The sequence below is a fragment of the Piliocolobus tephrosceles genome, chromosome 3, assembly GCF_002776525.5.
Source record: "Piliocolobus tephrosceles isolate RC106 chromosome 3, ASM277652v3, whole genome shotgun sequence".
In the NCBI taxonomy this organism is placed as follows: domain Eukaryota; kingdom Metazoa; phylum Chordata; class Mammalia; order Primates; family Cercopithecidae; genus Piliocolobus; species Piliocolobus tephrosceles.
The window spans coordinates 108,285,235-108,357,323 of NC_045436.1; the positions used below are offsets into that span (position 1 = coordinate 108,285,235).

The following is a 72,089-nucleotide window of genomic DNA, read 5'->3' on the forward strand; positions in this document are numbered from 1 at the left end:
GGTGTTCAGCAATAAACAATATACACGTTCATCATAAAACACATAATCTAATTACATGACAATGACAGTAAATAATGAAAAACAGAAGGTATTACAAAATTTATCTCAATGTACAACTTGTGCATAAAAACTTTAAAAGTAGTATCTGTAGCTTATCTCATCTCTTTTGAGCTTTCACTTACTAGTTAGCCGGTAGGGAGGGGAAATGAAAAGTCTCATTCAGTTTAAAGTTGATCTAATCGAATACTTTAAGCAGTCCCTCTAGGGCAGTGGTTTTCAGATTTTGGTGTGGAACTTGATACATGCATTAAGAATCAGGCCACACTCTTTAAGGATCCTGGTTCTCTCTGAGCTTTCTTAACAACCCAGGTGGATCTGACAAGCAGCAAAGTATGAGAATCTTTGCTTTATGAAAATTTGAGTCCCTCTTAAACAAAAATGCTCAGATTATCATTTAGCATCTCTTCTAAATATGTTCCTTACCAAGATGAAGCCAATGTCAGTGCTCTAAGGCAGGATATCTACTTGGTTGCTGTTTGGCTGATACTCAAGGTCAAAGTCTATGGCTAGGGAAGCTCATCGCTTGTCTCTCTGGGCTGGGACAGGGCCCAAAGCCTCCTTCATTGACTCAGATTCTGATTGGTTATGCTAGCACTAGAGACCTTCAGGGTTTGACTATGGTGTCTTGCAATTCTAGGCAAGATTTGCTCTGGATAATTCACTACAAACCTACCTCCTCACTACTAAGGGAATCCCCTCTGATCAGCTCCCTAGCTGGACATTCAGCGTTATAGATTCTGTTTTCACAATGTAAAAGCCAAAAGGATTCATGATAATTATAGCTCAGGGCTTCCTGCTGCTCAGCTATGCTGCACCCTCAATATTACTGTGCTACAGTTGCCTCAGGGAAGCCTGTGAGGAGCCACAAACACAGGAAAGTGGGGATTTTTTTTCCTTTCCCTTTCCATAGTTTCCCGAGGGTAGAAAAGTGCAGGCTTTCTCCTCTTTCTGCTATGTCTGGACTTCCCTTACGTACATAAAACTCTCTTGTCTCTTCCACAAAGGCTGATCCTTTATAAACGGAAGGAGGAGATATAGGAATTTAGATAACCCTTTCTGAGGACCAAAGCTTGTCCTTTGAATTTTAAAAGCTAAATGTTTCCTAGGACTTTCTCAGAGCAATCCTACTGGAACTAATCCTGTCGGCAGGTGGATGATTCCAGAAAAGAGCCAAGATTTATTCTTGGTAAGCAAAGGCAAGATCACATTAATAATTTGAAAAGAGAGTTATTTCCCCTTTGCAAAAATAAATAAAGCAGAAACTTTCATCACTGTGATAAATGCTATTAATACAATTAAACAGGATCATGGGATAGAATGCTGCTGAGAAGAGGTGAGAACGGCTTTGAATAAGTGGTAAAGAAATGCCTTCCTGAGTCAGTGACATTTGAGCTGAAACCTGAATGATGAAAAAGAAATGGCTTGAGACAGTCTAGGATAAAGTGTTCCAGGCAGAGAAATCAAATGCAAAAGCTGTGGGGTATTAATGAATTTGGCATGTTTCAGAAACAGAAAGCAGTCCTGTAAGTTTCCAGAATTTTGAGAGCTCAGAGAGGTAGACAGGCCCAGATTGTGAGTCTCATAGGCCACAGTAAAGAGTTTGGTTTTATCCCAAATGAAATATGAAGCCATTTGATCTTTTTTTTTTTTTTTTCTTTTGGAGCAGAGGAGGGATCTGATTTATGGTTTTGAATGATCACTCTGGTAGCCATGCTAGGATGAAACATAGATTGAAGAATGAAGGAAGCAGGCAGTTGAATTACTTAATTCAGGGGAAAACTGATGAGGGCTGGCTCAGACGAGAGTGTCAGGTGGGTCATGGACAAAGAATACTGGGTAGACTGGAACTGTGTTTGGAGAGAGAGGTGACGAGATTGGATGTGAGAGTGATGGAGAGAGAGGAAATAAGCAAGGACAATCCTTGGGGTTTTCAAGGTCTTAATTTGGTATTTGAATGTACACAAATATGTATGTATGTACATATGTATGTGTGTGTGTGTATGTGTGTGTAAAATATCCTTACTTCTAGTAACGTTTGCGAACTGTGGTTTCAGTTATTTTTCAAGTAGAGTTGCAGATATCGGTGATTACAATTTTAAGAGGTAAAACAAAAAGAAAGAAGAATCACATTTTAAGTACTTCTGTGACAGCAGGGCGCTGAGTACTTTATATACGTTATCTCACTTGACATTTTTGCCTCCATTTTATGTAGTTATTATTAGTACCATATGTTAAGTTGGTGCAAAACTAATTGCGGATTTTGTCATTAATTTCAAAGGCAAAATCTGCAGTTACTTTTGCACCAACTTAATAATAGATGTAGAAGCTTGACCCAAGTTGGAAAAAAATTAGCACACTTCAAGGACTTATTCAACTAACATTTTTAAAGGACCTACTGTGTGCATGATATTTATTGTTGTTACTCAGAATAGGTAACATCATTTCTATCACTATGACCATTTATGGGGAATAAAAGAGTTTTAAATTATCATTGTTGTGTGGTATATTTTTGGAGTCAAAATTGCTTAAAACAAAAGACCTTACATTTCATGAACTAACTATAATGTGTAATAGCTATGGTCAAAAATATTCTTACGTATGCATCATACTGGGGAGTCAGTCAAAATATCTATATTATGTACAAGCAGTGCTGTTAAGGTTTTAGATGATGAAATGTGATCAGTGTGGGAGAGTGTTGAACTTAGCTTTTTATCTCTTTTCATTCAAAGTTCAACTTCTGCTACGTTTCAAGTTTAACAGAGTTGGGAATACTAGCTCTTTCTTTTTTATCCTTTAGCCTATTTTTATTTAATTTTTTCTTACATTGAAATTCAACATTCACTTAATAAACATGTATGAGCACCTATCATACATACAATAATCCATAGAGCAACTGAAATCAAATACCACAAAGAATTTATTGGTTATGGTTGTGATTTCATATTACATATTAATGACTTGGCCTTGATTCAGTACACTTTTTATATTACAGGGGAATATTGGATATCATATAAAAAGAATCATTGTTTAATATTAAGGGGAATAGAATAAAATTTAAACTTTACGGTTGCTACAAATGTTAAATATATTTGCATACAAAAAGAAAAGACCAAAAGAAAATAACAAAAATAAATGTTGACCTCTGAGTTGCAGAAAAATAGATTATTTTCCATGCTTCCTACCTTCTCGATATTTCTCTAAATTATTGAAAACATATGCAATACAAATTTTGGTCATGAGAAAGATTTCTTTTTTTGTGTGGTAAGAACACTTAACCTGAGATCTACCCTCTCAAGTTGTTAAGCGCATTATACAGCACTATTAACTATAGGCACCTTGTCGTACAGCAGATCTCTAGAAGGTATTCGTCTTGCAAAACTGAGACTTTACATTTGTTGAATAGCAACTACTCATTTCCTCCTTGCCCCAGCCCACGTAACCACCATTCTACTGTTTCTTTGAGTTCAACTACTTTAGATACTTCCTATGAGTGGAACCATGCAGTTTTTGTCCATCTGTGACTGTCTTATTTAATTTACCATAGTGTCTTCCGGATTCGTCAGTGTTGTCAAGTGTAGTAAACTTTTCTTCTTTCATAAGGCTGAATGATTTTCCATTATATGTACATACCACATTTTCTTTATCCATCCATTCCTCAATGGACATTTAGGTTGTTTCTCTATCCTGGCTATTGTGAATAATGCTGAAAGGAGCATGGAAATGGAGATATCTCTTTCAGATCCTGATTTTAATTCTTTTGGATGCATATCTGGAAGGAGATTGCTGGCTCATGTAGTAATTCTATTTTTTTTTTTTTTTGAGAAATCTCTATGTTGTTTTTCATAGCAACGGCACCATTTAACATTCCCGACAATGGTATACAAAAGTTCACATTTCTCCATATCCTCACCAACAATGGTTATTATTATTTTTTGATAATAGCCATCCTAAAAGGTGTGAGGTGATTTCTCATTGTGGATTTGACTTGCATTTATCTGATGATTAGTGATGTTGAGCATCTTTTCATATACCTGTTAGCCATTTGGATGTCTTCCTTAGAGAAATATCGATTCCAGTCTTACCCACTTTTCATCGGGTTATTTGTTTTTTTCCTATTGAGTTGTAGGATTCAAATAAATAAAATCAGAAATAAAAAAGTGGACATTATGATTCATGACACAGAAATAAAAAGGACCACAAAAACTACTATAAACAATTATGCACCAACAAACTGATAATCTAGAAGAAACAGATAAATTCCTAGACTCATACAGCTGACTGGAACTGAACCATGAAGAAACAGAAAATATGAACAGACTAATAAGCAAGGAGACTGAATCATCAATCAAAACTTCCAAGCAAAGAAAACCACAGAACCACATGTCTTCACTGGTGATTCTACCAAACATTTAAAGAAGAGCAAACACCAATCTTTTCCATGACTCCAAAATAATTGAAGAAAAGGGAACATTTACAAACATATTTTGAGTCCGTTATTACTCTGATACCAAATCCAGACAAAAACCTCACAAGAAAATATCATCACAGGCCCAAATGTCCTTGATTAACAAAAATCCTCAACAGACTACTGGCAAATCAAATTTGACAGTACTTTAAAAGGATGGTACACCATGACTAGGACCATACATCACGTACCACACATCATGGGGTTCATCTTTGGGGTGCAAGGATGGTATGATATGCAAATCAATTAATGTGAAACACTACATTAAAATAATGAAGAATAAAAATCACATGATCATTTTCATGATGCAGAAAAAGGGTTTGACAAAACTTAATAGTCTTTCACTATAAAAACTGATAAAACTAGATGTAGAAGGAATTTACCTCTACATAATAAAGGTCACATATGATAAACTCACAGCTCACATTATAGTAGATGACAGAAAACTGAAAGTTTTCCTCTAAGGTTAGGAAAAAGATGAAGATTCTCACCCTCACCACTTCTATTCCATACAGTATTGGAAGTACTAGCCTCATTTAGGCAAGAAAAATAAATGAAAGGCACCTAAATTGAAGTAGAAGAAGTAAAATTGTCTCTGTACATGACTTGATCTCATATAGAAAAGCTTAAAGACTCTACAAAACAAACAAAACAAAACAAAACAGAAAAACAAAAAACCTGTTAGAAGTAATTTAAAAAGTAAGTATAATTATAATATACAAAATCAAGACATAAAAATCAGTTGTGTGTTTATACACTAATAACAAACTCTCTGAAAAGGCAATTAAGAAAACAATCTTATTTATAAAAGCATCAAAAAGACAAAAATGTTTAGGATACATTTCACCAAGGAGATGAAAGATTTGTACACTGAAAAAATATAAAACATTGATGAAAGAAATGGAAGAAGACATAAATGAATAGAAAGAAATTCACATAAATGTGTTAAAAGATTTAAAATGTCCATACTACCCAAAACAATCTACAGATTCAATGCAGTCCCTATCAAAATCCAATGGCATTATTTGCGGAAATAGAAAAGAACACTTATAAAATGTATATGGAAGTACAAAAGATCTTGAATAGCCAAAGTAATCTTAAGAAAGAGCAAACCTAGAGGCATCACACTTTCTGATTTCAAGATCTATTACAATGCTACAATGATGAAAACAGTACAATATTAACATAAAACAGACATACTGACCCATGGAACAGAACAAAGAGCCCAGAAATAAAACCATACTTAATAGATTAATTGATTTCTGACATGCTTGACAAGGGTACCAAGCATGAACAAAGGGGAAGAATAGTCTCTTCAACAAATGATGTTGAGAAAACTGGATATCCACATTGAAAATAATAAAACTGGATATAGGGAAACAAATTAGAAATCCATAAAAGCCATTCTGAGAAATCAGACTACCAGGAAAATCCTGTTAAACATAAGCCAATCATAACTTCTCTCTACAAAATCCTGTGATGACTTCCCTTCTCACTCAAGAGGAAAAGCCAAAATAATTCATATCTAATAGCCTAGCCCATTCCACTCTGTTACCTGTCTGACTTGATGTCCTACTTTTCTCTCTCACTCACTCCGTTCCAATCACATTGGTCCCCTTGCTCTTCCTCAAACATGGCAGGTATACTCTCATTTTGCATGCACTTCTTTATCTTCCAGGAATTTAGGTATTTACCTCCAGGTATTTACCTCTCTTTAAGTTTTGACTCAAATCTAACCATCTTAGTGTGTTTTTTCTTGATGACCTATTTAAAATTGCAACACCTCTAGTACTCTTTATCCTTCTTCTCCTTGTTACTTTTTCCATAGCATGTATGACTCTCTAATGTAACATAATATATATTTTATATATTTATCTACATATTTTTCTTATTTTCTGTCTCCCTCCAGTAGAGTGTAACTTTGATAAGGACAGGGTGCTGTATCCCTGGTGTGTAGAAAAATGCTTCACATATTATGGGCAATTAGCAAACGTTCTTGGATGAATGAATGAATTTTAGGTGAGGTAACTGAACCTAGAAGAGTTAAACAACTTCACCCAGTATTGGCAAACTTCATTACAGCCTCCATCTTCTGATTCTATTGTCTAATATATCTTTCAGCATACAGTTTTACTCTTACAATATCTACATACTAAATTAAATATGAATTTTTTGTGGTTGTCTGCTACTTATAAATGCTTACAAATGAATAGATTTGTTTTCTTATACAAAGACCACAGAATTTAGAGTATGGCTTTGACTTGTTGATTTCTCGAATAATCCCTTTGTAGGATTTGAGTGTTTTCTTTTCTTTTCTTTCTTTTTTTTTTTGAGATGGAGTCTCCCTCTGTCACCCAGGCTGGAATGGAATGCAATGGCACGATTTCAGCTCACTGCAACCTCCACCTCCTGGGTTCAAGCAATTCTCCTGCCTCGGCCTCCCGAGTAGTTGGGACTACAGGTGTATGCCACCACACCTGGGTAATTTTTGTATTTTTAATAGAGACAGGGTTTCACCATGTTGGCCAGGCTGGTCTTGAACTCCTGACCTCAAATGATCCACCCACCTCAGCCTCCCAAAGTGCTGGGATTACAGGCGTGAGCCACTGCACTGGGCTGTTTTCGTTTTTTAAATAAATCAATGCTAGAACTTAACATAGGCCCTAAAAATTTCAAATCAGCATGTTAAGCAGAAGAGCACATCAGACCAAATTGTGCACAGATATACAGAACTTCACTTTCATGTATTTAATGTAAATGTCCAATTTACAGCAAATTTAGGGAATGTTTGATAAAAATTTTCAACGAGACCATTAACATTATCTAACATTCTGACTTTCACTTCAAGCTGCAAGGTCCAACCTGTCCTCATACAATTTTGCCTGAGAATTTTAGTGTTTATCAAGGTATTAGGGAGAGAGAAAATAAAGTGTTAGACTATTTTCCTACCTGAACTGCGTATGTCAAGATGAAACCTATAGGGGTAGGCAACATGATATAATTTTACAAGTATCAAAAATATACAAGGTGACTTAACCTGAGAGCTTACTGTTTTGCAGGTCAAATTTATGGGACCCTATGACTAATTGGTTAAATAATGGGCTATTTCCCCAAATCTGTGTTTTAAATATCTCAATCATTCTCAAGTGAACTGATGAACCAATGTGAATATTGATTCAGGGGAGCCCTGTAACATTTGTTACAAACTTGAGCTGTTTAAAGAAGACAATATTTAGACATATTAGTATGTATCTATAAGGTATTTTCTCTGTTTCAAAATGAGAATTAGGTTTACTTGATTGACGGTGAGCATCCTGGTGAAGCTTGGCAATTCATTTTTTGTGCAAGTGATAAGGAATGAATTTAATTTTAAACAGTGAGTGCTCAGCAATTTTTAAATTATAAAATGCTGTTCCTTGTTCTCTCTTACTTTCAGCCATGTCTCACTCATGTTTATATTTGATGAATTTGCATGGGTTTGTCTTTCTCTTTGCTGTGAATGAATTATCTGTTTGTGAGGCTCTTCAGTGGAATTTTGAAGCTGCACTTAGATAATGATAGACTCTCTCTCACTGTCTCTTTCTCCTTTATCTTTATTGCTTTTAAGGAGAAAGAGTGTTCTAAACATTCCTGTCCTCAGTCAAATATTTCTGGGTTCGATGAGTTTGATGGGTTTGTTACAAGCTGTGTAAATTCAAGAAGTATTCAAAGCATAGAAAAAGATGACAAATGCTAAATTTCCTATGTCCTCTGTGACTAAACAACAAATAATGTGACAAAAGGTACCCCTGAATCTATTTCCTGAAAAAGTTTTAATCGAACATAAGATCAAAAGGAACTCTATTCTAGATCCACTTGGCATTTAATACTTTAGATTAGATTAAAGAGTAAAGCTATTTCTTGATGTTTCCTATTTCAGTGTAGCAACAGCCGTCACCAGACAAACGCAATCGTTCAGAATTCTTTTTGGGCAGAAATAAATGACGCTGAGAACAGGGATGTGCAGATTATTTTCTCTAAGAAAACAATAAAAAAGGAGAAAGAGAGAGAGAGAGAGAGATATTATATGAACATCTAAATGTAACTTCAAAATTTCACTGAAGAGCCTCACTAATCGATAGTTCACAGTAAAGAGAAAGACGAAACTCTATGATCTTCAACCTTGTCTGGAATCATTGGAAGAGAGGGCTGCCTAAAAACTATTTCTGCACAGTAGAAAGGTCACATTCTGGTTAACCTGGGAGGGGTCACTGGGTCCACGCAGAAGCTAGGATGCAATAAGCAAGCAGTCTTGTCTCTTCAGGCTAATAGCTGCACTCCCTCTAGTGGTCACAATAATGAACTGAGATCTAGAGGCTTGAATACTCTAAACCAAGGTAGATAGACTGACACTGTTCTCCAGATGTGGCTGCTGCTTCTGGCAGAGCATCTGAGAGTGACTAAACACAGAGCCTCTGGGCCTCTCTATATCAGATACTTTGATACCTCCCGTTTTGTCAAGCAAGAGTCGGTTGTGGCTGAGGTCTTTGTAGGCCAGGAGTGCTTTTGCTCAGTTGAAGCCAGTCTCACACTGACGTCTGCTGTATGGTGCATTTTATTATTAATATTATTTAAAACAAGAGAAGATAGTGGAAAGTGTACTGAATGGAGTGTCAGGAATATTGCCTCTGCTTTGTGACCTCGGGCAGGTCCATGAGACTCAACCTCTGTGTGACAGTTTTTTTCATGTCTAAGACTCCAGGGTGAAATGCAAAGCTTTTCCTCATTCGTTTATTTCATACTAAGCAGGTGCTAGGCTGAGCACTTTGTGGGGCTCAAAGGGTTTCAAGCTCAAGGGAAAAGATAAAATTTTAATGTAAGTATCTAAAATACATCATAGGAAGTACTAAATTTCATACCAGAAGGCCACAAGAGAATACTAAGGGTATGATAAGTACCTGAAGGTGGTAGGCCTGAGGAGGTGTCATGAATATTGATCTGTATCTATGTGAATATTGTCTCTCTGTCTATTCTCTGTTTGTGTATACACGTTTAAACACAATATATAATTATATTAATGTATGCATATATAATATATGCATGTATAGTCAATAAAATGAAACCCATAATTGATAAAAAGATAGATGACCACTTGGGGGAAGAGGTTTAGCAACATGAACAGCAGATAAAACTTCTATATTGTTAATGTATAAGGAACTCTTACAAATGAATAAAAAAGTTCAAATGTTTTGGTGACACAATGGGAAACGGATATAAACATGCCCTTCTCAAAAAAAGAACTACAGATTCCCAAAAATATGTAGCAAATACATCTAAGCATAGTAGGAAATAGATGATTTAAATTAAATTTTAGTTAAATTATTTTAAAATATTATTTATTATTCAATTGAATAGATTTAATTGTAACTAACAATAAAATTTAAAATTCTGATTAAAGCAGTAATATTTGAAAAGTTTGATGATCACTAGTATTGGCAAGGCCATGGAGTAAACAGGCTTTTAGACACTGATGAAGGGAATATATATTGGTCCTCCATCTGGAGAAAAGGCTGGTGATGAGTCAAAATGTGAAAGATTTGATTTTTAGGGGTATATCTGAAACAAACAAACAAACCTGAATGAACAATTACACAGAACTGTCTGCATAATCATCTTCATTTTAGCAGTTTGTGTAATAGCAACACAAACAGAAAACAACCAACCAACCCTAAATAACTTGCTCTTTGGGAGTGGTTAAGTAATTGGGGAAGAGCCACATGATAGAGCATTTCACTATAAAGAAAATTTCTGTAGATCTACATTTATAACATAAAAATACTTATAATATGTTATGGAGAAAATAGCTTGTAAAAGATATGTATAATATGCCACTATTTTATTAAAATAGTAAACTGTGTGTGCATGTGAATTAGCATGGAAAAACATCCAGAAAAATACACTTTAAAAAACATTATTACGTTGCTCACTCAGTGCTGAGATTACAGGCAATTTTTACTTTCTTTTTACACATTTCTCTCTTGTCTGTATTATCTACAATTATGAAAAATTACTTTTATTACTAGGCAAACCAATTAAGCAAGTTTTATTGAGGATGAGAAAGCCTGAGTAACTGGGGCAAATTCCCATGAAAATCCCTAACTACATCTTCCACAGTGCAGTGTTTCCTAATCTGAAAGTACAATTTCCTGCTTCAGTTTATAGCACTGCAGAGGTAAATAAAGGGACTAACAAAAGAGATGCATCTTTTCACAGACCATAAAAGTTCCATTTCATTGGTGAAAAATTCTCTTTTCACGTCCCTGAGGCACTATATTAAGTCTCCATATGGATGAAGGTAAAAAGGACACTTGCAAACACACAAAGACCCTCCCTGAAGGAAGTATAATGACAGAGAGCTTACCTGGTCAGGACACATTGCCCTCTGCCAATAGTCAGCCCCCTATGAGCCTGGTGTGTGTGCTGTCGTCAGCATCAAGGTGTGAGAGCTAAAGAAATGGCCAGTGAGAGTTAAGCCTAGGGGAACTGGGTATGACTGGCGACTGTGCAGGCGTTTCATGGGCTCAATGACGGTCATGACCACTTATCTTAGAGCTCACATCCTGATGTCTCTCCACTAGGCAGGTAGCACATTATCCACAGCCCCTTTAAGGATGCCCTTCTCTACTCTTGAATGTTGTTGTCAAACTTACTCTATCTGCTGCCACAGTGGAGGAGCCAGACAGCCTTGTGCTTGAATCCTAGCATTACCATTATGTGATCCTTGGGCAAGAAACTGAACTCTCTAAAACCTCAGTTTCCTCACCTATAGAGCAGAGATAATCCCATTGCATTAACTTCTTGTGAAGATGAGGGGACATAAAGTATAGCGCCTAGCACACAGTGTTCCAGAAATGAAAATTAAGCCATTTCCTGTATATTAAAGCAAAGTGGTTATTTACTTCCATTAGTCATAAGTTGAGTGACCAAATAATTTATTAAACAAATGAGATCACCTGTGACAGTGAAAAGGTGTGCTTTGGTTATGCTGAGGCAAAGTGTAATCTGAAGCTGGCGTGGGCAAATTGAGATGGATGGTCATTCTAGTTATAAGGTTCTTCATTTGATTTTCTGAAATTGTACAATGTTTACAGCAGTCGTGCTTTATTATCAGCACTGAATCTACGTGACTTTTCTAGGGGACAGAGGTTGTGAGAACGTGAGAATTCCCTGAGTACATATCCACAGTGCACTTTATTGCTTTACTATTATTTGCAAACACAGCAATGTTTCCATGGTATGTTATTTGACTTTGTGTCTCTAGTGCCTAGCATACTGTACATGCTAAATAAATGTTTAGCGAATTCATGACCAGATGCCCTGGAAATATTAGGCTCAGATGCCAGGAAATGGCCCCAGCACTTTCCGGGTGGTTCGTAGCAGTGAGCCCAGCTTTCTAGTGGCTGGATAAATGTACTCTTATGATCAGCCTAAGGCAGCAACAATCATCGTGGCTGTCTCTTCCATGAAGAATAGAGGTTGCTGATTGCTGCTTTTCATAAGATATTCTGGGGATTTCCGAAGGGACTGGGAGATCGCCTGGCTTCCTTGACATCCTGTGGTGTCACTGTGCTCTGCTTGTTGAATCACGTTATGGGCACTGGGCTGTGAATTCTTTGAGAGCAAGCATCAGAATTGTTTTGTTTATGCTTGTGTTCCCAGCCCAGATAGCATACTGAACACAGAACTTAATAAATATTTGTGGAAAAAAATAAATAAAAATGGTAATCATGAAATAATTATGAAATAAAAAATCAAAAAATAAATGGGCAGAGCATTGTAATTTTTCCTATAAATTCACTTATCTTTAGGCATCATTTTCTTATCTATAAAATGGGAAAAATAAGCTCACAGAATAACATAATGCATGTCCATCACCATGAGTCATTAGCACTATTAATAGTGGCTATGCTATTAGCTTTGGATTCAGAAGACTGGAGTTTGACTATAACTTTTATTAACTGTTAGATCTTGAAAGTTACTTAGCTTTTCTAAGTCTCAGTTTCTGCTGCTGTAAAGATTAAACTAGATGTTGTGAAAAAATTAGTATTAGCTATTGCTCAATAAGTGGAAGACATCAATATTGTTATTCATGTCTAAAGTTGTCTTAAGGTCTTAGAATTTCATATTTTTGTTTCTATTATTTACATAACATCTGTAAAATAAAAGAGTACCATTAACATTCTTATTCACAATGAGAAAGCCAGGAAGATTTATTAAGTTTGGATTATTGAGAATTGAGAGTGAATTGATAGATACGATGCGTAGAAACAAACAGTAACTGAAAGTTGTATTGTATTTTAGGTGCACAAAATATTTTCACAACCACAAGGTTCACAACACAGGAATAAGCTATCTGGTGTTGGTATGTTTGTGTGCATGACCATGGATTGCATTTGTTCCTCATCACATTATTAGGGAGCTCCCATGAACACTAGAAGCCATGTGTAACTCATTTACCTGCCTGACTTAAGAGGAATTTGATAGCTTCCAAAAGTTTCCACTCTCCTCCCTAGCCAGGAAATCAGAATGCAGGTGCATCAGAGAGACTGAAGAAAGTGTAATGTAGATTTGTCAGGTGTAGGGGGGGATATTTGGAGAGAAAATTTCTGTAACTGTGTGTGTGTGTGTGTGTGTGTGTGTGCGCGTGCTCTTTCTGCATTCAATGACAAATGCTCTTTCTGCATTCAATGAGAGAGACAGTGGAGAAAAAAATTGTAATGACTCATTCTGAGCCATGGAAGAATTTCAAAGCAAGTGCTAGAACTCTTTACTCTCCCGTCTTTAGAAGTCTCTCATTTATTTATTTACTGGTTTCTCAAACAGAATTTCTGAACACTTGTCAACTCTAACACTTTGTGTATCATCTTCTTGATTACTTATTGCTCACAGTTTCCATTTCAAACATCTTATTTCAGTTATTAAGTTTCTACTTAAAACTAGGTTGGAAGCAAGAATGAATAATTCAGTACTCATTTTCTTTATCCATTTCTTTCTGTAGATAAGATATTGAGAAGAAAATTCTAAAGCATCCTACACATTTTGAAAAACATAACTAAGATATATTTCATGCACATGATCTGTGAGTTCCATTCTAAGTGCCAGATACATTAACACTTCTGGTCAGTTGGCAGACACTTCTGTATCTTGAAAAGCTAAAAAAATTTGTTTTTAATGTTTTAGAGGAACACAAGTTCTTCAGAATACAGAAAGCAAGTATATCCTGTGAGCTATAGAGACTAAATATTTCCCTTCTAAAACTGAAGCTTTTCCAGACAAACATTCATCAAACAGAGAAGTAGCTGGAGAGGCTAAAACTGACTGCTTTTGTTCAGTTTATACCCACAACTTCCTATGTTAGCCTTGAAAATGGTGACCTTTCTGACTTAATCATTTTTAAATATTTATTATTTATTTTAATAACAATCTACTTATCTCAAAGGAAGGTAGACTGATACGAAATTTGGGGAAAAATTTTACATTTTAGAATACATAAATATATGATGCAATTTAAATCAAATCTCTGTAAAGTAATTGTGATGTTTTTCTATACCATTGTAAATGGTTGTAAATGATTTTGATTTGTGAAGTGATTTGCCTGTATAGAAGAATTACTAAACTGAATTATTGTCAAACAATTGAAATATTTCCATTGTTTCATCAACTATTTCAATTGAAATTGTTTTTCAATTTCAATTCAATAAAATTTTTTTTCAATTTTTAGTCATCCATGAGGACAGAGTCCTTTACTACTTTTCTGGCCAAGTGTCTCCCTATTTGACAATGTCTCTTATTCAGCTGAGGGACACACAACAGGCAACATTTTTTTCTGAAGGGTCAAAATCTATCTGTTTCCTGTTTATCCCTTAGATTCATGCCATCCGAGAGACCTGTCTGTGGTAATGCAAATGTTTGATATCTAGCTGATCCAATAAAGGTAACCATTAGTCGCACACAGCTATTGAGCACTTAAAATGTGGTTATTTGGACTGAGAAACCGAATTTTAAAATTTTATTCAATTTTAATTAATTTAAAGTTACATAGCCACATATGGCTAGTGGCTGTGGTTTAGCAAAGCCTCGGATTCACGCTCTCCCAACTCTTTCGTCTACTAAGGGAATTTTTCTGAGTAGTTTAACATTATTTTTGCTAGACCTTTAAACCTTAGGCCAAAATGAAATTCCAGTCTGCCTGTCATTCAAACTACTGAACAATTAGTCTTTCCACTGTCAGCCACTGTTATTTATGTCAATTAATAGATAAATTACTATTCAGGACCTCTTGTCTCTGAGGATGGTCATGGTAATACTCTTCAAATTCCCAGTGGTTCAAAACAAACACTAATTTTTGAGTAAAAGGTTTTACAGTCCACATAATTACTTTGCATCAATTACGAAAGTCTAGGATTTGGCTTTGTCATTTTACCATAAATTCAGTAAATAAAAAACTTCAAAAAATACTTGATAGGTAAGTAACTTTAATCATTCCATTTTTTAAACTTAATTTAGTTTTACTTTTTATACTAATTTATATTTGTAGGCCATCATCTATATGTGCCCGACAACCATTCTAGAGGCTACTGAGCCTTCTCTCAAATTCAAATTTTATTCCAGAAAGCTGCAAAATAAATAATACTAACAAAGTCCAAGATTCTTTAAGATTTTTATGTAAGTAAAATATGACATTTTAATCTAAATCAATATACTGATGTTTAGATGATTTCTTCCTTGTTCTCAAACCTTGAGGTTATTTTCTCACAGGCAGTTCAAAAAAATGTAGCGAAATCTGCCTTCTACAAGACAGAGATCCCATTCACGTAATGATAAATTACAGATCTCAGTTCTGTAACTAGTTAGAGTGAGATAGAATTAAAGTCAACCCCATTACACTGTGAAAGAAGAAATGGGACTGCTGATGACAATAGAAACAAATGAACTTTGAAATGCTCTCAGCCTATCCTATCATACCTGAAGCATCTCTGTATCATATGTTGCTATCCCTTGGATGTGTTAGAAGGTGGCTTTCAAATCAAATGAAGTAGAAAGCAGAGCTCCAAGGGACCAGTTTTGACACATACTCCCTAGCTAGGCAGGTCATCCACCTTTGCATTACAAAATCATCTGAAGATTACTAACAGTTCCAAGCTTCCATGTATTATCACCAGCCTATGGGCACTGGCTTCTATTCAGCATTTGTCTATGTGACTGTTTCACCTGCCAAATTTTTGATATTGTACCATTAATATTTTTTCATTTCTAATAAATGAGATAATTTAGTGAAATCACATATGCTAGGCCCATTTTTAAAAATCCATGTATGTTCATGTGTGTATATGTCAGTGTTTATAGTGATGGAAAATCTCCAGAGAACAGGGCTGAAGTCCTGTAAACACCAAATGTTCTCCTTAAGTGAGTTCATTTGGGGGAATGCTCTTTCACATGATTCTTGCACATAATTTGCTCACCTCTGGACTGCTGCATTCACATCTGCTCTGAGCCCCCATGAAGTGGGGGTTGGTTTTCATTGCAGCTTGATGGCAGTTTGCCTATGTGATGAATCTGAAAATGTAGTTGGCTAATATTTTGAACAAAGGGTTGGATCATGACCGTATCTCTCTCTCTGCTTCTGTGATGTTCTGGTAGAGCTATGCATCTCTCTCTGTTTCTTTCCTTCTCTCCCTTCCTTCTTCCCCCATCCCCAGTTCCCAGTTGTGAGCAGGTTGGAATGAAGGGAATATGACGAAGAAACACCTGCTACCTGCTGATTTAACTTTTTCTGGGATGTGTGTGTGTATGTGTGTGTGTGTGTGTGTGTGTGTGTGTGTGTGGTGTATGTGTCAGAGTATGGGGCTGGGATCAAGGGAATAAGGGGAAGAAAACACCTGCTACTCTCTGATTTAGCTTTTTCTGGGACTGGATTTTTTACTGCCCTTAAGGCAGTGTTTTGATGAACCAAAAAGAAATGAGGAACAAACTGAAACCAAGTTGCCACCAACTAAAATGATAACATTGAGCTGGGAGGGTAAAAATAATGCTTCTTGGGCATTCTGACCTGGTTAATTATCAACAGAGTAGCCTCCAATTGTCTTGCAAATTAGAGTTCTCTTTCTCTATGGGAGGTATCTCAAATACTCAGACAACTATGGCCTTGGACTTGAAGCAAACCAAAGATGGATTTTCTTTCCACATCTTCTGATGGACCTAGAGAAAATAGGCATAGTACATAAGGCAGGGAAATTCATAGCAAAAAAATGAAAATAAAATAAATCCCAACTACCTAAAATGATTACTGTATATAGTGTTTGCTTAAATTTCATAACTTATGTTTATTTTAATTTAAAAAGAGATAAGAGACAGTTCATATCATAAAATATGTTAGGAAAGTCACTTTTACATCATTTCTCATTTTTCTCTAAAGGGAGCTCAACTTCCACCCCAATAGCTAAGAGAAAACAGTGCTGGGAGACACTTCTCGTTTTTTTCTTCCTCCTCTCATGGCTTTTCCCCATGGGAGGAGGAGCAATGATCCTACGGATAACAGGGTAAAAGCTGGCGATTTGACCATTGGTTCATATTTTTAGTGGGGCCATGTTAAGATTTAAAGTTTCAGTCACCTGTGCTGTTGTTCTTTTGGGCTTTTCAAACTTAATGGGATGTAGGGAAGGCCAGAATTTCCTATTTAGTGGCATTGTGGAGATGAGAGGGAGGCTCTTGCTAATATACTACCTCTATTCTCCTTAGACAGGAACAGGAAATTCCTTTGTACTCTCTGGGTGGAAACAGTTTGGAAGTAATATTTTCTGCTCTTGTCCCCATCCTTTCTCTTTAAGGGGAGAAACATATCTGATTGATGATGATAAGAAATGGGAACTGAGAGCACACAGTTCAGCCCCACTTTGACTTTCCCTTTTTCAGAATTTTTTAACTCAAAACATACATTTTTCCATCTTCCAAGAATTTAGCTCACTGAGACCATCTCTGTAGCACCCAGGTTGACCTGAAATTGGGCAGGGAAGTTCAACTCAGGGGAAAGTTCTCAGATCCAAACACTAATCAAATATTACCATTATTAAAACTTCTTTTTTGCTTTCTTTATGATGCCATAGTCTATTTTCCTCAAATTTCTCAGAACTCCAAGGAAAGATGGGTAAAATTACTCTGGCACCTTTCTTTAAAAAGAGGCATCTGAGGTGAAGTGCAAAAGAATAGGACAATTGGGGTGAGATTATCACTGCTGGAACCCCAGCCCTGACGTTACTAGCATGGTTCTGACCTAAGGTTTATCGGTTATTCTCCTGGGTCAGTAAAATGAGGATACTACTCACCACTCCTTCTCAGGGTCAAATGAGGACTCAATCACGGAAGTGTATAAACTGCTGTTTGAAAAATCAAAAAGCTAATTTTGAAGAATATTAACTTTGTGCTATGAACATTTGTAAGTGTTTCATGTATAATGGCTCAAGTAATTTTCACAGCACTGCAAGGTAGGCTCTGTGTTTTGTTCTTATTTTACACATGAGGACATGGAAACAGAAAGAGGTTTAATAACTTGTCTAAGGTCCCACAATAAGTGACAGAGTTGAGATTCTAATGTAAATTGACTCTAAGCCTACATCTATAAAATACAATATGCTTAAAAACGAACTTTCATATACCTGAAAAACACATATATATTATTTTAGTCTATTTTTTACAATTCCTTCGGCTTTGTTTTTTGTTAAGGTATTAGATGCCTTAATTATTTGTTCAAATATAGTACGACAAATAATAACATCTACTTTTTACTATTAAAGTAAGAGGAAGAATACTCTAAGTAAAACGTAGGTGTGAAAAGTAGAAGAGTCTCACAAACCCCATCATATGATAGAGGTAAGATAGAATCAGCAATCTCCTAAGTTGAGAGACAAATGATCTATTCCCCTGGTCCTTTCTTGCATTCTTTTCTTTCCCTTCCATCATGACTTTTGTTGTTGTTTTTTTTCCCAAGACGTGATCAGGAGAAAAATGTTGGTAAGTTGTGATTTAATATGGATGTTTGACTCATGGATTCTGGTATTCTAGAGCGAAAAGGAATTTTAAGGACCACCTGGAGAAAATTAGGATGTCCAGGAGGTGAAGGAACTTAGGAAAGTGCTCAAGCCCAGAGCTTAGCATTGCCATGGATTCTGATGTTGTTTCAAATGCAATTGAAAAAACAAATATTACCCAAATTAAAATTTAAATATCATATTATGAGAACATCCACTTTTTGTGAACAAAAGAGTATGAAGGGAAGGCTCATGAGTTCTTACGTTTTGTGTGTTGTGGGTGTAAATATATAACTCTGTAACATTGTGCTTTTCCTATGTGAATATATTTTCATTTTACTGGTTGATATTCACTTGTTAATAGTTACATATAGCTAACTTCCAGTTCTGAGACTGCAGACAATGTAGGCATTAATGCTTTATATCATCAAGCACATCTCTACCCATTAAAATAGAGTTTTGTACAATGTGAATAATCCTTGGTAATACTAAGTGGATGTGTGCTCAACGTTCTTATTCTCAACCTTAATGCCCACCATATCTTCTAATAGCTACAAAGACCAATTCTAAGTGGTTTTTCAAGACAGTCCTCTGGCATGAGAACTGGGGAAACTCTTTTGTAAGTATTCATTAGTCACAAAACTGGCTACCCTGAAAGTATGATGATTCCGTCAATATTCCTCAGAGGCATACATCACTCTGCTAGCAACTGATAGAACCAGAATTCAAACTCAAGATGGTATAATCTCAAGGAAGATGCTCTCTCCATAATGTTATAAAGGATTCTAATACCAGTTTTTCCAGTAGCTAGTCTTATGGAACTGGGATACTTAGTCCATTATATCATAGTCAATACTGTTTTGGTTGCAAGTTACAGATACTGGCTTAAACCAGCATAAGTACAAGTGGGTAATTTGTTGAGTTTTCAGGGATGGCCTATGCAATCCAAGGACAGAAAGTTCAATTTATGAGAAAAAGGTACAGGAACTAAAATATCATCAGGAAACAGAGCAGCCACTCTTTTTACTCTGCAAGGCCCAATGCTCTCTCTATCCATGGCCAATTTATTCTTCTCTCTCCACGACTAGTTTTTACAACTTTCCACATGCCTGCTAAATACCAGTGGCAGCCTCCGTTGCCAGTCATGCTGCTAACTAACCTCTCAGCTTTACCAGCATTGGTCCAATTTCTGACTGATGTCCACTTTTGTCATATGTCAAGGAACCCATTCTTGTTGGTGGGGGCCAGTTCCAAAGGGAGGCATGATGGGTAGACATCCAAACTTACAGTATAGCATGTCTACAATTCCTCACTGGAAAATGAGAAGACTAGATTAGATAATAGTAAAAATAATAACAATTGACATTTACTAAATCTTTATTCTGTTTTAGACACTTGGCTAAGTCATTTATATGTATTATCTCATTAAACCTTGTAACAACCCTATGAAGCAGAAAGTTTATTGTCCCATTTTATAAGTGAGATAAATGAAGCACTGAGAAGTTAAGGAACTTGTTCAAGATGATCTTTAAAGTTTCCTTGTAGTTCCAAAATGCAAACATCACACACAGGGTTACAAAGATGGATAAAAATAATATAAAAGCATATTTTATTTCTTAATTTCAGGTCTTTTTTTTTCCTTAAAAAACTATGGGCTAAACAAAAATAGCTAGAATATATCTCAATGATATGATTAATTAAATTTAGATAGTTATTCTAAAAGAATAGGACATGATAAGAATGATAGATGAAATAAAGTTATTGTCAAAATAGTGAGTCAGATATCCAGAAAGAAAAAAAAAATCTCTATTAAATGTGGAGTTTTTGGTTAAAAAGGAAAAGAAAATATGAAACAAATTAAGTTGAGTTTCTCAAGCTTGAAAGATATATTTTTCGTGATGGCTATTTTTCAATATTGTTTTACAATGTTAATCATGTTCTGTTAAGAGGAAGTTACGATGCTCCATTTAGAATACCATTTGAAAATATTCAACTCTATGCTTAAATTAAGCCTTATTACCTCTTTTCAAATGCAGCACACTTGAAAATGTCTGGAAATATAGTCTTTCCCAGTAAGTAAAAATGAATGGTCAATGAAGCAATTTTTATTTCCATACTGTATAATGAATAGCTTTCATTACTGAAAGAAAATGATACAAATTCAACAAAGCTTATACATTGGTAGTGAAGTATCCTTCACAGTTTCACTGCAATATACCCTCTAAGTGGATTTGACTAAAGAACCAAACTACATTTTGCGTCTAAAAACTGTAGTAAAAAGGAATTTTTCCTGCTAAAATTATTACCATAATTAAGGATGAAAATTATTATCATTATAGGAAGGCAATAGTCATTAAATAAATTAAAATCATATTTGAACTTTTTCCATATACATATATAATATATATTTAAAATTGCCATTGACTGTACAAGTATTAAACATTTACAGCAACTGTGGAAAGCTGAAGGGAAGGACTGGATTTTAGAAAACAAGGATCATTTTATCACTTATAAACTACATTAAAATACAACTCAGGGGAAAAAAGAGCTATACGGAAAAGTCCAGCTTACCCAAGATTTCTTATTTAATCTGTTCTTTAGTCTTACATATCAGGCGTGCATAACTATTTCCTAACCCAACTTTGATTCAATAAGAAGTCAATGCCCAGACATTAGTTATTTGTTAGCACAGAGAAAAGTGAAAGCAGAAAGGCCAAACTGAAAGACTAAACTGAATGAATTATACAAACATTTTTAATAAATCAGACTCTTAGCAGTATTACTCACATCTGATTGCCTATGAAAATATTAAATGGACAACAAGTGTTTTATTCAGAAATATTAAGGTAAAAAATCTTAACATATAAATGTTCATCAGTTAATATATAGCAAAGGGAATGTAAAAATTTATCTGGAATGTTGTAGTCCTGAGATCTGAGGAATCCAATCTTCCAGTTTAAGTTCTACAACTCCAAATCCTGTAAATTGTGTATTATTTACACAGGTTACAACAAAGTGTTTTAAAAATATTCTATTGACACTGGCAGTCCCTTAATTTGAATTCGAGAGAACAGTTATTGAAGAAAAGAATTCTTTTTATCAAATAAAAAAATAGCCGGGCATGGTAGCAGGCACCTGTAATCCCAGCTACTCGGGAGGCTGAGGCAGGAGAACTGTTTGAACCTGGGAGACGGAGGTTGCAATGGGCGGAGATCGCGCCACTGCGCTCCAGCATGGGTGACGAGAGCGAAACTCCATTAAGAAAAAAAAAAGAATTCTTTTTTTCAGTAACTGACTCTGTGTGTGTGTGTGTGTGCATGCTGCATCTGGAAATAGGGGTAGAGAGATTACTTGTAGGGGAAGAGAGAGAGAGAGCATTATGCATGATTTAGCAAATGGCATTTATAATTGTAGCTTCTCTTCTCATGAGTGCCAATTTAATAATTTAATATCAGGAGATTTCTAAAACTTCTATGTAGGAATTATACAGAAACTAGTACCTTACACATTGTAAAACAGGCACATACTCAACTTTCTAACTATTATTAGTAAATCTGTATTAATTAAAATGGTAATACATTTACCTCAATCTCCACTACTGAAAGATAATCTTGCTTTATTCTTTGGGGATAAAACTCTTCCAATTTATGCCATAATACATCCTCAATTCAGTAGTAAAATGATAGTTACAAAGCACCCAGAAAAACTACTGGTTAAAACCTATTTTCATTGCTAAGAGATTACCCAAGTTCTTTCATTGTGCTGTAATTTTATATCAATTGCTACCTAAAATATAATCTTCATTAGTTGGTACCTGTAAATTTTGTTATGTAGTGGGTTTTTGGTCATTGTGGGGTGCAATATGTAATAAGTAGGCATTGATTCAAATTAAGAAAGGTAATAAACAGACATTTGGTTATAAGAAGGCTAAGAAGTGATACTGGGAATAGCCAGAAGTTTTGGTTGTTACATCTCTAGAAAAAAAACTAAATTTAGAATTTCACCAAATCTACCAATGAAAATGTTTTCTTTATTGAAAAACAGTATGATCAGGATGGTGGCCACACTCTGGCCCACTTCTATCATATACTTTTATTTTCAAACGTTTGAGAACAAGTATTAAAAAGTAATTTTTCCTCCATCTCACTTTGAGTCTTTAATGTTATGCTACTGTAAGAAAAAAATGAACTAGAAGAAAGCATGGTAACTTAGGCACCAAAACTTCACTCATTTTTTTTAGAACTGGTGTGTCTCACTCACAGAATTAACACACACCCACACCAACATTTGTGGACCCCAAAGTGTCAAAGAGCTTCTTTTCATGAGTTCTTCTTTTAATGGGTTTTCAACAAAATACCACTTAAACCAAAGCAAATGCCGCACTGATTTACTAACAGCGAAGTATAGGATGTTCTTGCATTTAGTTTATTAAAAGAGGGACTTACAGTGTTTTTATATCTATCACTATCATTTCCTTCAAGGAAGACGGGTATGAAATAGCTGGAATTATAAACTTAACCCTTCCAGCTCATGACCAGCCTCTCCATTTTACCAGTGAGGATACTAAAGACACACAGGTAACACAGTGCCTTTCACAAAATAGATGCTCAAAACATATTTATTAAATGACTAAACCAGCATAATTAGCTACAGGCAGAGACAGAACAAACTCCATGTCTTCTGATACTGCACAGCCTCCAAAATGGCTGAGATATTTCTAACTATCAGGGAAGACTGAACTAAAATGAGGATTAACCACAGATTACCACCAACAATGATCTATGGCCTGAATATATTTCCATCACACAAATAAATACAGTGAGAAGAAGGATTTTGAAATAATTTTCAAGAGTAAAGGTATAAGAGGACACATATATGTATGTGACACATAGAAATGGAAAACAAAGTCAAACAAGTGTCTATATTTGATTCCCATACCTGGTGAATAATGTTTAGTAAGCTTTGCTAAATTGTAGATTTCATGACTGAGCCAAACGCCCTGATCTATGTGAAAAAGTGCCTGACTTAGAAGTGATTGAAGAATGATATGCAATATTTGGTTATGGTTAAATTGATCATTTAAGAAAATCTTCAATATTTCATCAGTTTTTGGGCCTCAACATCTATCAATAACTTCGTAGTAAGTAAAGGCATATCAGGAGAATTAAAAAGTCAATGGCTTTAGGAAGGATTTTTAAATTCAATTTAGAATAAATAAAAGCATTTGTGAAAAAGAAGTACAAAAGAGGAATTATACTTGTGTTTTCAAAAACTGGGTTGCTGATTCCCTTTTCTGGTAGGAAATGAAATGAAAATAATTGTATTTGCAATTAAATAGCTGGGTCAAGTGGTAACTCTGTATATGCTCTTGAATTATTCTATCATATTTGGCAAAGTTCTCATAACCGAATGGTGTTTGCCAAAATATAAAATTAAAAAAATAAAGAATCCTGTGTAAACTAAATTATAAAACCATATTAAGCAAACCATCCTACAGAGGGCACAGGCACCTGGTACATGTACGCACATACATAGATACTAACGCTCAGCACAACTTTCCATTACACTTCTACAATGACTTGTGGAGGAAAAACAAGGGTAAACAAGAGTCTCAACAACGTAAGAAAAACATCAGAGTTGATTATTCAGCACTTTCTCAGGAATCTAAGGCAATAAGCCTAATTCGAAACATGAAATTGTTCTCTATTTCCCATTAGTCATTAAATGAGACAAATGACAAGCTATTGCTGCTTCTCCATTCTGTTTTCAAAGAACATTACAAAAATAAACCAGTGTGTTCTCTAACAGTTCTAAAAACAGTTTGATAAGTTGTTGTGTTTGATTACAAAAAGAGAAATAGATGTCCATATTTACTAAAATCTCGCTTTAAGTTACATTCAGAAACAAATACAGTCCTTTTCCTTGGTGGAAATCTTCAATCTATTTGCTCATTCCCCTCTTACTATAGAAATAATCTTTTGAAACAAAATGCATTGGCAGTGCAAAAAAAAAAAAAAAAAAAGAAGTCCATAAAAATAAACTAATGATTGAATTAAGCATTCAAATGAGTTCTTTGTCAGGTTATCTGCAAGCGCAAGACTCTACTGTCATGTTAGGATATACTTTAAGCACTACATTCTTATTTTCATCAAAGAATAAAATACTGAGCGAGGACATCTTTTCTGGTACACAGCAAGGCTCAGGAATCCCAGGAACGACCCCCACAGCTCTCACTATACTCTGGATGGTAGCATGATTTGATGGCTTCAAAGACTAGAAAAAGAAATGAAAGAAGAACACATATGTTAGGTGGAACTGCCTTTCCACTCCTCAGTCCTCATTACACAAAATGCTTATCTAAAGAATTTGTTTCAACAATTTAATAAAACCTCTGGCATAATTACACATTAAGCCCAATCTCCTATCCCACTACTATCAAAATGGTTATTATTTATTAAGTGCCTGCTGCATTCCAGGCATGTTATATGTAGTATCTCTAATTCTTACAACAAAGCTAACATTTCTTACATCTTACAAAGGCTCAAAAAGCTTAAACGACATATCTAAGGTCAAATAACTTGTAAATGGTAGAGGATTTAAACCCAGTTATCTCAGCGAGAATCATTTAATTACAAACAACTTAGTCACCAAACATGGAATTAATACATTCTACGATGTTTTCAATAACAAGATTGCAACAAAATATGATTTGTTATTGACCTTATCTTAATCAAAATCCTAACAAGCACTCTATTTAACAGAGATACATTATTGCCACTGCTATAGTGATATTCAGGGACTGTTGTTAAAATAAAACCAAGCAGGTGAGAGGTGTATTGATTTATCTACTTTATTTAAGAGTTGCCAAGATGGATTGGATGGTGACTATTCCACTATGTAATTATTCAGCTCTCTTTAGAAGCACAAACTGGGGGTAAGAAGACCACACCATTGGCCACTGGGGGTCACTGTTGCTCCACTGGTTTAGAATTAAGCATGGTGGAGTTGTGTTCCAGGAGTGGGCCATGTCCTCTGGGAATTCCCTCTGGTAATTATGAGGGCCTAAAGTTATCCCACGGATACCAGAATTTTCACCAAAGAAGCCTGAGTAAGAATCTTTTCCTTGAGAAAATGTCAAATGGGACCACGAAATCCATGTGAAGCATGTGGTTTCATTTAGAGAACCCCATACAGCTCTGCTCTAGCTAAAAGTACTAAAGAACAGTCATTTTTGCAAATCCAGAATGTTAGGTATTGCCGGAGTGACAAGAAGAACTTTCTAAGAGATGCCCCACTGTGCGACACCTGTTTTTCGCGATGCCTCTTTTAGGCAGGTGCAAGTAGTTTTGTTTTAAACACATTGAGAAACAGAAATTTGGTAACTTGCCAGAGACCAATTCAGGAGTAGGATTTCAACCAAAACTTTTGCTTTTTAATTTCAGGACTTTGAGCCATGTTTCTCATGGCTCAGAGGAACCCCTGCCCCAATGAATTGGTATTTTAATTTCAAACTCCTAAAACTCCCAGCATGGGAAACTGGAACAAGTTAAAACTTTAAAGCTATATACAAACCAAGAGAGAAGCAAATAATATAGAAAGCAGGCATACTCTGAAAAAAAAAAAAAAGGATTCTTTTTCGCAGAGAAAGGTTAAATCTCATCCAATCTTTTAATATCAATGAAATAAAATCCATACATCAGACTTCAACTTTATTGTGATTAGGCATAAATAATTAAATAATTAGACTTAATGATGGGCAACTGTTCTTACTTTTTTTTTAACTAGAGATTTTCAGTATATGTTAAAAAGACTGGTTAACTTTGAATTAATTAGCTTTAATTCATTGTAAAGGAAGTTGTTCCTCCCTTAAGGAAAAGAAGTCCGCGCTGTTTTATTTTGCACATTGTATACCCTGCATCACCAATAATATCTGTGTAACTTACAGAAACTGCAATCAGTATTGTACAACAAATGTCAGTAGCCATTGCTTGTTATTGCTATTGGTAATTTCTAAAGAAAGCTTTTGTAGTCATCCACTTTTCTCTACTGATTTAAAGTTATTTTTATGACTCAGTCATCTAAACAGCTTGTCATAAAGCGAAAATAATTTTTAAACCGGATTTTCCAAAATTATTCTGCTATTTTAATGTTTAATGACTCCTATAATATTTGAATTTTATACAAAGTGGATCAACTTAATTAGATGAGACCTTGGGTGCTAAATTCTGCTGTGCATTGCTGTTCCTGAGAGCCTAGTATAATCTAGGCATGGAATAAATGCTTGTTAAATGGATGAAATATTTAAAAGAAACAGCATACCCTCCATTTTATCCATTTCTGTGGAAATAATTCCTATCAACAAAAATACAAGTTTCTGTGCAAATGACCTGGTGTAGATATGGAAAATATTCATGGGTGTTTCCTAGGAAAATTCCTGTCTTTTTTTTTTTTTTTTTTTTTAAAGCTTCAACTAACAAACGATAGATTCAGAAACTATGAGTATATGAGTAGTCTCTAGTGGGCTCACTGGAATTTGGACAGAAGCCCCTGATTCTGCATTGGTGTATCTTATCAGGAACTTCTCAGATTACTAGGGAGTTTCCCGTGCTTTTTTTTTTTTCTCACTATGAAATCCTCTGATCAATGTGCCATTACCAGAAATAATTATGTCGTGCACAAAAGATCCATGTGGTAATTTGCTGGTGTAAAGCATATTGACAGTCTGGAATTTCTGTTTGTTTCTGAGTTCAGGTCATGTTTCTCATGACCCTTTACTAAACAAATTAAAAAATTAAGAAATACATCAATTACTAATGCATATCTGTGCTATTTCCCTTACCATCTCTTTCTAATGAGGGTGAAGCACAACTTCAATAGCAGTTAGGTAATTTTTTGCTTAAGTAACTCAGCACATCAAGATTTAATGTTTTTGGAGTTCATTTTTATGACCAGAGATTATAATTGGAAGATTCAGGAAATTAATTGAGGTTGTATCATTTTGAACTCATTAAATGTGAATTTCTTCTTTGTAGGGAATACTCAGTTCAAAGTGTTTAGATTCTTTGCTGCCTAATTCTATGTGTTTGCTATTTCTAGCTTTTGCACAATTCCTTGAAAACAAAAAAAGCAAAACCAATTTCTCTTGGATCTTTGTCATTGACAACAACTCAATCACTTTCATTTGAAATTTCTGTTTTCCATCTCTTCTAAGGTGATGAGGAGAGGCAAGGGTACAGAACTTGGCACTAACTGTATGGGTATGTTTCATCTCATGGCAGAATTCCAAGAATCTCTCTCTGGGAGAACAGATTGGCTGTAAGGGCTAGAAATCAGAAAAATCCAAACTGCTGTGTCTGTGAATGAAATCTACAATGGTCAGGCCTGCACCTGCCAAGCTGTGTATGATGTCCTCAAGTTGAATTTGATTACAAGTGCATTAGCAGGGGAGAGCATGTCATCAGCTAAGAGCCTTCATTCCTGACCTGGGCCATGGAGTTTCACTCCACAGTTCTTCCAGTCCAGCCCACATGGGTGTGATAGCCCAGAAACTATCTAATTGGAATCAGTGAAAGGGCAAAGCCTGGAATTTGGGAAAGGCAGAAAGAACACAGCTGTTCTGAATTAAAGAACAGGTTCTCAATTTTTGCAGACAAAAAGCCCCACCATATAGAACAGTCTTTGGCTCAGGAGGCCAAAAGAAAGGAGGGCCAACAAAACAGTCTAGCCTGGAGGAACTTTCTCTGGGGCAAAAACTGTATCTAAAGTCTGAAATGTCTTTGGCACCTCAGTTATTCCACATATTTTGTACTGATCTGACCAGTGGCCTTGATTCTCCTCTATTGCTTAGACTATATTTTTATTTACAAAGTTCACTCTGGTTGCAGTATTGGACACTGTGCTGATAACAGGGATGCTTATTAATTACCCCTAATGCAGCAGCTTCATTTGGCTTCATGCTTCCCATCTTTTTGATCACTGTACCACTTGAAAGACACAACTCTGGAAGGCTTAAAGGGAACCACTAGAAAGCTTTAAAAGTTAAACAGATCCACACAAGGTGATGAGAGATTGAGAACTCTATGTAACAGCCAAACTTCCACTCTCAACTTGGCAAAAGGAAATCTGAAGCTCAGAGAGAAAGCTCCACACTTATCCCTGTTATGTCTCCCTGGAGTTCTGATGCCATTCCAAGTTTTGACAAATATTATGATGAGTTCAGTTGCTGCAACTGATGCTCTCCTGGTTCTCTTACTCTCCAAAGAAACCTCCCTGGAAGAGCTCACGGGCGGTTGAACCCACAGGGAGAAACTATTTTCAGCTTTGTGATGTTTGAAAAGGGACTAGAAATATTGAGAAAACATTTTCCTGCCTTACAACTTTTATTCTCTTGATCTCTTTTCCTATGTAGTCTTTCTTTAGAGTCCTACATTTGCCTTTCTTTCTCCTCAGTCTCAGAAATGGCCGTGAATAATAATGTCAATAACAGGTATTTATTGAGAACCTACTATGTGCAAGGTGCTCTACTGTCTCATTTTCCACTGTTTTTGCTATATAGAAACTATTATTTTTATTATTTACTATTTGACCCATTTCAGACTGTAAAAATAACTTGTAGAGAGTCTGAGTAACTTCTCCAAAGAGTTATAGCAGGTAAGTGGTAGAATCAAGATTCAAGCTAAAAGGATTTGACTCTCATTTTTGCTACTCAAAGTGCAATTCGTGGATCAGCAGCATCTGCATCACCTAGGAACTTGTTAGATATGCAGAATCTTAGGCTCTACTCCTATACCCACTACAGCAGAACCTACATATTAACCAAATCCAGGGCAATTTACCAGGACATTAAGCTTTAAGACGCCCTGCTTTGACCAAGCATGTACATTTAATTATTCTCCTGCACTAACATACTTCTCTCCTTAAATTTATTTCTGCTATTTTTATCTTACTCCTCATCAGTTCTTAAATTATTATTCTTTAGATCACTGAGAACCACGATGGAGCTCTTCTGAAGTAACAGCAGGTTTCTGAACAGTAAAAGCAGGTAGAACCAACAAATGAGAGGGACAAATTGGAACTAATTGTGGTGGGGTGGATACAAAATCAATTCTCCAGAGCTAGGGGTTCAAAAGCAAACCAACAGAGTATCTCTGCATTATCATGGCTTTCTGAGTCCTGAAGATTGTAGTCAGGAGAAAAGGGAAAAACTCCTTCCCCAGGCTAACCAGAAGATATTACTCTTTGTAAGTGAGAGGGATTATTTGGAAAACTTCAATACCCAACTAAAGTCAGTCATCCTGGGTTTAAAGACAGATTTTAAAACCATTCTTGCCTCTCAATGCCACAAGGCAAGCCACACTGTAACCTAAAGGCTCATCACTGCTTGTTACATTTGTCATCTTTGTTGTGTGTGTGTTTTTAAATGTTATCTCAGTTGAACAAGTTTTGTTTGATCAGCAAAATATCCTTTATGAATATTTAGACAAGATATGGCTCTTCATATAATTGCAAGTGTATAGAATTCATACTTGGGTGTATGAAACATAAAGTGATCAAAAATCCTTGGGAAAGAAAGGGTCTTAGAGAAGTATTATAACAAGAAAACAAAATTTCAATCAAGTTTATGGCCCTGAAAAGGCTAATCCAGCCTTGTGCTGTCAGCCTTTGCTTTTTTTTTTTTTTTTCTCTTCAGAGTCAGGGTCTCGTTGTCTCACTCTGTCACCCAGGCTGGAGTGCAGTAGTGCAATCAGAGCTTACTTCAACTCTTGGACTCAAGTGATCCTCCTGCCTCAGCCTCCAGAGTATCTGGAACTACAGGGGCATGCCACTGTGCCGGACTAAAGCCCTTTGGATTTATGTGTTTGTTATGTTTGGCATTCCAATGATGAACATGGGATCCCAATAGAACATGAAAATGCTATTTTAGAGATGCATAAGCAGAAGTTGGTCATTTGTTGAGACAAAGGATTTTTTTCTTCATTATCATACAATAGCAAAAATTGACTCATTTCAAATTTTGAAAAAAAAACTGTATTCTTCCTCTAAATTCTGTTCCTTCAGCTACTTTTTTTTAGTATAACAGAATATAAACTGCTACAAGCTGAGAATGGAAGTGCACCAATAAGCTTAACTGAAGGCTAAGAGTGCCACTATATTTTACTATAGAGGGTACTACTTAAACTTTAAATTCAAAGAGAACAGTCACTTCAATTCGCTATGCAAGTTGGAGGTGGGGGTTGGAGAGAGTTCTGCAAATATATTTGTCAGGAGACTGATAACTGATATGATAAAGTACAGACCTTATGGATTTTCGAAGAGACACAGGTAAGCTCTGATAGGTTGAAATTAGTCTTGGCAAAAGTTTACAGAGTCATCATATCCTATTTTGCTTTCCTTTTCTGATGTTTAGCAGTAAAGCAAATGAAATAAGTGTGTGGTGGATTTCATGAGGCCAGTTTACCTGAGTCAGTCCTGATCCTGACCTCTGTGGGGACAACTTAGCTCACAAGAGGGTATTTATTAAAACATGTTCTGCCTTAATGCATCAATTCCATCAGCATTTCTCTGTGCTCCCATGATATTCACTTATTCCTTGAATACTCTTCCAAGATCAGCCTTCTACCATTTGGGGCTTGCTTACATGAACAGGTGCAGGTTCACATGTAACCATGTGGCTGAGTATGCACCATGTTGAAAAGCAACACAGAAAGTATGTTTTACACATATGTTTTTTTCTCATACCCTTCTTTATACCAATATTGACTTCATATTACTTTAACAACTATTAAAGAAAAACCAAGAATAACCATATCACCTATTATACTTTAGAATGTAGTAAATAAGGGTCCCAATGGATTTTGCAAATGGAAACACAAACCCCCTATATGCACAATCAACTTAGTCAATGTGCCTTTCTACCAATGGAAATAGGAAGAAAGTACAGGACAGAGAACAATGGCTACCTTTGGCATGGGGAACTGGCATGCTCCAGAGCAATAATAGGCATCAAAGGACTTGGGGGAGATAATCCATTCACTCCAGCCAATATCTGCAAAGTCTACTTTAAGGTATCTCCTGGCGCAATTCCGAGGTTCAATCCATTGCTTTCTCCTTGCCTTTTTCAGGGTCTGCTCATCAAACTGGAGTGTCTGGCTCTTCTGGTGAGGTCCCTTTCTCTGTTTCTTTTTATTCTTACTCTTTTCAGGGGGCTGAGTCTGAAGGGTCTTGTAAGGCTTTCTCTCCTCCCACACCTCATCCTTTTTATACTGGTATTCTGCCCCAGGAAGCTCGTTGTTCTGCAGAGGCAGCAAGACCCCAGTAGAGCGCTTCTTCCTCCGTTCAATGGAAAGGGCAGCTCTGATGTGGCTATCCCATTTGGGAACAGTTCCAGTGGGAAAATTCTGGTGTCCCTGTAAGCTTGATACCACACTTTCTGGCTCAGAAATGGCAGCATCATTGGCATATATCAAGATATAAGGCTCCGGAAAAGGTAACATCCTCTTTGGCAGCTGGTGTCCCTTGGAGGTAATGTTAAATCCTATGAGGAACTCTTCATTTTCTTTGGCCTCCCTCAAGAATTGAGTGATATCTTTAGACAGCCAGGACATGATATCTTGATGAGATTTGGCCATATCCACTGACAGATGGCCAAGGAGTTGACTTTGGTTTCTGTTGAATTTGAGGATCCATGCAGAAAGATCAATCTGAATGTGTTTCCTCGGAGCATGATGGGAGCATCCTCCAGACACTGGACAACTCACGCTGATGTTTCCTAGCTCTCCAATATAGAAATATAGTGTGGCAGACAAAATGTTTTCAGACTTGGTTAGCGATGTCAGATTGAAGATATGCAGTCCTTTTCTTTCAAGAGTTTCTAGGAAGGAAAAAGAAAGAGAGTAAACAGGAGTAAACAAGACCATTACTTTACTATATGACAATTAACTCAAAATGAATCAGAAACCTAAATATAAGAACTAAACCCATGACATTGTTGGAAAGAAACCTAGGGGTAAATCTTCATGACTCTGAATTTGGCAATGGTTTCTTAGATATGACACCAAAAGTGTAAGCAATAAAAGAAAAAGTAGATACATCAATAAAATAGGTACATTTATAAAATAAACTGGACTTCATTAAAATTAAAAACTTTTGTGTATCAAAAGACATTATCAGGAAAGTGAAAAGACAACCTCCATAATAAGAGAATATAATTGCAAATCACACATTTGATAAATCTAGTATCCAGAACATGTAAATAACAGTTACAACTCAACAACAAACAGACCTAGAAATCAAATAAAAATGGGAAAATGCCTTGAATAGACATTTCTTCAAAGAAGATATACAAATGACCAAGAAGCACGAGAAAAGATACTCAACATCATTAGTCATCAGGGAAACACAATCAAAATCACAGTGAAGTACTACTTGACACACACTAGGATGACTATAACAAATAAACAAAAAAACCCAGAAGGTTACTGAAAAGGTGGAGAAATTGGAACACTCTCAAATTGCTGGTGGGAATGAAAAATGATTCACCAGTGTGGAATATTCTTTGGCAGTTCCTCAAAAAGTTAAACATAGAATTATTATGATTGCACAGATCCTGTCCTATGTATACACCCCAAAGAATTGAAACAAGCACTCAAATAGCTACCCGGTTATAGCAGCACTAGTCACAATAGCCAAAAGTTAGAACAGCTCAAATGACTACCAATGGATGAATGGATAAAGAAATTGTGGTATATCCATACAATCAAATATTATTCTGCCATGCAAAAGAATGAAGTACTGATACATGCTACAATGTGGATGAACCTTGAAAAAATCATGTTAAATGAAAGCAGGACATGGAAGATCACATATTGTTTGATTCTATTTATATGGAATATCCAGAATAGTAAAATCCATAGATACAGAATCAGATTGGTGTTTTCCAGATGCTAAAGGGAGGGGCTAATGAGAAGAAACTCCTTAATGGTTACAGGGTTTTACTTTAAAATTGTGGAAATATTTTGGAACTATATAGACTTGGTGATAGCACAACATTGTGACGGTATTAACTCTCATTATATTGTTTACTTAAAATTAGTTAAATTTATACTATGTGAATTTCACCTCAATTAAAACAAAACAAAACAATTATGTAGTCTCTTGTTTTTGAGAGTCCCTGGAAGTGGAATAAAAAGAGTAATAAACAGGAATAATTTTAAAAGACAGAGAAAGGTTAGCAAGAATCAGCCATTTTAATTAATTTGCTCTTTCCTTTACTGAAGCACCATAAACGTGTGAAAATTTTAACACAGAAGTAAACTTAAAGGAGTGAAAGCTCAGAGACTTGGAAGACTACCAAGACTTATTCCTACAAATTTGGCAAAGTGTTGTAATAGCTTTTTATCTGAGGCATGTATAGCCTACGGGCTACAAACACAGGGTTTGGAATTACACTCACCTTGATTCGAGTACTCGCTCAGCCACTTATTAACTTCACAACATTACACAAGCTAATGTTCTCATTCGCAAAATGAGACAATATCTACCTACCATGTCATCAGAATTAAATGAGACATGTATAAAGCAGTTCATAAAGTGTCTGTGAAGTGTTTCTTAAACATCAGTTATTATTGTTGTTAGTTCTGGTATTAACAGTCTTACAGGGATTAAATCTTCTACCTACTTCAAAAAATGTAGGACGAGGTCAGGTGCAGTGGCTCACACCTGTTATGCCAGCACTTTTGGAGACTGAGTCAGGTGGATCATTTGAGGACTGGAGTTCGAGACCAGCCTGGCCAACATGGTGAAACCCTGTCTCTACTAGAAATACAAAAATTAGCAGGGCAGTAGTGGCACACACCTGTAACCCCAGCTACTCTGAGGTTGAAGCAGAAGAATCACTTGAGTCTGGGAGGTGGAGGTTGCAGTGAGCTGAGATTGTGCCACTGCACACCAGCCTGGGCAACAGAGTGAGACGCTGTCTCAAAAAAAAAAGGGATACTACAAAAATGTCAAAAAAAAAAAAAAAAAAAAAAAAGAATGCTGTTGTGGAGCTTGTTTGAAGTTTATGACATGCCATAAATTTAAGAGTTAACTTTCTATATAGTGCAACAAAAATGATTAAAATTGTTCACCCATACTTCCAATTCTTCAAATCCAGAAATGAGAGAGAAGAAGAGAATGAGCGCTTTATTAATAAGGGCAGAATTTGATTCCTTCCCTTTAGCTCATAAAACGAGATCCACAAGACTGAGGTTAGAACTCAGGGATCTCCCATCCTGGGATCAGTCACCAGAGCCCAAGCCCTTCTCCATGCACTTGTTCCATATACATATTTGTTTCAGAAACACACATGCAATCGTGTTATGTTCTTGATCAAAAACATGTTTCAGTAAAAACAAAACGTTTTTATAAAGATGTGGAAACTTAAATTGAGTTCATTGAGTCCCCAAGCACAAGGGAAGGGCAATGGGAAACATATTTTATTCATTTTTAACATTGTGTGAAGGAAAAGGAGGAAACTGCCATTGGTGCGCATTTGTATAATCCATGACACCAGGATAATATTTTACAGACCTTTATAACAAAGCCATGGCATCACGACTTTTCAGAGACTTGAGCCTTAATTCATACCAGTCACCGGAGCATATACTTTTACCCAAATTTCATGTAGCAGATAGAAGTTTAAAGTGGAAGGAAGAGAAGCCACTCTGTTCTAGGTATGTGGCAATCCAATGGTTGCCAAACAAACATGCTGCCAGGGAATAAATGATCTCCAAGGGATATGGGCAGCAGTACCTTAATGGGTAAACCAATCCTGCCCCTTGTCCCACATTTTGCTTCAAAATATTTTCTTCTTTCAAACGTGTTTCCTTCTAGTCACCTTGTGACCTGCTGTTAATCAGCTTCTACCTCCGTGTCTAATGTACAACATCACCTTGTAAAAGTCTCAGAATCTGTCATACTGCCTCTTCCAATGGCTCTCATTTTAAACCAGTGCTTTATTATGAAGTCAAACCCCATTGGCCCAGTTGCAATTTCACTACACCCAATAGCGGCTCTCAGGCAAATAACCTAAGCTCTTTAAGTTTTGGTGTGCTATCTATAAAGTTGGTCTAGTAGTAACAACTATAGAGTTGTTGTGAGGATTAATTGAGAGAAGGCACATAAAACACATAGAAAATATTCAATAAACGTTAGCTAACTAGAATTGTAGTGTCCACAGTATGTAGCCACTTACATTCAAATTGAGATGTGCTGTAAGTGTAAAATACACACTAAATTTTGAAGACTTAGATATCATAGCAATACGTTTTATATTAAGTCAGCCTGTGTTAAAGTGACTTTATTTAACCGTATCACATTAAATATATTACTAACATTAATCTCACTTGTTGCTTTTCACACTTTGAATTGTGGCTACTAAAATTTTAAAATTATATATGTGACTAACATTTGTGGCTCCCATTAAATCTCTATTGGATGGTCGTGGTCTAGGATAATCACTAGTTTTGTAGTCAAAATGAAAAGAAAAAAAAAAAAAAAAAAAGACTGTGCCATGATGATAATATAAGTAGCTATGCCATAATGATAATACAAGCTGCTGAATAGGTGTTAACTATGCTTGGAGCAGAATTGGGAGCCATTAACTTTACCCAGTTAGAGGCAAAGAAACACACAGGTAAGAAGTAAGCTTTGGATCAGACTTTTAAACATGAAGGAAGAAGGGAATTTTGGCGAGGGGATGGAAGGAACACGTTCTAGCAGTATGCAATGCTGTATATCTGGAAGTTTTTGCAAAAGAAATGTTGCCAATGTTTTAAATAGAAAATATAAAAATACTTACAACTAACCTAGTTATTGAAGTTCTAGTAGTTCTGTAGAACTGAAGTTATAGCAAATGTCTAAGCCATCCAAGTTGAGCAAGGAATGGCCAATTTGAGGCCTAACCAAAGGTGTTATGTTATGCCCAACACTTGATGTGTTTGCTCTTGTCATTTCCACCTAGGCTAGGGATCTCTGCCTGTTCTAGATTCTCTCCCTCCTGGGCTAAAAAATAAAACCAAGAAGCTAAACAATAAGCTAGAATTGTCAGCCATTTCACAAAGCATTCATAGAAAAGACTTTGACTTTTCTAACCCATACTTTATTTTTGCCTTCTCTGATTCTAAAACATTTTATTTTTGTGTAAGTTAATGATCTTCTCTCCAAACCAACTCAACAAATAGTTACTGAGTATTTATAATGGACAAAAAAAAAAAAAAATAGTAATAAGTGAGCAGCATGGGGTCAAGTGAATGAATATAGAGAAGTAAATAAGAATGAGGTAAATGCTTTCCTGCAAATAGCAGTGCATGATAATATCTACTCAATTACTTTCATGCTCTTTTACTTTTTAGATTTTATATTAACTTTTAAGGTGAGTAACTTTTCATACTTATGAACAGAAGATTTGCATTGTCTCTCTCTTCCTCATGAACAGAAGATTTGCATTGTCTCTCTCTTCCTCATGAGTTGTAGCACAGCTTTATCTATGCACACAAATATCTATGTTTGAATATCAGTAAATAAAAAATATCTTAATATTCACCTTTTCTATTCTCCTGAAATATTCAGATACTTATCTATTGGGAATGATTGAATAAAAAACCTGAAGTGTACTTCCTGATTAATAAGAGCAAACTGATATAATAATCATACAAAAATAAGGGTGGATTTTTTCAGGCTACAAAAAATACTTATGCGTTTTTAGGCTGTGGATAGTATTCGGTACTAGAAAATATTAATTTTATGCTACACTGATCATCTAAATGTATCTGGAATTGCATGCTTAATTTTGGGTGCTCTCATTCTAACCAGTTTATTAATTCTGGAGAGAACAACTTGGAAAGTAACCCAGATGATGAGGGGTCTGGAAACTATCTCATACATTTTAGTTGAATCAATAAGAAAACATGACCTGGAGGGAGAAAAAAATGTTTAGCAATGACAGGAGAATTATTTTCCAATATTTTAGGGAGTGTGGAGAGATCAGGGTTTTTCTTCCCAGTGTCAAAGATGAGAATAAAGTCTAACAGTGATAGTTAAATGGAGGCCAAATCCAAGCCAATGTAAGTCATGACTTTCAAGCTGTTTTACTTAGTGAGACTCATCTGTGGGACTGGGACAACTGGAGATAAGTCAAGACTATTACGGGAGGATGTTTTTATGGTAGGGTAGAGTGTGAAAGGTGAACGAGAGAACCTCTCATCCCTTGCAAGTAACTGTAATCGGCTTTGTTTTCTACTTTCCCCAAATAAATATTTTGATGCCAAAATGTGACTACCAATAGGTGGTGCTATTTTCTTACTGTTTGCTGGCACTGGCACATGGGAATATACTTACTGCAGTCTAGTTAGGGTTTACCATTAGCATTATAATCTTATATTTTGGATTTTCTAGAGTTTTAACACCTGAGTATTGAAAAGGAGGTTGGAAGTCAGGCGAGTTTCTGAACAAGCCATATTCTCTTTTACACACTTGTTGGGACTTTTCACCTGTTGCTCCTTCTCTCTGCAGTGTCTCTACCCACCCTTTTTCTCCTTGATAATCCAGATTTGTTTTTTAAGGCAAGGCAGAGATACTATTCCTGGATGCAAACTTGTCACGACAACCCATTTCCTTGGCTAGGACTCTGCCTCTATTACCATTTTCATTACAACTTTGCTCCTTCTTAAGGCCATAACTTTCTTAAAGACAGGGCTCTAAATTATATCAGACTCTTCAGCCTCCAACACAGAGCTTAACTCTAAAGCTTTTTTCATATGAATGAGCAAATTTAGTTCAACCTACTCATTAGAGAAATGCAAACATGAAGGACCCTAGGAGTTAGCCAGCTAGCTAGTAATTGACTTTGGAGAGGAAGCCAGATAGGCTTTTTAAAAGGAGTTTGATTATTAAATAAAGGTAGAAGATTTATTTCTGTTTTTATCTAAAAACAAAGCACTTGCACCTGATGAAACCAAGGACTCATTTCAGGAAGCTGGGTTCTGACTTTGAGACTTAAGGCCAGCCATGCTATTGCAACAATTCAGTGCCTCTCCAGGAGTAGCTGAGCCTGTGTCCAGGGAGTGGTAAGGGGAAGTTCACCTTTGTGCTGGCCCACACAGAACGTTTTCAAAGGGAATTAGAACACACAATGGAAAGCTTTCTATGTAAAGTCTGATTTTAAAACAAATAGACTAAATGAAATCTTGATGATTAGCTAAATCCCCAGGAAGCAGGGAAAACATTTTAGTCATACAGAAAATATGTAAGTAAGAACAACCACCTCCCCAACCTCCCCCTGCCCCAATTTCTTTCTTCAAACAAAGTACAGCTGCTAGAAATGCCAGGGGTGCCTAGGACAGGGACACATCCACCCTCAGTCGCTGGCTGAATATCTGCTGTGGATTACTTAGTCAAGATTGAAGTGTCCCTGTGCTGCCTTTAACTTTCAGGCACAGGCAAAAGGAAGAATTTCTACAGAGAACGCAAAGTCACAGAATTGTGCTTCTCCTGCACAGTCTCAGTCAAACGACTGTGCTTTATGGGATCTCAAAACAACCATTCTCTATGTCCAAAGTAAAAGCATCAAAGATGATATGATGTATGTTTTTCTAGAATAGTAAAATGTTCACTAATCAGTTTATCTACTCCTAGCCTCCGCCCAAAGGCATTCCTAGACTGTGAGCGCTCGGAGGGCAGACCTATGTTCTATAGATATTTGAATTCCTAGTATTTCACATAGCCTAGAGCACTTAAATCCCAAAAGGTATTTGTTCAGTGTGTTAAATGAACAACTCTGTAAACTTAACAGATTTAAAAGTATTTCCTACTTAACACCAGAGAGTAAAAACTTTCAAGTAATTTCAAGTTCCCAAAGTCAGCAAGAGCCCTTCTTGGGTATAAATACCATATGATATTTCCTTTCAGTTCATTAGAAAATAAGAATTATTATAATCATTGTATATGAAGTAGAATAGTATTGCCATTTAATATATAAATGATAAAATGCCCCATAAGAAATTCCTTCAAGGTAAGTTTATTTTTAAAGGATATTTGCCTAGCGGATAGCTTTTGAACTGTCTCATCTTTTCTCCTGAATATCTAATTCAACTCAACTGAAGTATTTAGTGAGTGTCAACTACATGGCAAACTATCTGTGCTAGGTCCTCAGAACACACAGATGAAATGAAAGAGACTCTATGTCCTCCAGGGACTTGCTTTGTAGGTCCCTGCTCATACCATATTTTTCTTCTAGCAAATTTATTAAATCATAAACTCTCTGCAGTCATGAGTGAAGGGTAAGCAGCCTTAATTAACTTATTTCGAAGACTTCTTTATGGCAAAACCATTGTAATATGTTTTTAAATTTTTATATTTATTTTTAAATATATACTTTCTAAGGTATATATTTCTAAGGTATATATTTTAAAAAGCTTACCATTATATAAGTCAATAAACCATTTGTCTATGGATAGGCCCACTAAAAGGACCAGATGAGATCAGGAATAACAGGATAATCAATTCTAGATTTCAAAAGGCTGGTTTTGATATAAAATACTCAAAACTCTAGGGACAGAAGCTTAGAGCAGTGTTTCTCAAATATGGATGAGAATCTTGTGGATGGCTTTTTAAAACACATATTTCTGAGCTCCACCACCAGAGTTTGATTCAGTGGGTCTAGTACGGGCTGGAGAATTTCTAACAAGGTTCTAAGTAATATTGATGCGGCTAGTCCATGAACTATACTTTGAGAACAACTAATTTCAAGAAATCTCTCTAAAAAAGCATAACCCTACACCCCTCAGCCACCATGGTTAGGACAGAAAATAGTACATTTGTTGAATATAGGTTTGGGATATCATAGATTGCACAGATGATTACCAACCATTTTTACATCATCACCCAAATGTTTTCTGTGCTACAGACAAGTGTGTATTATCAACATTTGAGATATGTTTAACTCTTTGTGGAAAGCCAGAGGGAAACAATCTCAAAATATTAAGAATATAAGAATACCTAATTTATATAGAACTTCTAAACTTTTAAAGCATCTTTACATTCACTTTGTCAATTGAGTTCCACCATCTTTCTGTGAGACAGGTACAGGAGGTATAATTTAACCCATTTGATAGATGAAGAAACTAGGAGTAACAATATTAAATGACTTTACTTATTATCAGTTTAGCCAACAATGGAAGTTGGATCTCCTAACTCTTAGCTTTAGGTAATAGAAAAAACAAAACACTAATAATCTTTTCTTTACTTGAAAACCATTTCACTTAACACCAAGTACAGCAAATACCCTTAATTCAGTCTTTAGATTAATTTCATGCAATTAAAGAAAAAAGTTTTTAAAGGAAAAGAAAATAAGAGCATGTTGGAAAGTTGCTTTAACTGTAAAATGAGGGGGCTAAACAAAGAACCTTATACTTCTAAATTTATTGAATGTAATTATTTTATAAAAGAGATATTTAACAGTACCTTAGTAAAGTAAAACTAACTGAAGCCAGTAATAAAGTGAGATCATTTTGCACACACATTTACATTCATGGTATGCCCAAATACAATCAAGGTACTGCATTTACCATGGTTCTACCACCATGAAAAGATGGCTTTTAAAGAAATACAGATCATTGAAAGAGTCAATAAAACCACTGTGGTCATTTGATTCTATGATCTACATGCTGATGTTTTAGATAAACAAAGAGAAATTCATACCTTTAAAGTATTATCCCTTAAAATATGTGTTATCCAGGAGCACTACTGTATATGCCATTATGCTAAGACACAACCACTGCTAACATGTAGATAGACTAGTAATTTTATTGACTGTTACATATATTCCATATATGAATGCTTTTTGGTTACATTTCATCTTTTACTGCTGTCAAAAGTAGATATGATCCTGGTACACTTGTGTTACTTGATTAATATAAAGTCAATATTTCTATTAGAAATTCTGTTTTCATGGATTCATAACACAATCATAAAACTTTACTCAACTGAATCATGCCATAGAGAAGTTTGAGTTAAGATTATTTGTGATACCAAATGTTTTTCCACTACTACCCCCAAAATAAAGGCATTAAGACACTAACTGATTATTAGTATATACAAATTTAGCATAAGGGAGAATCATGAAAGTCTGGGGAGATATGTTCTGTTATTGAAGCACAAAAATCCTGACTAGCCGATAGAAAATACATAACAAGTTGCTCAAGTATTTTCATAAGGTTTTTTGATAGGTGTGATTTTTTTTTATTATGCCTATTAAACAAACACTGGGGATTTATAATATAAGGAATTTGATTGACATCTTGAGTAAACATGTCTTTCATCAAGGTAGTAATGGTGATAAAACATTAATAAAGTGATCCATATGATCGTTAGTGAATTTTTCCACAAATAAACTAGCTTTTCTTTTTAAAGCATAATACCTGTGTGAAACAATGAATATTACTCTTATAGATGAAAACAATGAAGGAAAATTCATAAAGATACAGGAAAAAATAAAATTTAATGAGAGAAGAATTCTAAAATTACATTCAGAGGTGTTTACAACATAAAAGCAGGAAGATGGTACAATGCCAATTGAACTCAAGTCCAAAAAGCAATAATATAAGTAAACATACTGAGATAGGTACTGCATGGGAGATGAGAAATGAGACAGTGTTCAGTTGAACCACTGTTTTCCCAACTAGACATCTTAGAAAGACATTTCTGTAAAATGCTTTCTCCAGGAGAAAGTATTCCCCTTTTATGGGGACTCATTAGCATGTAAAGGCCTTGAAAGGCACCACAGCAAAGAAAATTGATCACATTTTCCAAGTTTGACTATGGAGCTCAATTTTATATAATACCTGTTAACATCTTGCAAAGACCTGTTTTTGTGAAATTTTCTCCTAGAAAATTAGATTTGACCATTAAAAATAATAGGTTTTGAGATGAGCTCAGTATGTTTGAAAAGTTGTCTGGCAAATACATCATGGTACTTGTTTCTACTTCCATTAAAGAAAGGACTTGTTATTTCGAATGCGAATGCTTCTTCCAAATATAAAATTATATGATACAAAAATACTTAAAAGCAGATTTGACATTCATATCCCTATTTAATTTTTAGAAAAATCCGAACTCATTCGATCATGTGCTTACAAACTTCCACTACTTAGGTAAAATGTATGTACCTTTTCTAATTCATTCTGAATTATGTATATATTTCTAGTGTGCAAATATTCCTTGAGTGAATTATTTGCTTAGGAGATGTTTTCTTCATTGACCCTCATGGTCTCTTGGTCTCTTCAAGTGTTTCTAGCTAAACAACAAAGTTAAATTTAAATTTTTTTTTATGTAATTCATTCCCTTTCTCCTTTCCATTAGCATGAATAATCAAGAATTCATGGCATTATGATTTTTTTTAAATGTCAGAGATTATAAAGCTGGCTTGCTTGTTACAGCAAAAACTTCATTAAAGGCTATCATGTACTCAGAGTAGTATATAATTCAAAGCAGCTCACACCCAGCTCCTCTTCCCTAGATGTACTATTGTCTTTTAAATGAAAACATCAGATTATCTAAGTACTTTTAAATTTCAAGTCTAGTTTCTAGGTGCCAGGCACTTCAAGGTAACTATGTATTAATAGTTTTATAGTCCCTTAGCATCAAACCCATCACAAATGATGTTTTCCCTCCGGTTCCATATATTTTGAAGGAATGGCTCCCATTGGAATCATCTTTCAACACTTAATTATATACTATCTTTGCCAAAGCCTTATATTTTAACCTTATACTTCAGAAACATTTCAATATTATAATTACTTATATTAAAAGTACTTTGGTCATAGGAGGAAAGAATCTCCTCTTCCTCATGGCAGGAAAATATTCACTTGTGGGGCTGGATTGCCTCAGTTTTTTTCTTTATGAAGTATGTGAGATTTTTTTTTAAAGGTGACAAATGCTCACTAAAATGTGCTATTTTTGTACATGCATGTCATAAATAGTGATAGTTTCCAAATAATATGTGTGCTTTAATTGTTTTTCCTAAAGAGATTACATTTGCCATTAAGAAAAGTAAGATTAAGTAACTATGGGAATCACGAGAAAGTGATGATCCTAAAGTATCTTAGAAGTTCAAGACAGAAGAAAACTTCATGTAAAATACTCTTCTTTATCATATAGCAGCCAGAGACAACTTAAACCAAAATCAAAATAAATGCTAATTTCATATCCTTCTGTCTTTCTTCACATGGCGTGTTTTTATGAAGCTGAACTTCTCCGTCATTAATATGTTTTGTGAATTACCTTTTGCAAAGGGAAAGATAAAACCTATCTTTATGTAAACCCTTCCACATCACAAAAAAACTTACAAGCACTCCAAACTTACGGTTTTGGCACACCAACTACATAGCATTCAGGGAGGAGAAAAGGGGTTAGCAGAAAGTGTATTTAGGATGGATGCCACCCACCATCAAGTAATGGTTTAAGTAGAAAGTAATCAGAGAGAGACCACAGCAGCTACATTTCAACCAAAGATATTCTAGGTTTAGAACAATAAACAATTTTAATCAGGTATGTTCCAAGGAACAAATAGGACTCTAAAGCTGTAACTCAGCCTGAATAAGCACTCAGAGGCTGCCGGATCAGCAGCTACCCCATACACAACACACCACCTGATCTTCCATTAAAATTTCTAACGTCTTCAGTACAGAGAAACCCATATGTTCTAAAACTTAAACCCTCTGGACTGGAAAACATATCTACTATATTAATTTAGACAGCATCTTTCACCTACAAGGGAACATATGTCACGAGGTGAAAGGGTGTTATGGAAATGCTGATATGGATGAAGAGAGAGGGACACACATGAAAACCTTAGCACCTTCCTGGAGTCCGGCCTTATTAGAGCCAGAACTGCCTTATAATAGTCTTTTTAGTGTGTTAGTAACTAAACACTCTTGGAAGGGGTCCAACACGAACCACCTCTCCAGGAGTCTCAATGAGGTAACATGACACTTAAGCTTCCACAAAAACCAGTGTCTACATTTGATGAATAAGTCATTAAGACAGTCTCTAGGATGCTAAAGGGATTACTTTTCTTATCAGGGCACACAGTCTTGTATATATGCATCAAGTTGCAACTCATCATTTCAAGGGAATGTCTGGCCTCCATATCAGAGTTTATTATTTGATGCTATGAGACTACAGTGAGGCTGATAAGGGACACTCTGGAATTATATTGCAAGGAATGAGTTGAAGCCAAAAAGAACATGGTGCCTGAGTTATTAAAATCTTTATCCATAGTTAACTTAGCCTAAAACAAATAAAAGCTGTACAATATGTGAATGAAACAAACTCGAATTCTACCTCCAAACCATGTGGTTCATACTATAAATGAAACTTGTTAATACAAAAAAAAAAAAAAGTTGTTTTTTTATCTTAGGGGCCTCAGTTATTTCCTAGCAATATAACCAAGAAAACAAATATCAAGATGAGAATAATTTGAGTACCTTCATTTTTGCCACCTGCCTAGCTCACCCAACTTCCTTTCAATCTTTGCAACTCTCACACGAGTTCTTCACTGAGTTATGCCCCTAGAGTTGCACTAAAGTAAACAGAGTATTCACTGGTGTAGTCAGCTGTCAGGACAGCCTCCTCCAATGGCTGGGATACTGTGGATAACAGAGCAAGTTTCTTTTTCCTTACTGGTGGCCATCTCCTCACAGATCATGCTCATGATTTTAAGAAAGTAAAATCTGGTTCAGTTCAGTCTCTAGCTAAATACTTCTGCATTAGGAAGCATAATTCACATCTATTGTAAATGTCATCAGGCCTATAAGCTCTAGAATGTATTTACACAGACAATGCAGAGCTTTCCTTGATGAATGCTTTAGTTTTCCCTTTTTCCAGGAGTCCTACATATCAGACTTTTGGGAGATTTCTTTCTAGTGATTCTGACAGTATTGATTGGGGCATGGCCTCATTTTCTGGAAGATTCTTGGCTATTGTTCAACAGTTCACTGAAGATAGGCTTTGCAGTTACATTTCCCCTTATCATGAATGTAGTGAACAAAAAAGCCTGGTGAATCGTCAAAGCATAAAAACAGAGTTAGTGTCCAGGAAGCTTTCCCTCAAGCTGTTAACACAAGGGAGGGAGGCTGTTAGCATAAGTTATTCCCTTCACCACAGGGGCTAGGAGAAACCTTGTTAAGCCATGAATTTCAGTTCGAAGTGATCTGTGCTGAAAAATGGGATGAGCAGATTTTCTTGGGCAGATTCCAAGAGGTGTTTACATCCAGGGTTGCTCCCTCCCCTCGTCTCCCAGCTCCTCCCAGGATGGATGGTACAATCCCTATTTACCCAGAGGCGTTTTAAATAATCGAAACACCCAAGCACCTGTTTCCTTCCTTCCTTCCTTCCTTCCTTCCTTCCCTCCTTCCTTCCTTCCCTCCTTCCTTTCCTCCTTCCTTCCTCTCTTTCTTTCTTTCCTTTCTTTCTTTTCTTTCTTTCCTTTCTTTCTTTGCCACTAAGAACTATCAAGTACAGTGTCAAATATAGTACAGTAACACAAAGGGCGCGAATTTACAGCGGGTGCAAGATCTGGAGAAGCGACTATTTAAAAGGAGAGGGGAAGGCGTCTTATTCAAGTGTGATTTCTCTCTCGGGCCCTGGCATTGGCATAAAATGGCATCTTCCTCTTAGTAAACATGGCTAAAGCCCAGTCCAGAGGAATTTCCGCTGGCCGATTTAGGAATCAACAGAATAAGTTACCCTAGAGGTGCTCCAGTCACTCAGGGCAGGAGGCCTCACAGGCATGGGGTGTCACCCCTTCCCTTTTTCCACGAAGTTCCTCCAGCCTACCCCCTCCACTGCTCCGCGCCCTTCATTCTCTCTATTTCCCCCTCTCACTTTGGATTTGAAAACTGGGCTTACAAGAGATGCAGCTGGTGACACGCGGGGTGTGACTGGAAGGAGGAATCCAGAGGGCAGCTGCGGAGGGTGGAGAAAAGTCCCTGGGCAGCGCCACCAAGCAAGGGGCAGACAAGGAAGCTGTGGGGGGTCCCGGGAGAAAGCTGGGACGGGACCGCGGGAAGGGGTCTCACCTCGCGCACTCACCTGCTGCCGCCGCCCGAAAGCTGCGAACCGTGTTGCCTTCACGCAGGGACTGAGGGCGCCAGGGCTTCGAGCCTCCCTCCAGGGAGCCAGGTGTCCGCGCTGCCTGGACCGTGCTGTACCTGTCATAGAGCCGCAGCATGTGTTCAGAGACTTTGTCTTGCGGCTGCAGCTCGGAGTCCGGGCCACCACCTGCCGTGCGGTCACCTGGCACAGCTTTGCGGAGCTCCGGCAAAGGTGGCTTCGGTCTCTCTCCCTGCGCTAGGCTCACGCAGAAGCAGCCCAGCCACAGAAAGAGCAGCCTGCTCGCCCCAGCCACGGCCATGGCGAGGTACCCGCGCGGCGCGTCGGCTCCCGGCGTCGCTGCGGGACACTCCGAAGGCGCAAGGAGCCGGCGGCGGAGCCGAGGGTTGAACTCCAAACCAGCTAGGGCGAGGGCGCACGGAGCCCGGGACACTGCCGGGTGCAGCGAGACAGCGGCCAGCCCCACTTGCTGCGCGGACCCCGCGCAGCCTGACAGGTGGGCTCTTCCCCGGCAGCCGCGCGAACCTCACCCGCGCAGGACGCTGTGGGCGCCGTCTCCACTCGGACGCTGAGAAAGAGCTGTAGGTCGCGGCGTGTGTGGCCCGGGTGTTTTCAAGATCTGTCTGTACCTTCCCTCCTCGCTTTATTTTTGGGAACACCCGGCCAAACTGGCCGCGCTAAGGACTAGGACTAGCTCTGCTTTGGACGCCAGGTCGGAGCCGGGGCTGTGCGCAGCGGTTGGGAGGGCGCTCGATTGCCTTTTCCAGGGATTGGAGCAGCTGCGGCGCCTCTGGTCCGAGTTTTTTAGTGTACACGTGTGTGTGTGTGTGTGTGTGTGTGTGTGTGTGTGTGTGTGTGTGAGAGAGAGAGAGAGAGAGAGAACTTAGTTCTTTCGCTCTCTAGCTGATCTGTAGAGTCCTCAGCCAATCTCTCCCACTCCCTGGTCCTCGCCCTCTTAGCTTGCACCAGGCTGGGATAGAAGCAAGGCGGGGAGTAACCAGAGAACTGGCAGCGTGAGGGAGAGAAGAGGAAGTAGGGGTGGGGATGGCTGGGGAGAGGAAGGAAAAGGGAGACTTAGGACTAAAGAAATGGTCGGAGGGACGGCTTTTTTTTTTTTTTTTTTTTTTTTTTGTAATTCTCCAAGAACAGTGGCTGTATGGTGGCTAGCAGGAGTAGCGGGAGGGCAGAGGAAAACAGATCTTCTTTCTGGGTTTTCGCTCTTCTGATTCCAAACAAAGTCACAACGTGAACACCATTCTCGCTTACTTTCCTGAGCCGCTTCTGACGGACACTGCGGGCCCGTGCACCTGTACCCCGTCATCGTAGCTTCCTGTCTTTCTGAGCGCATACCCATCATAACGCCCCTCTCTCCCGCATCATCTTCTCTCGAGGTGAGAAATATGTGCGAGTCAACATCTTGTTAAAAACAAATAAGAAAACAAGTAAACACACCACAACCTCATCTATAGCTTTCCCCAAAGGTTTCCTTCCTACAGGTCCCCAAAAGGTTTCCCAGCAGGATGGTGCAGTGGTGGTTAAAAACAAGGGTGTCTGGAAGATCCCTGAATCTGGAACAGAATATGAGAGTTGCTAGCTTTGTCTTCCTAATCCTTTCTTGTCATGACTGTACAATGGAGATTAAACCAGGAGCAGCCTGGCGCTGTGGCTCAGGCCTGTAATCCCAGCATTTTGGAAGGCGGAGGCGGGTGGATCACGAGGTCAGGAGTTCGAGACCAGCCTGGCCAATATGGTGAAACCTCATCTCTACTAAAAATACAAAAATTAACTGGGAGTTGTGGTGCGCACATGTAATCCCAGCTACTGGGGAGGCTGTGGCAGGAGAATGGCTTGAATCCAGGAGATGGAGGTTGCAGTAAGCCAAGAGTGTGCCGCTGCACTCCAGACTGGGTGACACAGCAAACTCTGTCTCAAAACAAAAAACAAACAAACAACAAAACAACTACGAGCTAACACTTTTCTCCACACTTATACTCTAGACATGCCTTGTTATTTATATTTCACGTATATTACCAAATAATTTTCATAACAAAACCCATTTTACAGATGAGGAAACTGAGGCAAAAGGATACATAGTAAGTTAATGAACTGAGATCCAAACTCAGGGAGTCTGATTTCTGGCCTCAGGCCAGACCACCACACTATTAATAATGAAATTAGCATTTAAACTGAAGTTGCAGTGTGCAATCCATGTAAATGTTCTTAGTGCAGTTCTTGGCAAGATGCAGTAAAATCCTCAGTCAATGTCTATTACATTTATCCCTCTTCCCCTCTGTGGGGCAATGGAGTTGATTGAAACGAAGATAGACTCCTGGAGTCACACCATGTCTCCAAATCTGAGTTTCTTCTTTGATGGTGAATAACAACACATTCCATTTAGAGTTTTGTTTGGATGACATTAGAAAGCAGTGCTAAAGTGACTGGCGCACTCACTAGCCTTTAGTAGGGGCTCAATCCCTTTCTATCCTAAATTTATCCCAAATCCAGACTACATTCTCCCCACTCAGTCACTTCTTAACCCACTGCGGTTTGGATTTTGCCCTTAGCCGCCCCGGGAACTGTTCTGCAGATAATAACACGTACTTCAAGAGTAGCTGTGAGGATTAAATGAGATCATGTGTTTGATCTTTGCTTGGCATAAAGAACATAATAGCTTTTGTGATTAATAATGAAGATCTAATTGCAAAATTCAATAGGCCCTGGAAACTCTCTGTCTTTGATTTTTTCCCTGTGAACTATTGGTTGTTTTTCCATTCCTTTCTGCTCTCTCTCAGTTCCGTGATCTGCCTCCTCTTTCTAGGCCTGCCTCAAACGTTTGTGACATCTTTACTCTGCCCTGAGAGAATGCCAAATCCAGAAGAAAATTCTTCTTCAGTTCTTCTGCCTTGGTGGTCACCTCTGGCCTGTAAATATATAGCTCTGGGTCCCCCCAGGCTCCAGTCCTCATTGCTAAAAGTTCCTCCTCTTCCCCTTTGAAACCATCTTTGTGACTTCCCTCCCTTTAGCTACAGTGCATATTTCTGTCACAACATTTGCCACTCTGTACTCCACATGATTCTTCATTCATAGATACTGAGGACTGACAGCACGTCTGCAATGGCTCCCTTCCCTTTGCTGTGCCTCCAGTTGGTTATTTAAGCCAGAACCATAAAATAATAGTGCCATCTCACAGGGTTGTTGTAAAGAATAATTGGATAGTCCATGTCAAGAGATTAGCATAGTGCCTAGCACATAGCAAATGCTTAAAAAGAGTCAACTGAGACCTAGGAGAATCGCTTGTCTGTTTTTGTCTAAGGCACAGATCAAGGCATACCCATCTTTATATTTTAATGACCAGCCATTACATTCAGAATAATCAAAGTAACAGGGGGTGATAAGCAAGTAGAATAATCCCTAACAGAGATTTCCAGCTGTAATTCCAGACTAGAATAGAATCTGGATATGGGAGCCAGCAAACCAGAGAACACTAGCAGCAACCAAATTTTGGACTTATAGTAACTCATTTGCAACTAACATACACCCAAGAAGAGGGAGCAATGGATGAAATGGATGAAGCCAGCAGCAGCATTTCCAACAATGACAAATAAATGGCACCCCTGCCAGACTCTTGGAATGACTTCTTGGGAAACTGAATTGAAAGCAAACTAAATGGGAAAGAAACAATTCCCTCATCTGCACACCTGGAGATGCCATCTTGTGATATTCAAGACAGTAGCACAGTGTTTCTTTTATCAAAGGCTACAGAATCCCAGCCTTGGATGGATTAAATTGTTTCAAATGCTGGCATCTTGAGATGCCTCTGCTCAAATGGTTTAAATCATAGGATTCATATTTCTGGCTTAGCATCTGATTTCCTTGATGTATGGAGGGTTTGCAGCTTTTCAGGAGGAACTGAGTTAAACGTATTGGTGGTAGTACATGTGCCTTGTATTTGATTTCTCTGTTGTGTTGCATTAATTAAGAGTTGTTTTCATTTTTAAATAATAGGTCTTTCCTATTTTATGTTAGAGGTTGTGACTGTTGTAGCCAACTACTGAATCAGAGGATTCTTATCAGTCTTTTTTCCTAAACACAAGGAGAGTTAAAGGAAGGCATTTCTAAAATAGAAAACAACAGCATATTAGTGAATTAGTGGATTCTGTTGCATTAAACTCTACTTTTGACTATAAAAACCCTATGTGTATATGTATGAATACATGTGTATTATACTTGTCTTTATTGATATTCTTGAGTAATATAAAATTACTTTCTAAAAACTTCCCATCAACCATTATTATTGAATACTTATGTAAGACTATATTAGCAGTTTAGAGGAAGTTTTGGTTCCTTCCTCTTTTTATTACTACCATCTTTGATTCATTTGCTCAGTACTTATTTAGTATCTATTGTGTTCTTGACAATTTAGGGTTGAAAATACAAAGATAAAATGAAATGGTTCCTGTCCTCTGAAAACTTAGTCTACTTGAGAGATAAGAATAACCACTTGAAAAACCTTAAGGTGTTTTTTTTTTTTTATTTAATTATTTATTTATTTATTTATTTTTTTTTTTTTCTGGCTGAGTAAGGCAGAGCGTGCTGCATGGAAGAGAAGGTAGTTGAACTGAGATTTAAAAGCAAAGTAGGTGATTTTCCAGGGGCATTTTAGATAGGTTATTTCAGACAGAGGAAGAATATCATCTATACTTAGGTAGGCGAAGTCTTTCTTCTGGGGTCTTCTTCCAACTTCTTACCAATCTTTCTCTCCATTACTTCTCCAGTTAACTCACTTGAGTTATATGCTTGTATTTGGTTACCAATAACTCCACAAGTATTTCCAACCTTAAGTCTCTACAGAATTTCAGCTCCCCTGCCCAGTTTTTTAAACTGTGTTTATCCTATTGGTATCATAAATTCAGTGCCTCTAAAATGAAATTGGTCATCCCTTTTAATTTCTTGGTTTCTGAACCTTTATGTTGGCACTCTTACCATTTTAGCCATCCAGGTTCCAAGTCATAGACTTCTATTCACCTTCTCCTTCTCTCTGAGCATCATAAATTAATTACTAAGTCACATAGAGGTTATCTCTGCTATTTCTTTCATTTATTCTCCTTATTTCTGTTGCAACCCCTTTCATTTAGTTATTAATTTATTTTAATCTAGGCTACATTTTTAGTCTCCTAAATAGCTTCCAGTTCTTCCCCACTCCAGATAAATCTGATTTCTATTGCTGCATAACAAATTACTACAAACTTAGAGGCTTAAAACAACACCCATTTATTATCTCATCATTCTGTAAGTTAGAAGTTCAGTGGGGCTCAGCCGGGTTCTCTGCTTAGGGTCTCACATTCAATGTGTTGGCCAGGTGGTATTCTTATCTGAAGGCTGTGGGTATAAATCCTCCTCCAAGCTCATTCAGATTTTTGCAGAATCCAATTCCTTATATGTAATTGTAGCACCATGGTTCCTTATTCTTACTGACTTTTAGCCAGGATTTGTTATCAGCTACTAGAAGCCACTTGCCATTTTTTCTGTGTGTTCCCCCTCCATATTAAAACCCATAATAAATAATATTTTTGCATGTTGAATACAGTACTTCTAATTTCTTTCTCCAGAAAGAAACCCCATCTTTGTAAAGGGCGTGCCTGAAGTGAGGCCTGCCAAGCATAACATCCCATTCTTAAAGTTGACTTGGCCATTGAACACAAGTGAACCATGTAATATACCATCATATTCATAGTTTCCTTCTACATTCAAAATAGAGGGGATCATACAAGATCATGGGTCACTGGGAGTCATTTTAGAATCCTGCCTACCGTAGTAACCATGTAAATACTGCCACTAGATTTATGTTCCTAAAACTTAGTTCACGAATGTTATAAACGTTCTCAGAAAACAGTAAGTACCTGTTCATTGCCAACTAAATTAAAAAAAAACCCAAAAACAAAAAACACCAGACACCTCAGTTTGGTACTCATAGCCTTGCCCAATTTGTCATCAACCTAGTTTTCTGTATCTCTCTCCTTTCTCACGTTATCTCCTATGCACCAACCATACTATGTGCTTCTTGTCCACTTTCCTTCACTTGGCATATTCCATTGCCTGGTTTGTCCTCCTTAAAATGCATCTGAAAATGCTACCTTTCTCATGATGTGATTCCTAATTAGTCTGATGTGTTGTGAGCTCTTAATCCTTTATCTTTTCATAGCATTTAGTACTTATAGCATTAAGAGATTCTGTTATATGCTTCCTTTGTTTACTTTTATAAAGAAATGACTGTTTCTCTAATAAAATAAAACCCAGCTCCTCCAGACTTGGCAGTACTGGGAGAACATCCACCTGGAGAGGGAGTGGCTGGACCTCTTGTCTGACTCCTTGTCCAGAAATTTTCCATCTACCGATCCTTCTCTGACTGATTCCTGTCTCTACTGCACTGCACTGAGGGATTCTGCTACTCTCTTCTCACTTATTCTGCCGTAAGCTTGAATACACAGATCATCTTTAATTTTTGTCTCAGATTTGAGACAAGCCTGGAACTTGCTGACAAGAATTGACTACAGGCTCATGGGAATAAACACAGAGATCAGTGCACACCAACATGTTAGGTTGGTGCGAAAATAACTGCAGTTTTTGCCATTGCTTTTAATGCCAAAAACCGCAAGTACTTTTGCACCAAACTAATATGTCTTGCAAAAATTTTTGCTCTTGATTGTATGCTATTTGGGTTATTTACTTCCTGGCTCCTGTCCTACCATCACTTTTGCTAACAATGTTTTACTGAATATCTACTACGAACCAGACATTCTTCTAGGTGCTGGAGATGCAATTGGGAACGAAGTGAAAGTTTGTCTCTTTTTTTAAAGTCTAGGGTCAAGACAATAAGATCAAGTGAGGCAGAAACAGATGTTCCCTCTCTCATTTGTTCATACACATTCATCAAATGTACATTATGAACCACACACTATTCTGGAAGCTGAGGATATAGCCATACAAAAGACTTGTGAAATCCCTGCCTCATGGGGTTTATATTAAAAAAAAAATAGACGTAAACTCAAACCAAAAAAAAAAAAAAGAATTTTCTAGAAGTACCATGAAAACAGTAAAACAAAGTAGTAGATCAAGAACGGTGTGTATGTGGGTGTGGTAAGTGGACTGATTCTCTGGCTGAGAATGGGCGGAGTGGTGGTATTCTAGGGTGGTGAGGTGGTCAGGAAGGGACTCTCTGAGGACATGGCATTTGAACTGAGACCTATATTATTTGAAAGACAACCATAATAAAGTCTGGAGGAAACATGTCACAGACAACAGGAAAAGCACTTGGAAAGGAGGGTTGCCTGTGGGGAACTGTTCAGTGACTAATGATCTCCCATTTTCTTAATGATTTACACTGAGAATAATCAGTCATTCAGGGGACTTTACCCAAAGCTTTGGTCCTGTCCTCTGTCCTAAATGGGAACATCAGACAATAATCCAAGGGATACAATTGGGGTTGGGAGGAAGTGGAAGAAGAATTACATGAATTTACTCCTTTTTAGATGCAGGGACCTCGAAGGCAGGATTGTTATTCAACTTTTACTACTCCTGCTTTCCCTTGATTTCCTTATATACCATTACCTGCTTAATAGATATTTGCTGAGCTGAATCAAATTGAATAATGACAAGCTAAAAGGGTGTCATATCAAATATCTCCTGCCATATATATTATATAAGAAAACATTTGTTTTCTTATATAATATACAGAATAAAAAATACATAATCATATGTTTATCAAGAAACAAATGTTTTCTTATATAATATACAGAATAAAAAATACATAGTCATATTCCTAAAGCCCAAAATAATTTGATTTTAGCCTTTACTTATTTCCTCCTTTTTGAACTTCATTTCAACTGCCCTAAACTAAGACATTCCATGAAATTGTAATGATATGAAAAGTGAAGATGACTAAACAAATATAATAAAGAATAAGAACTAGTCAGCTTCTTAAGGGCAGAAACTGTGTTTTATGTATTTTTGCATCACTCATAGTCACAGAACCCAAACAAAGCCAAAATTAACATTTGACATATATCTTCCCAGTGTCCTGTTTTCTATGCCAAGAGTATAGAATATTTCTGTGTGATTATATCTGTATAATCATATAAAGCATTTTGATTTTTTTCTATTTAATTAAAAATAAAGAAATTGTATTATGAGAGCAGGAATCCCTTTTTTATGCTGCCTGCCTTATATCCTTGTTCATATTAACTTATCAGAACAACATGCACACTAAGGTTTTTTTTTTTTTTTTTTTTTTGAGATGGAGTTTTGCTGTTGGTGCCCAGGCAAGAGTGTAATGGCGTGATCTCCGCCCACTGCAATCTGCCTCCTGAGTTCAAGCAATTCTCCTGCCTCAGCCTCCCGAGTAGTTGAAATTAAAGGCACGCATCACCACACCCAGCTAATTTTTTTTTTTTTGTATTTTTAGTAGAGACAGCATTTCACCACATTGGTCAGGCTGGTCTCGAACTCCTGACCTCATGTGATCCACCCGTCTCAGCCTCCCAAAGTGCTGGAATTACAGGCATGAGTCACCATGCCCGGCCCACACTAAGGTTTTATAAGTAATTAACATAGTCATATTTTCCTTTGTATTCAATTCCACTTTTACTCAAAATTTCTGCTGATAATGATGCTATGAGAATTTATCACTATGCCTCTCCACACCAAAAAAAAAAAAAAGAGGTAGACTATTTTGAGTCACAGCATGACAAATTTTGTGAACCCACCTTAAAGGTTTTCTTTGCACAGGCTGTTGATTTATTCCTTGTGATCTGATATTTGGAGAGTCTGCTCAGGTGCCCTTCGTACTGTTTCCCACGTGCAACCTACAGGCTCTGCTTGTGGAATGCTACCCAGTGTCCTAATCTGTTTCTTTCTGCAGGCAATTCAGCTGGCATCCTTCCTCTGTAATTTGTGCTTAAATTCTTATGGCTTCAGAAAGGTCTATATTTATACCAGCAGTTTTCTCTCTCTTGGTCTTATCAGCTATTTCTGTATATAGCAGTTTACCAGTCTGATTTTTGTCTTTTGGGAAAAGTTGTTACTTTAAAAATTGATTTCTTCTTAAATATCTCTCTTTTTTCACTTAATTCCTTTTGTGATTGTTTTGTGAATTGAGTTTCTAAGAATTTAAAAATCTATTTCTTGCCCTGGCACTTGTGCCCTACACAATGCATTGAATATTTCCATTCATTTTTCTATAGTCATTTTCTCCCAGGTGGTCATGTCTCCAAGCCCCCATAGGTAAGGATTAGCTGCCAATGCTGCAATATGTGCAGCAACCTCTTTCCTTCTCCGCTGTCCGGCTCTTGGGTTCACTATCCTCTCTTTACCATCTTCCACTTTCTTAATTCTTCCTCCTCTCGCCCCTCTTCTTTCCCACCAATCCTACCCTTAAATGCAGTCCAGGAGATCTTGGCAATGGGATTGTGGGTTGAAGAGGTTACTGACCCTCCAGTATCTGGAGCTGAAAGGCATTTAAAGGAGGTGATCTCATTTGTCACCTCAGCAACTCAGAGATTCATTCATTAGCATGGTTGCTGGCATCTGCCTTTTCACCCTGAAAATTTCTGGGTGTAGCTGCTCAGATGACCCATGTAAAACCTTAACAGGATCAATTAAAGTTGCTTAGGTATGGTGATGAATGCTTTAAAAATATGGACAGATGGGGGTGTAGAAATGATAAATATCACCACTGGGGACTAATTTTACTCTTTACATGTGCTTCGGGGTTTCCAGGTGTTTTTCTGGCGTTTCTTCCTTGAAGGAAGTAGTTTAAAACTGCCCCTGGATATCTGCCCACGAAAAAGCAAACAGCTTTCTTTGACCACAAATGATCACCTACCAACAACTCCTCCACCCTGTTTTTCAATTTTTGAACTCTGGAGTAAATTCTTGCCTTATAAAATTAAGATCAAGATGACTCTGGCTATGAGCCAAGTTCTGCAAACCAGTTCTTTTACTGGGCAATGAAAAGTGATTGCATAAATGCTATATAAATATTTCAAGTATCTACGTTGTCAATCCTGGTAACTATTGCTGAGCTGTAAACAGAGCAGGAGTGTCTGGGTAGTGCTGGGTGAACCGAGAAGGATTTGACTGGACAGGAATGAAAATAGAATGGGAGCTGACAGATCCTAAGCAAGAGCAAGGGCTACTGCTTTTCTATTTTTGTAATCCCACATCTATACTAAGTATGCAATACATTTTATTGAATTACATATTTTCAAGGAAATGCAAATAATCAAATAGAGATTCGTGATTATCTTTGTAGCTAGTTCATGATGTATTTTTGGATTCCCAGGAACTGACAAGGAATACCCCCAAAGAATCTTTTGCTGTCTTGTGACAGTTGTTCTTGCTTTAAAACATTCTAGAGCAAATTTCCTGGTGATGTGACACACAACCAAAACCAAAATGTTAATCCACTCCAGATCAGTGACTTTCAGATTTCATTCCTTATTATGATTTGATACATAAACATATGAGAAGCTAAATAACAATATTAAATGGGCATTTGAGTATGTTTGTATCTCTATTTAGATTGCAGCTTTTTAAAACTTTTATTTTTAGAGATGGGCTGTCTGTCACCCAGGCTGAAGCACAGTGGCTCCATGATAGCTTTCTGCAGCCTCTGACTCCTGGGGTTCCTCCCACTTCAGCCTCCCGAGTAGCTGAGACTATCAGTGTACACCACCATATCCAGCTAGAATGCAGCTTTCTAAGGACAAGAATCATGCATAGCACGTGGAGACCTTTTTGCCTACACTAGATATTCAGTAAATACCCTTTAGGAAAGCAGTTGAAAGAAGAATATTGAAGAACAATTAGTGATATCCTCATTCTGTCATCTAAGATGGTGGAGAAATGAAAAGAAGAGGCTTCATTTTTTTAAAAAAATTTTAAGTTGGCCTTACTCTAGACCTCAACAGCCTCAACAGGAGCTATACAGAGGAACTACATGTTGATAGCAGAAATGTCCTTTCTTCTTAGCAGAAAGGCAGCACTATTTTTCTTTCAGTGATGATTGGTTAAAAAAGAAAAAAGAGCAACATCTACAATTTTTTTCTCTCTACATTCAGCACTTGCTTATAGTGTGTGACCACTTTCTCCAAATTGTTTAAATGATGGATGCCATAATAAATATGCAGGTAATCCTATAGCAAACCTCCGTTCCTGAGTTCCTAGTTCCCACTTTTCTCTTGAATTGTAAGTAGTAGACTAGCTATTTAAATTAATTCAGAAAATCAGATATAAGTCCCAACAAAAGGCAGTGGGGCAACCAGGCCTTTTCCTAGTGGTTTCAGATTGTTCCATTTCCCTCCAGCCCTCAGGTAGGAAGCGATTTCAAATGTTGATCTCCTTGGAAATGCCATGGTAAATGTCTCTCCTGTTAGGTGAAAGAAATCCCAGTGTTTGTAGTCCCAGGAAATGCCAGGAAACAATTCACTTATTAACAATATGTAGGCACAAAGAATGGAGCTACAAAATGTTTTCAGGGATCCTGCCTCCTCCTAATACAGAGCTGGTTCAGACAGAACCAGACCCATCTTAATGTCAGGTAGTTCTGGGCATTAAGGAAATTCCTTTTGTTTCCACTTTAGCCCTTGAAACAAAGCAAAACCTCAGGGTACTGACTGATGTAGGAGGAGAGGAGGTTTCTTTCTGGGGATGGTCTCTATGGTGGCAGGGTACAGGAGTTAATGGCCCCCGGGGTAGGACACTTTGTGAGTTATGAGACGGGAACAGTCTTTCCATCAGTGATTCAAGAGGTCCTTTCTTTGGCTCTTGACATTCAGCCAGACTTCAAGAGTCCCCTAATAAAATGTAGATATCCCTGGGAAGGCTAACACCTTGAGCATTATCAACTGGTATCAGTTAACACCTTAAGAGGAACTTAGGACAATTGCCAAAAGTTGGTAGAGAACAAAAAAGGGAAAGCAGAAAAAGGGAAGCAGAAACAGCATGCAATATAAAGTATTGCCTACCACACCACTTTGCTGAGGAGCAGCCCTGCTTGAGCCTCCAGAACAAGTGGATTCTCTCTCTTACCTCAGTGGCCTTGGGCAGGTTCTTGTGCTATGCTAGTTTCTAGTTTACCTGTTAATTGGAGAGAGTAATTCTTTTTCTCGTGAAGGGTGTTGGGAGAATTTATGGTCTATAAAACATTTGATATTTTCAGTGTGAGGCAGTTCATCAGTACAAAGTGTTATTACTGGTTTTATTGCAGGGTTGTAAATGGAATCTAAGTAGCATCATACTGGCGTTATTTTGTGGAAGTAGTTATCTCTAGTTGTGTGCAGAGAGGTGGACCTATCTGCATCTATTTACCCAGCCATGATGGAAGTCCTACAAAATATTGATAAATATAGATTAATTCTTGATACAAAGGAAATGTTGACTTTTATTACCTAACACAGGTGTTTTATCTGAGAGTAATATCCGAACGCTATAACTAAGCCTGGCTTAAAGTCAGTCTCGGTAGGGATTTAAAAAAATCTTCTGAAAAGGTGGGAAGCCTTTCTTTTACACTTCCGTAGATACCACTGTTACCCTACTCTTCACTGGCAGGACGTACTCATATTCATGCTGGTTTCGGGATGGTATTTGTTTGTATCCCTTGTCTCTTTCCACATAGAGACAGGACTGGAAGAGCCAAGGATGACCTTTCACTTCATACTTGTTCAGAAATCCATGTTGACTCTCCAGGGCCTAATGCATTTAACATTTGAACTTCCCAGTCCAGAATTCAAGGTTTTCCGTGAATCCCCTCCATCAAATTTATTTCCATTTTCATTTTTTTCCATAAACTCAATACATCTATTTTATTTGCTGCTAGTAACCTACCTACTCTGTACTGCAAACTCCATGACTCTGAGGACAGTTTTTGCCTCAATACTATGAAAAGCATCTGGTACATGGTAACTGTTCAATAAATAGTTGTTGAATGCATGAATAAATGATTTAAACCCTGAAACCCTTTCCCTCATTCTCTCTCCTAATGTGTTCCTTAGTTCTATAAAGTTGTGCCCAAAACTCAATTCCTTCAGGCAAGCTTTTAATTCAATGTGCCACATCACTGGAAATACAGTATGTGCTTGACATGACATTATGATCTCCTTGACTGAGCCCACTTGATTGTACTCATCCTTCTATTAGACTTCATACTTAAATTTGAATTTCACTCCGCTGATTTGCTGCTTAATAAAATGAGTGTTAATGGTTTTGTACATGTCATACACATAACAGAATGGGCTTAGATATCAGAGCAGAGCCCTGGCTTTGCCTGTATCTAAATTATGATCTTGGGTAATTTACTGATTTTCCCTAAGACTTAGTTTCTCTATGTATCTGTCTCTCTCTCCCTCTGTCTCACTCTCTCTCTCTCCCTCCCTCTCTCTCTCTCTCTCACACACACACACACACACCCCATAAGTGTCGTAGGTGATCAGAGACTATATGGGCCACTGGCACGGGTGGTAATGTGGTTTGACTGTGCCTCCACCCAAATCTCATCAAGAATTGTAACTCCCACAGTTCCTATATGTTGTGGGAGAGACCCAGTGAAGGGTATTTGAATCATAGGGGCGGGTCTTTCATGTGCTGTTTTCACAATAGTGAAGAAGTCTCATGAGATGTGATGATCTGAAAAAGAAGAGTTCCCCTGCAAAAACTCTCTTTGCCTGCCATCATCCATGTAAGACATGACTTTCTCCTGTTTGCCTTCTGCCATGACTGTGAGGCCTCCCTAGCCATGTGGAACTGTAAGTCCATAAACATCTTTTTCTTCCCAGTCTCAGGTGTGTCTTTATTAGCAGCGTGAAAACAGACTAATACAGTAAATTGGTACCAGTAGAGCGGGGTGCTGCTGAAAAGATACCCAAAAATGTGGAAGCAACTTTGGAACTGGGTAACAGGAAGAGGTTGAAACAGTTTGGAGGGCTCAGAAGAATATAGAAAACTGTGGGAAAGTTTGGAACTTCCTAGAGACTTGCTGAATGGCTTTGACCAAAATACTGAAAGTGATATGGACAACAAAGTCCAGGCTGAGGTGGTCTCAGATGGAGATGAGGAACTTGTTGGGAAGTGGAGTAGAGGTGATTCCTGTTATGTTTTAGCAAAGAGAGTGGTGGCATTTTGCCCCTGCCCTAGATATTTGTGAAACTTTGAACTTGAGAGAGATGATTTAGGGTATCTGGTGGAAAAATTCTAAACAGCAAAACATTCAAGAGGTGACTTGGGGGCTATTAAAGGCATTCAGTTTTATAAGGGAAGCAGAGCATAAAAGCTTGAAAAATTTGCAGCCTGACAATGGGATAGAAAAGAAAATCTCATTTTCTAAGGAGAAATTCAAGTGACTGCAGAAATTTGCATAAGTAATAAGGAGCTGAAAGTTAATCCCCAAGACAATGGGGAAAATGTCTCCAGGACATGTCATAGGTCTTTGTGGCAGCTCCTCCCATTACAGGCTGAGAGGTCAAGAAGGAAAAGTGGTTTTGTGGGCTAGACCTAGGGTCGCCATGATGAGTGCAGTCTAAGGACTTGGTCATCTATGTCTCAGCCACTCTGATTATGACTAAAATGGGCCAAGGTACACCTCAGGCTGTGGCTTCAGAGGGTACAAGCCCCATGCCTTGGCAGCTTCCATGTGGTGTTGAGCCTGTGGGGGTACAGAAGTCAAGAATTGAGGTTTGGGACTCTCTGCCTAGATTTCAGAAGATGTATGGAAATGCCTGGATGTCCAGGCAGAAGTTTGCTGCAGGGGCAGGGCTTTCATGGAGAACCTCTGCTAGGGCACTGCAGAAGAGAAATGTGGGGTCAGAGGCCCCACACAAAGTCCCTACTGGACACTGCCTAGTGGAGCTGTGAGAAGAGTGCCATAATCTTCTAGACCCCAGAATGGTAGATCTATAGCTTGCTCCATGCACCTGGAACAGCCACAGACACTCAATGTCAGACTGTGAAAGCAGCCAGGAAGGAGGCTGTACCCTACAAAGGCCACAGAGGCAGAGCTGCCCAAGATCATGGGAACATACCTCTTTTATCAGCATGAACTGGATGTGAGACATGGAATAAAAGGAGATAATTTTGGAGCTTTAAGATTTGACTACTGCACTGGATTTTGAACTAGAATGGGACCTGTAACCCCTTTATTTTGGCCAATTTCTCCCATTTGGAATGGGTGTATTTACCCAGTGTCTGTACTACCATTGTATCTGGGAAGTAACTAACTTACTTTTGAATTTATAGGCTCATAGGCAGAAAAGATCCCTTGTCTAAGATGAGACTTTGGACTTGGACTTTTGAGTTAGTGCTGAAATAAGGTGAGACTTTGGGGGACTGTTGGGAAGGCATGAATGGGTTTGAAATGTGAGTACATGAGACGTGGGAGGGGCCAGAGGTTGAATGATATAGTTTGGCTATGTCCCCACCCAAATGTCATTTTGAATTCCCATGTGTTGTGGGATGGACCTGGTGGGAGTTAATTGAATCATGGGGGCAGGTCTTTCCCTTGCTGTTCTCATGATAGTGAATAAGTCTCACAAGATCTGATGATTTTATACGAGGGAGTTTCCCTGCACAAGCTCTCTCTTTGCCTGCTTCCATCCATGTAAGATGTGACTTACTACTCCTTGCCTTCCACCTTAATTGTGAGGCCTCAGCAGCCACATGGAACTGTGTCCATTAAACCTCTCTTCCTTTTGTAAATTGCCAAGTCTCAGCTGTAGGTAGAGACATGCAGATTTATTAGAGAAAGTGTGAAAATACATTGCAAGGGTGCAATGGGCACATCAGCAAGAAAGGAGCTAACTGCCAGGAAACAAAGTCTTTCTGGGGATTTTATAGAATGGTGCTTGTGCTGTGTGCTGAAGAGGGCTTTGTGAAGCACTGATAATGCCAAGGTTACAGTGAGTTAACTTGCATTTTTCTGTCAGCCTGGGGTCTGTTGATCTTTGGGTGCAGGAAGATTGTGAGTTATTTGCACAGCAGGGCTATGTGTCCTGAACCATAAAGGAAGGTAGAATTGTAGCTTATCTGCTTTCTCTTTTGCTTTACCTTGATCCTGCCAACCTGACTTCTTTGTTCTAATTAAGACTCCACAAGTTTGCATATTTGTATATAATATTATTTGGATATTTGGAAGATAAAATTAATAAAGCCATTCTCCTAAATTTCTAAGCTTCCTTTGGAAGTGGAATAGGGCTCTTAAGTGGTTTCTGAAAAGACTAGTATATGGAGAGTACTGCTAATATAGGGAAACTACATAGTTAGGAAAGAACTTTGGCAAAATTTACCATGTGGTCCAGAATGAACATTTTTTTTTAAGTTATTTTTTAAAAAATTTTCTGTGTACTCCTTTGTAAAATTTTGTGTGTTTATTATGTTTTCAAGGTTCATGCATCTTGTAGCATGTATCAGCAGTTATTCCTTTCATTGTCAAATATGATTCCTTGTATGGATATACCACATTTTGTTTATCTCTTCATCAATACTCAAACGTTGATGGACATTTGGCATGTTTCCTTGTTTTGGCTATTACAAATAGAGCTGCTATGCACATCTGTGTCAGTTTTTCCTTGATTACAAAGGCCATATTTTTAAAAATTTAACTTATATAAAATATTCAGAAGAGGTAAATCCTGGAGTTGGAGAGAGTAATTGTTTAATGGGGACAGTTTTTCCATTTGTGGTGTTGTGAAGCTTCTGGAACTACCTTGCTTTCACATCATTGGTACACACACACACACACACACACACACACACAACCTAGTATAGTGCTAAGTTAATATCATTTGACTTGTGATTGGTTGGATCACTTGTTCCAAAAATAATTGGAATAATCCTGAAAACCTATGTGCATAATGTTCCTTTACACCAGGCAATTTGCTGCAGAAAAGAACCACTTTAGTGTGAGCAACTTGTCTTGGTTTGTTCATGACTATCCTGGTCTTATCACTGAAATGTTCCTGTTCCACACAGCCCCCATTTCTTGGGCAAACCAGGATGGTTGGTCACTGTATTTATCAAGATTTTCCAGAGAAACAGAACTGACAGGCCACATACACAAACACACAGATATATCTATTTCATCTATCTATCTATCTATCTATCTATCTATCTATCTATCTATCTATCTATCTATCTTCTATCATCTGTCTATCATCTGTCTGTCATCTATCTATCTAATCTACGTACCTATCTAAAGAGATTTATTTTAATAACGTGGATCATGCAGCTATGAGAACAGGCACATCTGGGATCTGTAGGGTAGGTTTGCAGGATGGAAACAGTAAACATTTGTATGTTGCAGTCTTCAGACAGAATTTCTTCTTCTTCAGGAGGCCTCAGTCTTTGCTTTTAAGACCTTTAGCTGATTAGACAATGTGTCTATTCACATTATAGAGAATTCCTGGTAGAGTAGAATTTTGTTGTGTATATACACTACATTTTCTTTATCCATTAGTTCACCGGTGAACATTTAGGTAGATTCTATATTTTAGCTATAGTGTATGAATAGTGCTGCTATAAATGTGGGAGTATATGTGTCTCTTCAATATACTGGCTTTTTTTTTTCCCTTTGGATAAGCATCCAGGAGTAGGATTGCTGGATTGCATGGTAGTTCCACTTTTTAGATTTTTGAGAAACCTCCACACTTTTCCATGTTTATACTAATTAATTTAAATTCTCACCAACAGTGTATAAGAGTTCTCTTTTCTCTGTCCTCATTTGAATTTATTTTTTATCTTTCTGACAGCAGCCTGTATTAGTTAATTTTCATGCTGCTGATAAAGAGATACTCAAGATTGGGCGATTTACAAAAGAAAGAGGTTTAATTGGACTTAGAGTTCCATATGGCTAAGGAAGCCCCACAATCACGGCAGAAGGCAAGGAGGAGCAAATCTCATTTTACATGGATGGCAGCAGGCAAAGAAAGAACGAGGAAGACGCAAAGCAGAAACCCTGATAAAATCATCAGATATCATGAGACTTATTTACTACCACAAACACAGTTTGGGGGAACCACCCCCATGATTCAATTATCTCCCACCAGGTCCCTCTCACAACACTTGGTAATTATGAGAGTATAATTCAAGATATGATTTGGGTGAGGTCACATTGCCAAACCATATGATTCAGCCCCTGGCGCCTGCCAAATCTCATGTCCTCACATTTCAAAACTAACCATGCCTTCCCAACAGTCACCTAAAGTCTTAGCTCATTTCAGCATTAAGTCAAAAAAGTCCACAGTCCAAAGTCTCATCTGAGACAAGGCAAGTCGCTTCTGCTCATGAGCCTGTAAAATCAGAAGAAGCTAGTTATGTCCTAGATACAATGGGGTACAGGCATTGGGTAAATACAACCATTTCAAATGGGAGAAATTGGCCAAAACAAAGGGGCTACAGGCTCCATTCTAGTTCAAAATCCAGTGGAGCAGTCAAATCTTAAAGCTCCAAAATTATCTCCTTTTATTCCATGTCTCACATCCAGTTCATGCTGATAAAAGAGGTATGTTCCCATGATCTTGGGCAGCTCTGCCTCTGTGGCCTTTGTAGGGTACAGCCTCCTTCCTGGCTGCTTTCACAGTCTGACATTGAGTGTCTGTGGCTGTTCCAGGTGCAAGGAGCAAGCTATAGATCTACCATTCTGGGATCTAGAAGATGGTGGCCCTCTTCTCACAGCTCCACTAGGCAGTATCCAGTAGAGACTTTGTGTGGGGCCTCTGACCCCACATTTCTCTTCTGCAGTGCCCTAGTAGAGGTTCTCCATGAAAGCCCTGCCCCTGCAGCAAACTTCTGCCTGGACATCCAGGCATTTCCATACATCTTCTGAAATCTAGGCAGAGAGTCCCAAACCTCAATTCTTGACTTCTGTACCCCCACAGGCTCAACACCACATGGAAGCTGCCAAGGCATGGGGCTTGCACCCTCTGAAGCCATGGCCTGACCTCTATGTTGGCCCCTGTCAGCCACAGCTAGAGCAGCTAGGACACAGGGCACCAAGTCCCTAGGCTGCACATAGTTCGGGTCCCTGGGCCTAGTTCACAAAACCACTTTTTCCTCCTTGCTCTCCAGGCTTGTGATAGGAGGGGCTGCCATGAAGACCTCTGACATCCACTGGAGACATTGTCCCCATTGTCTTAGGGACTGACATTTGGCTCCTTGTTACTTATGCGAATTTCTGCAGCCAGCTGGAATTTCTCCTTAGAAAATGGGATTTTATTTTCCATCACATCATCAGGTTGCAAGTTTTTCAAGCTTTTATGCTCTGTTTCCCGTATAAAACTGAATGCTTTTAACAGTCCCCAAGTCACCTTTTGAATGCTTTGCTGCTTAGAAATTTCTTCCACCAGATACCCTAAATATCTCTCTCAAGTTCAAAGTTCCACAAATCTCTAGGGTAAGGCAAAATGCTGCCAGTCTCTTTGCTAAAACATAGTAAGAGTCATCTTTGTTCCAGGTCCTAGCAAGTTCCTCATGTCCATCTGAGAACACCTCAACCTGGGCCTTACTAGTTCATATCGCTATCAATACTTTGGGCAAAGCCATTCAACAAGTCACTAGGAAGTTCCAAAATTTCCCACATTTTCCTTTCTTCTACTGAGTCTTCCATACTGTTCCAACCTCTGCCTGTTACCAAGTTCCAAAGTAGCTTCCACATTTTTGGGTGTCTTTTCAGCAATGCTCCACTCTGCTGGTACCAATTTACCGTATTATCCTGTTTACATGCTGCTGATAAAGACATACCCAAGACTGGGCAATTTATACAAGAAAGAGGCTTCATTGGACTTACAGTTCCACATGGCTGGGGAGCCCTCACAATCATGGTGGAAGGCAAGGAGGAGCAAATCATGTCTTACATGGATGGTATCAGGCAAGGAGAGAATGAGGAAGATGCAAAAGCAGAAACCCATAATAGAACTATCACATCTCGTGAGAATTATTCACTATCATAAGAACAACATGGGGGAAACCACCCCCAGCATTGAATTATCTCCCACTAGGTCACTCTCCCAACATGTGGGAATTATGGGAGTACAATTCAAGATGAGATTTGGGTGGGGACACATAGCCAAACCATATCACAGCCATTCTAACTGGAATGAGGTTATCTCTTGTTGTGGTTTTGATTTGTATTACCCTGATGATTAGCAATGTTGAGCTTTTTTTTATACTTCTTAGCCGTTTATATGTCTTCTTTAGATAAACGTCTATTCAGAGTCTTGGCCCACTTTTTAATCTGACTATTTGTTTTTGTTTTTGTTTCTGTTTTTTTTTCTTTTTTCTTTTTTTTTGCTGTTAAGTTCCTTGTTTATTTTGGACATTAATCCCTGGTTGGATGAATAGTTTGTAAATATTTTCTCCCATTCTACAGATTGTCTCTTCACTCTGTCGATTGTTTCCTTTGCTGTGCAGATGCTTGTAAGTTTAGTTTTGGTTGCCTGCAGTTTTGAAGTCTTAGACATAAAATCTTTGCTTAGACGAATGTCCTAAAGCCTTCTTAACAATATTTAAGTAAACAATACCATATTGTTAATTGTATGCACTGTGCTATACAGTAGATTGCTTGGATTTATTCATCTTGCATAAGTGAAACTATGTAACCTTTGATTAACAACTCCCTGATTCCCCTTCTTCTCTATAAAATGTTTTTATCCTTGTCATAGATTGTTGGGAAAGAGTATGTAAAATATCACTTTCCCGGTTCAGTGTTTGATTCAGTTGGTATTCAACATATAGTGGCTACAGACAGAATAATAGACAGTTTAGGTAGTTAACATTCACTGGGCACTTTTGTGTGCTAAGCACTGTGCTAGTCACTTTACAGGAATTATTTATTTAATCCTCATAATCTTCCAATTATGTAGTGATTGTTCTTGTCTCCATTTAACCTGTGTACATAATTAATCTTTTAGAGTATATTAGTTCATTCTCACACTGCTAAAAAGAACTTTCCAAGACTGGGTAATTTATAAAGGAAATAGGTTTCATTGACTCACGATTCCACAGGACTCACAGTTCCACAGTTCCACAAGGGTAAAAACATTTTATAGAGAAGAGTGGGAATCAGGGAGGCCTCAGGAAACTTACAATCATGGCAGAAAAGGAAGCAAACATGTTCTTTTTCACATGGCAGCAGAAGAGAGAAATGAGTGCCCAGCGAAGAGGGAAACCCCTTATAAAACCATCAGATCTCGCGAGAACTAACTCACTATCATGAGAACAGGACAAGGGAAATTGCTTCATGATTGAGTTATCTCCATTTAGTCCCTCCCCTAACTCATGGGTATTATGGGAATTACAATTTAGGATGAGATTTAGGTGGGAAAACAGTCAAATCATATCATTCCACCCCGACCCCCACTAAATCTCATGTCCTCAGAATTCAAAACACAATTATGCCCTTCCAACAGTTCCCCAAAGTCTTAACTCATTCCAGCATTAACCCAAAAGTCCAAGTCCAAAGTCTCATGTGAGACAAGGCAAGCTCATCTGCCTATTAGCCTGTAAAATCAAAAGCAAGGTAGTTACTTCCTAGATACAATGGGGGTACAGGTATTAGGTACATATACCCATTCCCAATGGGAGAAATTGGCCAAAACAAAGGGGCTACAGGCCCCAGGCAAGGCTGAAATCCAAAAGCACAGTCATTAACTGTTAACGTTCCCAAATTATCTCTTTTGACTCCATGTCTCACATCCAGGTCACACTGATACAAGAGGTGGGATCCCATGACATTGGGCAGTTCCACCCTGTAGCTTTGCAGGGTACAGCCCCACACCTGGCTCCTTTCATGGCTGGCATTGAGTGTCTGTGGCTTTTCCAGATACACAGTGCAAATTGTAGGTGGATCTACCATTCTGGGGTCTGGATGATGGTGGTCCTCATCTCACAGTTACACTAGGCAGTGCCCCAGTGGGAACTCTGTGTGTGGGCTCCCTCCCATATTACCTTCTGCACCGCCCTAGCAAAGGTTCTTCTTGAGGGCTCTGCCCCTGCAGCAGAATTCTGCCTGGACATCCAGGCATTTCCATACATCCTCTGAAACCTAAGCAGAAATTCCCAAACCTCAATTCTTGCCTTCTGCACACCTGCTGATCCAATACCATGTGGAAGCTGCCAAGGCTTGTGGCTTGCACTCTCTGAAACAATGACCTGAGCTGTACCTTTGCCACTTTTGGCCATGGATGGAGCAGCTGGGATGCAGGGTACCAAGTCCCCAAGGTCCACACGGCGGTGGTGGGGGGGGGGGGGGGGGGGCTGGCCCTGGCCCAGGATACCATTTTTTTCTCTTAGGCTTCTGGCCCTGGGATGAGAGGGGCTGCCATCAAGTTCTCTGACATGCCCTGGAGACATTTTCCCATTTTCTTGTCCTTGTTACTTATGCAAATTTCTGTGGGGGGTTGAATTTCTCCCCAGAAAAATGGTTTTTCTTTTCTATCACATCACCAAGCTGCAAATTTTCCAAATATTTTTGCTCTGCTTCCTCTTGAATGCTTTGCTGCTTAGACATTTCTTCCACCAGATACTCTAAATTGTCTCTCTCAAGTTCAAAGTTCCATAGATCTCTAAGGCAGGGACAAAATGCCACCGGTCTCTTTGCATACCAAGAATGACCTTTACTCCAGTTCCCAATAAGTTTCTCATCTCCATCTGAGATCACCTCAACCCATACTTTATTGTTCATATCAGTATCAGCATTTTGGTCAAAGTATTTCAACAGGTTTCTAGGAAGTTCCAAACTTTCCCATATCTTCCTGTCTTCTGAGCCCTCCAAGTCAAGGAAGTTTCAAATTTTCCTGTCTTCTTCTGAGCCCTCCAACCTATTCCAATCTCTTCCTGTTACCCAGTTCCAAAGTCACGTCCATATTTTCGTGTGTCTTTACAGCAGTGCCCCAATACCTGGTACAAATTTACTTTATTAGTCTGGTCTTGCTCTACTATAAAGAACTGCCTGAGACTGGATAATTTATAAAGAAAAGAAGTTTAATTGACTCACAGTTCCACATGGCTGGGGAGGCCTCAGGAAACTTACAATCATGGCAGAAAGGGGAGCAAACATGTCCTTCTTCACATGGCAGCAGGAGAGAGAAATGAGTGCCCAGATATGGGAGAAGTCCTTTATAAAAACCATCAGATCTCATGAAAACTAACTATCAGGAGAACAGGATGAGGGAAACCACCTCTATGATTCAATTATCTCCATCTGGTCCTTCCCATGATGTGTGGGGATTATGGGAACTACAATTCAAGATGAAATTTGGGTGGGGACACAGCCAAATCATATCAGAAGAGTTAACTTATATTTCAAGGTCAAACAGCTAATAAATGGTACCATTAACACTGGAACCCAGACACTCAGCTTCCAGAACCTGTGTTCCTAATCCTTCTATCACACTATTTGGAAAAATGAGTTAAGGCTAGTGTCCTTACATGAGGCTAATTTTGAATAATTATTCAACTAGTTATTTCCTAGCTGGATATCTTTGTGTGAATTATGTATGCTTTCTGAGTCTCTGTTTCCTTACTAAATATTATTAATAATAACTGTCATCAAAATTTCCATTCTTTGAAGACTCCATGTTTGCAGATTCACCTACTTGCTAAAATTTATTTGTGTCCTCCAAATCAATACTGGGGCACTTTGCAGTTATTCTTGAACATGCATGGAGTGAAAAAACGTGAGTCATCTACTCTGCACATTCCCAGCTGGGGATAAACAAGGCAACACTGCCTTCTTATTTCAGCTGTCATACTATAAAGACCTGTCCTTTTCACAGTCTACTGAGTGACATGTTTTTCACATTTTGTGTACTTTTGTTGGTAATTTCACTGTTTACAATGGTCCCCAAGCATGATGCTGAAGTACTGTCTAGTGTTCTTAAGCACAAGAAGGCTGTGATGTGCCATATGGAGAAAGTACATATGTCATATAAACTTCATTCAGCCATTACAGTAATGTTGGCCATTAGTTCAGTGTAAATGAATCAACAATATAGATTAGGTAAGGTGTCTTTAAACAAAACACACATAAAGCAAGGTTTTACATTGATTTGTCGATAAAATTATTGTGGCCAGAGGCTTCCAGGAACCTATTCCTATATCTCCCTCAGGAGCAATGATTTAGTATTTGCTAATTCAGTGTTCATGGTGACTTTATAGAATGTAACTATTTTGAACAATAAGAATTGCCTCTATTTTATAAGAGCATTAAATGGATTAAAGAAGATCAGAAAATTGCAGTTTGATTGTTTTTTCTCTTTCAAGATTGCTGTATCATTCCAATTTAGAGATCAGTTGGTGCAAATCTAACCATGTTGTTTCAATACATCATTTCTACAAGGTATCCTTAAAATACATGGTATAACCTCTATCTCCAAGAAATTATAGTATTTTAAGAATTTTATTGTTGAAGGACATGTAATAAAAACTATTTCTTATTACATTTACTGTGAATTATGGTATAGAATCAAGTAATTACCATTTCAAAAGACAAACTCTTACTGCTCCACTTCTAATAACTGATTGACACCTTGAGAGATCAGTAAGTTTCTAAATGACAATACAGTTGAACAGAATTCTTCAATTTTGCACTTAAAAAATTAAGACTATTAAGGGCTTTTCAGTAAAATAAACAAGAATTAAACATTGAAGAAACCTGTAAAAACCATGTACATTGTAAAAATATTGAATTTATAGGCTACTATCTAAACACATATTTTATCTGTCCACAGTACTCAGATATCAGTATGGAAAATGTGATTCTTGCTCAACTCTTTTATGCTTTCAAAAAATTTCTTATTAATTTATCCCAAAGACAGTAATTTCTGCCATTCTCAACTCTCTTAATCTCTTCTCAAAATGATGTATTTTATTCTTTGGAAAGAAATACTTTTGCATTTAATATTTACAAGATTGGTTCAAAAGACAACATTTAAATGACAACCCAATGGGATTTAGTGAACTGATGACGGCTCAGTTCTTTCTACTGGGAACGTCATCCTTGGAGGATACATATGGTGAACTCCTGCTCAGCCCTTGAGAAGAGGTTCAGATTTTACTCCCTTCATGAAATTTCCATAGCCAAGAGTAGCTTTCCTGTGTTCCCCAGTAGCATTCTTAATATACTTATGTCTTATGTTTCACTATTCTTAATATACTGTGTTGTCTTATGGTTCACTATTGTCACCTGATGTTATTTTCTCTGTCCTCTCTACGGGTTCATGAATGGTTCCTAGCATGAAGAGGATGTTCAAGGAAGTCTCTTGTTGAACGAATGAATGAATGTTATCTGAGTTTTCAGTTTTAGTGTGTGT

General features: G+C 37.6%; 1 protein-coding gene across 1 annotated transcript; it reads right to left on the reverse strand.

Annotated features, from left to right (window-relative positions):
* Positions 1-20,678: 20,678 nt before the first annotated feature.
* Positions 20,679-47,607, reverse strand: BMP3 (bone morphogenetic protein 3). The gene is made up of 3 exons (XM_023222589.2): positions 46,717-47,607; positions 31,548-32,458; positions 20,679-24,861 (listed from the first exon to the last, which is right to left on the reverse strand). The coding sequence occupies exons 1-3, from the start codon at positions 47,036-47,038 to the stop codon at positions 24,670-24,672; spliced, it is 1,425 nt and encodes a 474-aa protein (XP_023078357.1). The 5' UTR covers positions 47,039-47,607; the 3' UTR covers positions 20,679-24,669.
* Between the last annotated feature and the right edge of the window lie 24,482 nt (positions 47,608-72,089).

What these genes read in the sequence shown, in the direction of transcription:
- BMP3 (XM_023222589.2), bottom strand. Translation starts at nt 47,038, where the DNA reads ATGGCCGTGGCTGGGGCGAGCAGGCTGCTCTTTCTGTGGCTGGGCTGC. An exon ending in CTTTCGGGCGGCGGCAGCAG is followed by an intron (nt 32,459 to 46,716) that starts GTGAGTGCGCGA and finishes TTTCCTTCCTAG; the next exon opens with AAACTCTTGAAAGAAAAGGA. An exon ending in GCCAGTTCCCCATGCCAAAG is followed by an intron (nt 24,862 to 31,547) that starts GTAGCCATTGTT and finishes TTCTTTTTCTAG; the next exon opens with TCTTTGAAGCCATCAAATCA.